Genomic DNA, 72,089 nt, shown 5'->3' with positions numbered 1-72,089 from the left:
GAAAAAGCTGAAGCTGTTACATTGCCGTCCACTACTGTATGGATGAGATTTATTCTTGTTTGATGAGTGTTTTGTCAATGTCCTTTCTTTCTATCAATGTGCCTTAGTATTAAAATGCTGTCCAGAAAGCCCTGAGCTTCTTGTCAGTTATTAACTTAAAATTAAAAGCGGAGATGTCCAGTAAAATATGGCCATATTGTCACATACAAAGTAATCACATCATCATGCAAAGTTATACAATACACATTTGGAACAAGGAAGAGAAAAAAAAATCACACACTCACAAATCAAATCAAATAGCAGGCACCCCATCTGCTATTTTAAAACATTAACTGAAACAAGCTTTTCTTCCAGTTTTCCCTAATTGCAATCACTGAAAGACCAGCAGGGGAAAAATACACATTTTCCTGAAACATGAGTTGGTTTGCAGGTATCAACAACTTTGGAGAATCATGAATAAGTGTATTAGAAGGCAGATCAGGAGCTTCCTTTTATGATTCAATGTCTGGGGAGCCTCCTATCTCTGGTACATGAAGAAGAACCCTTTCTATAGGAATGCTTTTAATGCTGCTTAAGAGTCTGTAAGAAAGAGCAAGTTTGGTGTCATGGTTCAGGCATCAGACTAGAAACTGGGATACAGTGAGTTCTAGTACTACCATGGGTGCAAAGCCAGCTGGTGACCTTGGGCCAGTGTCAGACCTGCCAGCACTTAAACCTCTAAATCAAAATGATCCTTGGCTCCATTTATTGAGAAAGGTATAATTTTATTAGAAGTCAAATGAATTGCAGTAATGCATAGCTAGAACCTAGAGTCATGCACCCAAATCCCTAGGTTCAACTCTTCCCTTCCCTAACTGCCTCCATCATTAACCCCCCATGACCAATTAGGTTCAAGTAAGATGTTTTCAGAACAGAGATGTCAAACATCAGTTTGTATGCAGCTGCCTTCTTCTCCCAGCTAGGTGACCTTGAAGCACTATCTCTGGGAGATACAGCAGTACTTTCACTTTTCCCCAAGCATCCCCCCTCCCCTCCCCCCTCCCCAGAGATCATAGCAGACTGTCACTGTATGATAGTGTAGCATACAAGCAATCCTAAGGCGGAGGTTTTTCTCAGCCCTTGGAGGGAGACAATGGCAAACTACTTCTGAAAAACTTTGCCAGAGACTACAGAGACTAGTCTAGGCAGTCACAAGAATCAGACATGACTGAACAGAAGGGGAAAAAAGACTATAATACATTTCAAGGAGTTTTTGTTTTTTGATTTTTATTAGACTTATATACCGCCCTTCTCCCGTAGGACTCAGGGCGGTTCACAAGGTTTTTTAAAAACAATACAACAAATTACAAAAAAATTTTTTTAAAATTCCATTTATATCGCGCCCTTCTCCGAAGACTCAGGGCGGCTTACAAGCTTAGCAGTAGCCTTCATTCTATGTATATGCCTGCTTATTAGGGCTTTCACACACCCCCAAACGGCATTATTACAAAGTCAGCTTATTGCCCCCAACAATCTGGGTCCTCATTTTACCTACCTCGGAAGGATGGAAGGCTGAGTCAACCTTGAGCCTGGTGGGATGCGAACCTGCACTAATTGCAGGCAGCTGGTGTTACTTAAGGAGGCATTAGCCCACTGCTAAACAATTAAAATGATTACACTAACCTTGAAGTAAAACCTCCAATTACAATTAAAATACAATTAAAACCCCAGTTAATACTCTCAGTCCAGGCCAGAAAGCTCGAAGAGCCAGGTCTTCAGGTCCCGGTGGAATGAGCGAAGGTCAGGGGCACTCCTAAGCTCTACAGGCAGAGTTCATGTTTTTTTCCTAGGAAAAAGTGAGATCTGCAAAAAAACAATTCAATCTGAAACACAACCCTATTTCCAAAAATATTTGAATCATGATGCAAATATTTGAAACAAACAGCCCCAGTTTTATTACTTATCTTAGACTTTGCAAAGACAATGCCATATTGGAATATTAGTAGGGCAACATCCAATCTTAAGGTAGATTGTTAATAGGCCTGGGACTCCTTACAGGACAGGTTAATTAGTTTGCTCAAGGCAGACCTGTCCTGTAAGGAGTCCTGGGCTTATTAACAATCTACCTTAAGATTGGATGCTGCCCTACTAAGTCCATTGCACCTGCTTTGCCCATAGTCAAAGGATCCATATTTGCTCCTCACTGCGACTGGTCAGTCCCCCTGCCCTTGCTTGTTCAGAGAGGACATCTACCAAGCACATTCTTCTAGAGACGCACATGTTATTCTATATAGTAACTTCCTTGCCTAAGGCCTTAGATTGCTCAGAGCCAGGCATCAGAGCAAGCCTGTGGATACTCATTCAAAATCTGGCTCTAAAGATAAATTTCAGATCAGTTCTGTTCCTTGTGTGGTTCTAGAGGCTTATTTGACATGTGAGAACTTCAGCAGGAGAAAGTCCAACTTTTGGCTTATATATTGACTTCTTCTTACAGTATTCTTCCAAGTCTGATATTCAATGTGGCTTCATAAGATTATCATTCTCAGGAGAGGAAGTCACCTACTTCAAGATTTAGAAGGCAAACATTTAAACAGTTCTTTTGCAAGCATTCTGTAGCCAGTTATAGCATTAGAGCAGAATAATAGAGTTGGTAGGGACCTGGGAAGTCTTCTAGTCCAACCCCCTGCTCAAGCAGAAGATCCTATACCATTTCAGACAAATGGCTGTCCAGTGATGGAGTACCCCCAAACTTCTGAAGGCAAATGTTCCATTGGTTTGTTGTTCTCACTGTCAGGAAAGTTCTAGGTTGCTTCTCTCCTTGATTACTTTCCATCCATTGCACGTTATCCATGGGAAGGGGCAGCTAATAAGACATTGTGATGTTATCACACAATTGTGCTGTCTGGATGTTAACATCATAGCATCATTTTGATTGCTGTGTTCGCATATTGTAGGACTTCCAATATAGTAGTCACTGTAGCACTGTAGCAAAAATAAATAGGTTGCCAAAGTTTTTGGATGTTACAGTTCACTTCAATGAAGAAATTATTGTCCACTCTCAGACAGGGAAGGCAAATTACATATTCCATGCAATGATGCGATTATATTATGACTGCTGACTTGGAGATTTAGTACAGGATGACAAATGTAGCCTCTCACATTAATACATTTGATTGTGACATGTGCATTTTCCAGTTTTGGTTCTGGATTTTGCATACTTTGAATTAAAACTACTCAAATTCATTTTGCCTCCAGGAGAGAATAATTCTTCCAGCAAAAGTGAGTAAGCCTAGGGCTACTTGCAGCTTTTGGCCTAATTTCAAAAGCCCCTTTGCAACTTAACACTTCTGGCAAGAGTAATTGGTCTTTCCTTAGCTGGGGGGGCAGGGGGGGGAGGAGGGAGGAGCAGACAGGCAGCAAAGAAGATGAATCAAGGGAGATTGAGAGAGGGTTGTCAGAAAGAGAAAAAGAGTTAGTTAACCTTGGAGCTGTGACAAATTATTCCCCAGAAAATGCAGCCTTTGGATGAAAGAGAGAGAAGTTCTCCATCTCTGATCAGGTTCACTGTGGCAATGTAATGTTGCCTAGATGGCTGCAAATCTATTTCCTCGTTTGCTAATTTCTGGAAGCTTCTGAATAGGATGTGCAGTGAAATTGTGGACTGGCAATCCGTTGGGTATTTGACATTATGAAGCTCTTCAAAACATCATTCTCAATTTGGATCCGGTACTCATGGTTTACTGCCCAAGACATGCATAGAGCACATAAACGGTTTAGAGTGGATGCATGCCTTGCCAGCCTCATGGCTGCAGTTGTTTTCTTTTTAATTAAGACACCCAGACAATGGGGAGTGGGGAGAGGAAGAGAACTTGCTCACATCTAACAAGTCTGCAAAGTGAGAGACAGATTCTTCTAAGACAGATTTGTTCTAGATGACAATAAAATCTTTCAGTTTATTTCCTCCCTCCCTCCCTTCCATTTTTGTTTCTGGCTTTTATATTTTAGCACCTAATTATTGTGACAGACATATAGAAAGGCCCCCAAATGTAGAACAGCTTGCATAAGGGAACCAAGACAAAGGGTGGTTATGTGAATTGGTGCATCCAAAGCAAAACCACATTAATGACAAGTTACAGGTGTTATTTTTCCCCTGGAAAAAAAGAAAGAAAAGGTCACAATATAATTATGAAGGGTGTGCTCATTGTTCCCTGTCCCTAATGCATTCACACTCCAAGGTACCCTTTGCATTTGCTCTGCCTAGGTATTTCCTCGCTGTTTGCTTTTAGCAAAAGCAGTGGAGGTATTTTGAAACGGTTGAATGGCAGCATTTTCAATACCACTGTAAAACAGAGAATGTGAAAGAGAGTATTCATAATGTATGAACAATGCTAATTTATTTAGAGGCAATCATATGGTCCAATGTTTAGAACATGGTATGATGGCGGAGCCAACGTTTTCATGTGGATTTGTCTCGCATTCTGATCACCAGCCAGTATTAAATGGAAGATATTCCCTGGAATTAGAGCATGCATGACTTCTCAGAATTATCTCTTGGGCTTGTGGGCAAATAAATTAAAGGGCAATTCCTCTGAATTATTTCCCATTGTAGGGTGAGGGAGAGAAACTCTCTAACACTGTAGTTCCTTGAAACTGGGGCTCACCACCAGCAATCTCTATAGCCCAGGGGTGTCAAACTGCCAGCCCGTGGGGTGGATGCGTCATGCCAAAACCGCACCCACCCCATTGCCGGCAATGGGAAAAAAAAGTTGCAATACATCATGTGACATTGCGAGTTTGACACCCCTGCTATAGCCCAACTCCTTTCTCCACCAAATCAGTGATGTTATTTGTCAGTTTGACTTTGGTAGCAATGGTGCAGCATTAGCATTTTGCATTGCTCACCATGCCCTGAGCATACTATTATTCTGGGATGTTGTATACTGTATATGTGGGATGGGGATGGGGTTGAAATACTGCACAGCAAAAACAGAAAAGAAAATATGCAAATTGGACTCTTCCTAGGGAAGTAAGAAAAAAAATCAGAAGCAGAAGTAGGTACAAGATCATTTTCGTGTATGAGCTTTTCTTTTTATCTTAAAGGCTTTTCTATGATGTCAGAGCACTATCTCCAAGGAGAATCATTTTACGGCCCGTAGGATTTTATTTTTTTTAATGTGGACTGTTTATTCCTTTTCACTCCACCAACCACTATTTTTCAAATGAATTTACAACTTTGGGTCACAACAAGATATTAACCCTGAACTTGTGCTTATATCTTTTAAAAGGTTATTTTAAGAGAGAAAGCCCTGTCCCAATGAGCCGGACTATAACTTTGACAGCTCATCTCTCATGGGAAGTCTATTAGAATGATGGCCCAGGTGTGGTACCCCGACTTTTAGAACTTTATGCCATTTTCCATTCATTCAGATGTTTGTACCCAGGTATAGTTACAGCTGACCTCCCTCTTCCAAGTCATCCAGATATGCAGGTATGTATGTATCCAATTTAGAGGCCTTTAATTCTTTGTCGGCAAATTTATAAATGTAACACCCACTCTGATTCTTAGAGCAACCAAGTGATCTTTGCAGTTGAAATATGGTATTCCTAGTTTAATAGCTTGAAGTATTGGAATGCCTTAGGAATTCTTCTGCCATAACAACAGTCAGTAGAATGAACTTCAAAGGAGGCTGAGAAGTATCCTCCTTCTTAAGGCCAATTGCCATGCTAACAGGGGATAATGGTAGCTGTAATCCAAGATATTTTGATGGACTCATTTGAGAATGGCTGTTTTAGAGATAAGGGAATATGAAAGCAGCATTTCTCCCCATCTTTGGGGAAATATTTCTGCATCTCATAATGGTGTGAATAACAGAAATGCTGTGGGCCTCCTCTTTTATGCCTCTCCTGTCATAGTAGGTTCAGTATTTAGAAGGAAAAAATGCTCTGTTTTCCAATGTTCAGCTGTAACCAAGAATTTTACTGAGGAATGATACCAGCTTTAATTCAAACGTTGAACAATTTGGAAACAATCAAAAGGGCAGCAGGATTTGCCTGCCAACCCATCTTCAGGCTCAGTTGGCCTCCATTTTATGTACTGATTGATGGAATCAGTCTCTGAGCCTTGAAGTAGTTTTCCTTTATGCATTGGCATAATACTTTAAAGTGATATGAAACTGACATTCATTCTGTGGCATACATTATTGGTGTGGTAGAAGGTAATCTGGATTCCCAGGAGTGAGGGAGTGCATTCCAGAGGAGCAAGAGACAGAAAAATGAAAATAGTTTGACTGGGAGGAGGAGGGTTAGAATAGCTCTTCCCTAGGCCTTCTCAGAGTATATCTTTGATGCAAGTAGTTTGCTTCAGTTTGCCAAGATTTCTGTCTATGTGTGAGGAAAATAAAGGAAACTGCTTAGAAGAAACTCTAAATCTGCATGTTTACCATCTACTCTCTGCCTATTGGATCATGTTCTTCTAGTACAGGGTTTTTCAACCTTTTCACCCATTGTACCACTTTTAGGATATGGCAACATCCGAGTACCACCAGTTGCCTAGCAAGGTGTCAAAAACTTGACCAAAAGAAAAAAAAGGAAAAAAGTGATGAAGTACAGATTGTCCTCGATTTACAACAGTTCGCTTAGTGACTGTTCAAAGTTACAATGGCACTTAAAAAGTTCCCCCCAAGCCACAGCTGAACAAGACACCTGCCTGCCCACCCAGCGGCGCTCTTCCTCCTGTCTGAGGTTTTCATTGTTGTGAGCATTTCTGTTGGGGATTGGCAGCGGGGGTGGGGTGGGGGGTGTTTGGTTTTTATTCCACCCCCCTCTGCTGGGTGGTTGCAGCAGGTTTTGGTCACTTCACATGACCCTGGGACACTGTGACTGTCATAAATATGAATCAGTTGCCAAGCATCTGAATGTAAATCACAAGACCCTGGGGATGCTGCAACATTCCAGCTGATCAGAGTTTCTTCTGGGCTCAGCAGAAGAGCCAGGATCAGCACCGAGCTCCAGCTGGAGTCTGGCGCTGATCCTGGCACTTCCACTGAGCCCTGACAGCCCTGCAGCTCCAGCCATCTCTCACTCAGGCTTGTGTGGTGCTGCCACCGGTTCAGCTCATTCCCCTCCCCTGCTACCACTTTTCTAGGATAGTTGCATACCACAGGTGGTATCCGTACCACTGGTTGAAAAGCCCTGTTCTAGTGCATGCTCCTTCCTTCCTTCCTTCCTTCCTTCCTTCCTTCCTTCCTTCCTTCCTTCCTTCCTTCCTTCCTCCCTTCCTCCCTTCCTCCCTCCCTCCCTCCCTCCCTCCCTCCCTCCCTCCCTTCCTTCCTCCCTGCTATCCCATGCATCCCATCCTATCTAAAGGGACCCAAGTAAATCTAGTGCTTAAGGCACCAGGCAGAAACCAGTCACTCTCTCTCAGCTCAATTCACTTCACAGGTTTGTGTGTGTGTGTGTGTGTGTGTGTGTGTGTGTGTGTGTGTGTGTGATGGGGGAACAGAAGGAAGAAAGGATATTAGGTATGTTTGTCATTTGTGTTACTCAGTGCTTTTTTTGTAAAAGAAAAAGGTGCCGGAACTCACACATGTCATACAACCCGCCTTGCCTACACTATAAGGTTCCATCCAAAAAAGGTGCCGGAACTCCGTTCTGAGCGTTCTATGAGAAGAAAAGCCCTGGTGTTACTTATTTATAAAAATAATAAAGGCAAAAAATGCATGTGGGCATGTATGAATAAATGCTTAGGAGAACAAATATAGTATAGCTAGTGTTTGACTTATACTGGTTCACTTAGTGACCGTTCAAAGTTACAACGGCACTGAAAAAAGTGACTTATGACCATTTTTCACACTTACAACCATTGCAGCATCCTCAGAGTCACGTAATCAAAATGCAGACAATTAGCAACTGATTCACATTTATAACGGTTGCAGTGTCCCAGGGTCATGTGATCGCCTTTGGTGACCTTCTGACAAGTAAAATCAAAGGGAAGCCAGATTCACTTAACAACCATGTTACTCACTTAACATCGGCAGTGATTCACTTAACAACTGTGGCAAGCAAAGTCGTAAAATGGGATCAAACTCATTTAACAAATATCTCACTTAGCAACATAAATGTTGGACTCAATTGTGGTCGTAAGTCAAGGACTACCTGTGTTTGGCTGGCATTATGACACTATATTTGGGCAAGGAATTCTCAGGCAGGTTTCCCCAGCTAAAAGTGTCCCAGCAGTTTGGGTTATCTGAAGGAGCACTAGGTCATCTGTCCAATGGGAAAGGAGGACAAAGGCAAGTATTCCTGATTATGGGACTCACCGATTGAATCTGAGATGGTGGTAATCACAAAATTAGGAATTAAACCTTTTTTTACAGAGAGAATAAGGCAAGTAGTAATGCAATTAGGGAAATAAGATGTTAAGGCAGGCACGACAGCATGTGTATCAGAGAAACAAAATTTTAAGGTGATAGAGAGGGAGGAGGATCTTAGGCTTCACCTGATGACTAGAGAGGGAGAGAATCTGCCATGGAGAAATATCAGGTGGGACAGGCCATCATTTTCAGTCTTGGAGGAAGTGGCTGCCCTCACTTCCCTCTGAAAGCAAAGGATCCTTTTTTTCTGATGAGCACAGAGGCTTTAAGCTGCTCACGATTAACTCAGCTTTGCTGTAGCTTCAGGGATTTTGGTGATTTTGGGACTGAATTCTGGAATGGAATTGAAGTAGTTTGGACAATCTCATGGGGGAAAAACACTCTTTCTCATTACAGGTCTTAAACACTGAGAGATGGAATATTTGTATATTAAGGTGGAAAAGGTGGGAAGTGCTACTGTTTCATCTTATAGCGTTTGAATGGAAAATCAATCTATACCAGACTCTATAATATATATAGTCATGCAGTATATAATTACCCAGAAAGATGCGTTTCTGATGTATATATATTACAACTGTCACTGAGCACCTATGCATCATTATATGCTATCTTTTCTCCAAAGTTCAAGATGATTATAAAGCAATCCTTCCGTCAATTTTTCCTCTCTCCAGCCTTGTAGAATAAGTTGGATTGAGAGCAAAATTGCCCTCAGTAATCCAGTGAGTTTCCGTAGCTAAAGCTAAACTTGAACCTGGGTTGAACTTGACTTGGGCCAACATCTTCACTATTATACCACATTGGTTCATTGCACCATTTTTGAATTCTATGAGATTAAAGTGGCAACCTATTGGTTTGGGTCTTGTTTTTTTTTTTGTAGAATAAGCCCTCTTAAAGGAAGATGGGCTTAGGCAATTCATGTGAGAGCTTGATTTGCTAATCGCATATTGCTTTAATACACTGCTCTCTTTTAAGTTAAAAGATGGTCACAAACAGACATTTTCCCTATCATGAAGAACAACGAAACATTTTTTGGGGTGGGTAGAGATGATAGAACTTTGTTTTATGTCAACTGTAACTTTTGAGAAAAGAAAGAAAAAGCAATTTTGAAGCAAAGTTTCTTTCTTATCTCCATGTGGCTAACCGGCAAGCAGAGGTAGTGGTTCTTTTCTTGTTCTTTTCTTCACAGTTCCTCACAGTGGGAGATGACAATTTGATGATACTTCATCAGGTTAGGTCTCCTGCTGCGGAATAGATTGTGACAAAGGAGACTGCTTCTCGCTGTAGCAATGAATGGAAAATCTGATTTTTGAAAAGTTATCATTATTGTGTTATAAAGGATGCTTTAGGTCAATTCTATGGCAAGGCAACAGTTTTTAATGTAGTCCAGATTCTTTCCTGAGTTTGGATACCTTTGTTTCAGGCTATTGAGATCTGTCACGGAACAGATATACTGAGAGCTGAAACTTTGCATTTTGTCTTAGTAGTATTGAATCCAATCTGAGGTCTCATTTGAAGACCTCTGGCTACATTTTGAGCAGTTGAGGCCAGGGGTGGGAATCAGACTCTGCTTGTTCTGGGTTTGCAAGCAGTCCTTCCATTAATTCAAGACTATAGAAAACCAGGAGAACTGAAATAGAAGAATAGGGAAGCTATACTGTACATACAAGTTCTTCATCTAAGAAAGCCTTGCAATTCTGTTCCTTACATATGTTAGTTTGAAGGTTTAAAACAGGGGTTAGATTTGCCATTTGGAATCAGTGGTTGTGTGACTACTCATTTCCCAGTCTTGAAGGTTTCTGCCATCTGTCCCTTTCTCTTACATGAGAAACAGAGATTTCTAACCCATCAGCAGTAGCCCTTACAAGGCTCAGGAAATAACAGAAGATGTTCAATGGGATCCAACAGCTACACCTTGACTCAACATACTTATTTTGCCAAATCATGCACCAATTATTCTCTTCACTGGAGAGCTACATCCCAGCACTTCAGAGGTGTGTAACATAGGTGTTCTGTGCAGCTCCATAGCCCCACTTCCCAGCTGTTGGCAATGTTGTGGCAAGAAAGTTAAAAACAATTTATTTATTAGATTTGCAGATGGCCAAATCCAAACCTTCTCATGGCAGCTTACAGAATAACAATTAAAACATCCACAGTATGAGATAAATTATAAGCATCAACAATACAACCTAAAATATAAAACTATGGTCACTAACATAGCATTTAAACAAGTAACAATTCCTAGCAATGTCCACAGGAATGTTCTAGCACAGACATGTCAAACACAAGGCCCGGGGGCCGGATCCGGCCCATGAAGTAGTTTCATGTGGCCCGCGAAGCCATCCTGGAAACAGTGAGGGAACGGCCCCCACTGCCTTGGCCCTGGCCCAGAGACCCTCCTTCTACCAAAGACCCTCAGATCTGTCCCACTCCTGCCCAGGCCCCCATAGGCACCCTTGATGCCAACGATATAGAGCTGGCCACGCCCACCCAGTAGGCCATACACACTCTAGCCACGCCCACCCAGTAGGCCACGCCCACCCTGGCCACACCCACCCAGCCTCCTGAGGGCAACCGCAATGCTGATGCGGCCCTCAATGAAATTGAGTTTGACACCCCTGTTCTAGCATAATTAAACTAATAATATTTATATTTGTTATTCAAAAGCAATCCCAGAATACATTCTGTAATAGCAATTTTACACATACCAAATGGACTAAGATTAGAGCTAGGTCAAATACTCTCTGGGAAAAAAAAGTCTTGCTCACTTCCTAGAAGGCCAAACTGGAAAGCCTGCGCTAGCCTGAGACTACTCCATAAGAGCTGAACTGTAACTGAAGAGTATCACTTCCTGGCTTCCAACCCTCCACAAAAGTGTCTTAAAAACTGGTTCTGTGCTGAGCATATCCGACAGTTCATTTCCAGTTCAAGAAGGTAGTTCTGGAGATACCTTGGAGCCAAACCTTGTAAGTCTTACATGTCAAAACCAACTCTTTGATTTACACATGGGAGCCAATGGGAGCCTTCAGTGTAATTAGTTTTCAGGGGTTAACCCCTGACAATAAACAGGCAACAACAGGGGTGTTAAACTGCCGGCCCGCGGGCCGGTTGCATCATGTGGAGGCCGCGCCCACCCCAGTTCTGGCAATGCAAAATAAGTCGTGGTACGTCATGACATGTCACGTGATGTGGTGAGTTTGACACCCATGGGCTACAACATTGCAGCTTCTAGATGGTGTTCAAAGGGAGCCTTATGTAATAAAGCATATTGCAGTAGTCTAAGAACATGTTGAAAAGAGTGTGAGATACTACAGTAAAGTCTTTGCACTGTAAAGCATTGTAAGGGCTGCTTTGTTTTCACTTGATTAGCAGTTGCAGCTTTTTAATGCTCATGCAGTTGATCCAGATATGGCCTATTAAGTCATTGAACTATCTTTAGTCCTAGAAGATCATGCTCTCCTCAACCCTGACATCCAGTTTTTGTCACTTGCTTACCCACCCTCTGACCAGAGACCTTCAAGGTTCCCCTCCCCTTAATGTTTTTCTCACATTTTTCAGTGGTAAATAGGAACTTTGCTATTCTGCTTGTACAAAGAGATTGTAGAAGGAAAACCAGGTTAATTTTGCGGGGCAAAAAATCAGGAGTGAGGTAGCACTTTTGTGACTAACACGCTTTGCAAATAGACATATGGTTCACTTCATCCAATGCATAGAGTGCCTAGCCTGAGGCTGGATTTAAACTGGGTGACATGGAGGAGGTTGGTTCTGTAGATCCAGGTTACATGGGAGACAGACCACAGAGCCCTTATCAATCAGCAATTGTATCCAAAACCATTGCGTTTGCAGAGACCTTCTGAGATAGCCTGAAACCAAGTTTTCACTTAATAATGCTGTTAAAGTCTTGCTTTTCTAAAAATGGTAACTTTGAGGTCTTCCATACAATGGCCTGGGATGCTGAAACGCTCTGATATTACTTCGTCCTTGTTTGGGGTCCTGATGTCAAATTGCCCGTTGCTTTGATAAGTGTAGCATTAAAGCAGGCACAGGGAAATAATGTGTGAAGGATATCTGTGTGAAGGCATTCCTGTATGCACACATCTGGGAGAGCACAGGAAAGAATGGTGGGTGATGGGGACCTATCCTTTGAAGAAAAAGCCAGGGACTGCTAGACTGACCCATCCAAGAGCCAGCCAATGGGGCTTGCTTTCCCTGCAAGGGCAGGAGGGCAAGATGCTGGGGAACAACCAACCAGCCAAGTGCACTGGCCAACCCAACCTGGGCCCATTGCTAATCCATAGAAATTGTGTCGGGAATTTCTGAAGTTGAGTCATGAAAGCAGGAAAAACAAGCAGGTGAGCCTGTAGTATGGAACTGCTGCAAGGACTATATGCAGCTTATTTTCTAGTTTCTGTAAATCAGCTACATGATTGCTATTTAACAGAAAAGCAAACAGCTGGTAACATTAGAAGCTAAGCATCTCTCTGAGTAAGGCTGCTGAAAGTCAGAACCAAAATAAGTATCAAGTATTAGGCTTCCATGACGGCATCCCAGATGAGACCAGGAAATGGGTGGGGAGAATGCTTCTTTTCTCTTGACACTGACTTGATTTAATAATTTATCTGCAGAAATGGGGGGGGGGAAAGCTCTGAGTTCTTGTAAAAAGAGGGACAGCCTTCAAAAAGCTGATTCCTGGCATTATAATGTGCTGCTTCTGGCAACAGAGAGGCTTGAAGCTGCATTTTGATAGTGACAGGATTAGCCCTTCCTGCCTTTCCTTCCCAAATGAAGGAAGGTCTCAGCAGTCTGGAGATCTGCCTGTGAATGAATTTGTAGGCTTCCAAAGCGTTTCTTTCCCCACCGTGCTCCCAGTAGTGCTCTAATAGCAAAATGCGTGCACTGCAGAGCTTGAAATGGGGCTGCAGAAGAAGCCATACATCATCAGCTGTAGCTAGTAACACTGAACATAATCATATATTGATAAAGGGCCCTGTCAAGTCCACTATGGTTCCTGGCCATAAAGCCACATGACACTACATTTTCATTATTGAAAAAGAAATACACAATGGCCAGCTTGTTCAGTTTCAAGCCTGGAGGTGCTCCTTGAGAAATACTAACTCAATCCCAAGGTTTTACTGCACATTTCCACAATGTAATGAGGTTGGCCTTCAACTGGCCCATGCAGGGGCTTACTGGGACTGATTTTTTATGAACTGTGTAAGCACAAAACATGGAACAAAATGGGTGATTGGTTGCCTGGCTCAGAATTCTCACTAGCCCCTTTTCTGCTTGGTCGATGGACCTCTTGCTTTAAAGCTACTTGGATGCTGTTCATACAAAATTATCTTGGAGTTAAAAATAACTTACACAAAAGAACCTGATTTATTGTTTGCATTCTCATTCCCTCATTTTTTCCCCACTAAATATATGAAATATTAGTTTTAAGATCTTGCAGGATGTTTGTTCCCATCCATTGTTGAAAGAAAAATCTTCATTAGGGTACAGTCCAAGCTGGGAATGGAGACTGCTTTAGAAAGGTTGTAGTTTATTGAAGAGCAAGACATGAGGCTCTGGAGCAGCTGACCACACATATAGCTGGGAGTGGTGGGTTTTTATACCTTCTTGGGCTTTTGTGTTTGGAGTTCCTGTTCCTGTTCCAGCATGAACTTTGACCTGAAGTTCACTGTGCCTTTTTGGTATTGGTGGGTTAATCCTATTATGTCCTAAAGACCATGCCCTGCTTCTCTGTGGCTGTGGCTGATGGCTTACTTCCTGTGTTGGATTTCTTGGATGAGGGGTTGCTGGTTCTAATTCTATCACTCTGCTATTGTTAGCTATCAGTTTTGCTGCAAGAGATTTCAAAATATTTTGTCTTGAATGGGCTTTTGCCTGGTAGTATTTGCTCATGAATGGGGCCTGAGTCCTTCTGAATGGGATTATCAAATCTGCATTTCTACAGACCTGGCCTCTGCCTGGGGCTATTAAATAAAACCTGGACCTGCTTTTTTGCCTTTAAAATCCTTTGGGGAAATATCATATTCTGCCTTTTAAATATCTCCCAAAATATTTCCTCCTTGGGGTGGGTGGGTGGGTGCTGTCCTCCCACACATTATTTCCAAATAATTCCAAAATTTAAGCCTTAATAAAATATATAGGAGGAAAAAACCCAGCCAACTTTAGTCTAGTGGTCAAGACATTAGGTTAGAAAGTGGAAGACTGTGAGTTCTAGTCCCACTTTAGGCATGAAAATTGGTTGGTGACTTTGAACCAGTCCCTCTTTCTCAGCTCAACCTACCTCCCAGGGTTGTTGTTATGGGGGAAGTAAGAGGACGGAGTATTAAGTATGTTTGTCACCTTGAGTTGTTTATAAAAATGATAAAGGTGGGATATAAATAAAGGAGATAAATAATAATAATTAAAACAAGGAACAATCAAACAGAGAGTTTGTTTTTTCAGGTAAAGCATCTTTCATTTTAAGATTTCTTATTCCATCTCTAGCTGAAAAGGATCTGGCAGCTGAAGGGAGGGAAATTTTTGTTGGGAAATATACCTTTGGATTGTCTCCCATGATCAGTCTCAACCCTAACAAAAGTCGGGAGTAAAGATACTGCTGTACCGCCACAGGTGAAGCACGGGGTGCAAAAGTATGGGAGCATATCTAGAAGCTGTTGATGGGGGCATTGTGCCTGAAAATCCTGGATTGTGAGTCTTCATAATGTAGGACTGTAGCACAGGTGTCAAACTTGCCACATCACATGACGTGTCGTGACATATTGCGACGTATTTTTGCATTGCCGGCAATGGGGTGGGTGCGGCTTTGGTATGATGAAACCGGCCCGTGGGCTGGCAGTTTGACACCCGTGGACTATAGTGGGTCCCTTGGATAGGTAACAGAAGAGGAATATTTCTTTTGACAAAGCAACCAAGCCCACATTGCATAGAATTTGTGCAGTGCAGTTGATGAGAAAATTCCCCTGTATATCTCAGAATCCTGAACCCTTGCAATCTCTCACTTGGCCCATATAAGCCAAATGGGCAGCAGTTCAAATCTAGAGTAAATTTATTTCTGCTGGTTGAGGAGGCTCAGTTCATGCCCAGTGCTTTGAACAATCAAACCAAAGAAGACATGAGATTTTTTTCAGAAAGAGAGAGAGAGAGAGAGAGAGAGAGAGAGAGAGAGAGAGAGACAGACAGACAGACAGACAGACAGACAGACAGACAGACAGACAGACAGAGACAGTTGACTTAATCAGAGAACAGCAGACAAGTTCTTAGCATTTCCAACATTGTGGGTCCTCTTTGTTCTTCCTCCCTTGGATCTTCCACTCTGTGAAGAAAAAGCATCTAGCTATGTTGAGTCTTGATGTGGAGCACAGTCCACAGAGAAATTAAGTTCACCAAATCAACTATAGACCTCTGAAACTTCATTTCAGTCAAAGTAACAATCCGTGTCACATCTAATTAGGTACTCCATCTTGAATTCCTCAAATATGAACAAAAAAGTTCAATATTATAATTAGCTCAGAAAGCAGCATTGAATAAGTCGAATCTTTACACAATAGGAGATTCTGGCATAGAAAGATTCACTCATTGGTCATTTCCGTGCAATGGGAGGGAAAGTCCTTTTGCCTCCTACAGGAGAATATTCCTGGCAATCTCAGATAGTGGTGGATTAGGAGTAGGAAGATCCAGTTTTTAATTCCCCTCAGCAAGCAATCTCATAGATGATTTGGGTTGCAGGTAGTCCTCGCTTAACAACTGCCCTGTTTTGTAACTGTTCAAAGTTATGATGGAAAAAGCAACTTTATGATTGTTCCTCATGCTTATGGCTATCATGGCATCCCTGCAGTCACATAATTGTGATTCAGGAACTTTGCAGCCCGGTGTTTACAATCATTGCAGCATTCTGCAGTCATGTGATCATCATTTGTGTTCTTCACAGTTGGCTTCCAACAAGCACAGTCTGCACAGAAGCCAGCCATATAACAGCAAGTCGTGACCACACGTCTTGCTTAATGACTGCAGGTGATATGGTTAACTCCTCTGAGCATTGTAAGCCCATTAGTCATGGGACATCTCATTTAAAGATTGTGGCACTTAGTAACAGACTTGCTAGTCCCGACTGTGGTCATTAAGCAAGGACTAACTATACTTGCATTCCCTCACCTCAGTCTATCTCACAGGGTTAGTAGAGAGAAAGAGGATGAGGGAGCACATGCTGTTCTGTCTTGAGCTCCTGAATGAAAGGCAGGATAGAAACCTAATAAATAAATACAGTTGCTTCTGGACCTATTGGCATAACATTGGCTGTACCACCTATTATCAGTTGATGGCTTCAACCATCATGTCCCTAAAGCCAATTCAGTACCTCCTCTGTAAGCCACTCAATGGTGTTCCAGTGTCATATGAGATTTCTGTTTTGTGTATCTTGCAATGCATCTTACTCTTTTTTGGCACCCAAATCGTCGACAGTGAAGTTTAAAAGGGGATAACATAAAAAGAGACACAACATTGCTCTGAGCAGGTGACATCTGCTGCAGTGTGAGAGATGTTTTAGGGAACTGTAAACAGGCAGAAGCCAAACAGAAAAATAATAAAGTGGCTTTTAAGTAAAACCAGCAACAACTTGGATTTATATAGTACTCCATATGTTCTGCATGAATAATACCCTAAGGCATTTTAGAGGGAAAGAAGGTAAGGAGCGGGCTCGGAAAAAAAAGAAGTAGAAGATATATTGAAAAATAAGCAGAAAACCTTTTAATTTTTTAGTAGGCATCTACTCTTCTTATTAAAGGTAGCTTTTAAGATGCAGCATCCAGGCATTGCTCAGGGCCAACGGCTGTCCCGAGGGAGAGCGAGACAGGTGTCATGGGAGCAGGTTGGAGTGTCGTGAAAGAACAGCGCATTCTTCATTAATTTATTATTGTGGGTTTTGTTTTGGGGGGAGGGTTTTGCTGACGAAGGTGCAAGAGAAGAATTTTCCTGTCTCAGGAATCCACATGACGTGGCTGGCATTAAGGATTCTGCTCTTGGGTTAGCAGAAACAAGGAGTGGGGGCTGCATCAGGTTTTCTTTCCTGGCGTTGCTCTGTGCTGGGAATGGATGCACTGAGTATCCAGAACCAGTGAAGGCTGTTTTCTGTTAAAAAGAAAGAGTGAAAAGTGAAACAAAAAGGGGTGGAAAAACCAAAGACTTACACTTGTCTGTTATTTAATGTTTATCTTAGACATTTGGAGCTCAGACTCTTAGAGAAGGGCAGAATGTTGTTCTTTAGTGTTGAAGTTTGAAGCACATTTTGATGCCGTGGAGAAAAGAGAGATGTTACTATTAACTCTTCTGCAGCACTGCTGAGATTTTGGATTGGATGGAGTGAAAAATGGAGAAAGGAGGCAGATGAAGGGGCAGGCTGTTCCCATGGGTTATTATTCTCTTTGTTTTCATTGTAATTCAGGGATCTGCAAAACTGCAGTTCTCAGTAAAAAGGGCAATTTTAGGTGGATTTGCTTAGGAGTCACCTGAAATAAACAGGCAAGAGAAATGAAGGAGAGATTTGGCATCAAAGGCACAAAACAAATAACCTTGGCACAACTGCCCAGGCTCAATTTTGTTTAATATTGTTTACTACAATTCATCCCTGATCTAAGGTGTTCTCTGATTTCACTAGAGAACTAAAGAATAAAACAAATCTGTCGTTTCTTTTAAATAAATATTTTAAATAAATATTTTATTCATTCATTTTGTGTGACATTGTTACGGTCTCAGAAAAGAGTGGATTTAATAGAAGAGAATGTCTGTAGCTCAGTGGCGTAGCGTGGGTTGTCAGCACCCGGGGCAAGGCAAGTAATTTGCGCCCCCTAACCCGTGGATTTTAGCACTCGAGTCTCTTCCACTAGCTCAGGAATTCTGGGAGTTGAAGTCCATGAGTCATAAAAGAGCCAAGGTTGCCTACCCTTGAGTTAGGTTCAAGGCAAAAAAGGGTCTCTGGAGAAGAGGGAAAATGCTAGTTTAAAACTGAAACAAGGCAACTTTAAGGTGCCTCAGCTGTGATTTAGGATGAGACAAAGAGAGGACATGGCGTTGAAAATGGTTAATGGGGCATGTTTGTTCCACTCTTAGTGGATGTCAAGATAAACCCCACGAGAGAATGACCTTACAACAGATGTGAATAGGCTTGGACTACGTTTGTAGATTGAGTGCATACATCACATGGAGCGATGATGGGCTTCATCAAGATTTATGATCCCACAATTGGCTAGTTTTCTCCATCTTGTCCTAAACCCTGGATACCAACCACGGTTTATGGCTTAGCATGTGGTGTGGGGTGACCCAACATGTTAGGCAACAAACAATGACTTCCAACTTACAATGCCTCAGCTTCCCAAGGTTATTCCAAAGCCGGAAAAGCCAACCAACCCACCCTGCAGCTTTGCCTGCTTAGGCTGAACCCCAGGAGTTCATACTTGCTGTGGCGCCTGACCTATTTTCTGCCCAGACGCTGCTTATCCAAGCCAAGCCGCCTCCTTCTCTTTGGCACCTCGCCCCAAAGATTCGCCTGACTGGCTGGAAACTCTCGCTGCTGGCGATGTGTGTCGGGGGGGGCGTCCCGATCGCCTCCTGCAGGGGGAACCGAGTGGCCACAGAGAGTCAATATGGCAGGAGGAGGAGGAGAAGGAGGAGGAGGAGGAGCAGCAACCTGCCACAGGTGCAGCGGCTGCAGTTGTTACCTTTACCTCCGGGAAAGGAGGAGACGGGGGCGGGAGCTGGGTCGGGGGGGCCGGGCTTGCAGGTTGAGAGCCAAGCAGAGGAGAGCCGCGGCGGGAGAAAGAGAGGGAGGCGAGACGCCGCCAAGCCTCCCCACCCCCACCCGAGAAAGGAGGCGATCCGCAGCCGCGAGAGGACGGGATCCCGCTCTGGCTGGGCGCAGCGAATGCAGTTGCTTTCTACGCTCCGCCCACTCGCTTGCTCCTCCGCCCCTCGGCGAAGCAGAATCGTCCCCCTCCGGCGAGCTTAATGGGCGCCCCCCCAGATATTGCGCCCGGTGCGGCCAGCCCCCCCTGCACCCCCCACGCTACGCCACTGCTGTAGCTAAGGAGCGAACAGTGGAGTTTTTGGTGCTTTCAGAGTTTGATGATTTGCTTGCAGATAGTTCATCACCCAAGTAGGCAACATCATCAGTGCAACCAGCTTGCTGCCTCTTTATACGCAGTAGCTTGCCCTGCCAATTTTGGTGGGGGTATAGTTTCCTTCTTGGTGGTTCTTTGATTATTCTTGTTTTCTGCCTGATTGTTTGCTTGGCGCTGGTTCCTGCTTATCTGTAGGTGGGCTGCTGGAGGGGATGTGTTCTAGTCTTTTTGTTTCCTTCCCACAGTTTCCATTGTCTCTTTTGAATGGTATGTAAATGTGGTTTATCTCTATGTGTCTACAGGTAATCCTTGCTTAGCAACCATTTGTTTAGTTTCTATTCAAAATTATGCCAGTTCCAGCCATTGCTCCATTCCCACAATCATGTGATCATGTGGGCACTTGGCAACCAACTCGCACTTACGACAATTCCAGGGCTTTACAGTCACATGATCACCATTTGTGACCTTCCCTGCTGGCCTCCCATAAGCAATGAGGATGCCAGCAGGGAAGGTTGCAAATCACTCTGGCAAGTCTTGCCTTCCCAGCAGTACCACCTCAGGCCTGAATGTGCACTTCTGTATCTGTTTATGCACCCTCCCAAGACCAAAATTACATGTGCCACTGCAGTCACCTGTGCATCCTCCACCACCCAACAGTAGCCACCCTTGGGCCTAAATTGCTTGTGCACACAGCAATTCCCCTCTCCCCCAAGCAGCCATCCTTTGAGTCAAAACTGCTCACAAGCATCACCTCACTCACCCATACATCTTCCCTCACCTGGCAGCAGCCACTCACATGCCTACCAGCCTGCTTGCAAGTTGTCTGGCCTTGCAACCTCTTGCTGAATCTGATTATTGGAAGGAGGAGGTCCTATCTTAACAACCCACAATCCTGGCTTAATGACAGCAATGGGGACTGCCACGATTGCCATCCCTAAGTGTAATGCAGTCACGTAACATCGTGCTTTCTGATCACACTGCTTAGTGTTAGAAATTCTGCTCTCAGTTACTGTTTCTGAGGTTTTGATGCACAGGAGGTTTTTTTTTCCCCTTTTCATAGGTTTTACTGGTTGTGCTGTAGCATGTTGTGTAGTCAGGTACTTTTGGATATAGTTGCATGGCTATCCATATTGTTGGAAGATGGTGGCCTGCTTCGTTGTTTTTTTTACTGTTATCCCTGCAAGGTAGTCAAGTCAAGAAGTACAACCAGGACTACTAGCTCTACCTTTATTGTTAGGTTAACAAAATCTTGCACAATTGAAAGCATTTCTCCCCCTCCATCCCTTTTACTCTCTCGAAATCTAGGGATTGTCCCTTTTGAAATGTTTCTCATGCCATCCTCCCTTCTGTGGACTGAGATACACACTGGTTGTCCAGTCTTGTGACTTTTCTTCCTGTCTCCCAAGATCATCCCCACAGGTCAGTACTCTTACATAGCTCTTCATGTGGGAAGGTTATTATTTTGATAAAGGACATATAAAATTATTTATTTCCCACCTTTATTATTTTTACAAATAACTTAAGAAGCTGAACATACCTAACACACCTTCCGCCTCCTATTTTCCCCTCAACAACAACAACCGTGTGAGGTGAGTTGGGCTGAGAGAGAGAGTGATTGGCCCAAAGTCACCCAGCTGGCTTTTGCAACTGTTTCCTCTGCTGATGTGTCTTTCTGCCACTGATGAGTAGTATTTCTGATAGCTAACTGCAGAATACTATAGAGATGCAAATACCAGATGTAGAAGTAGCAGCTTTGGGCTGTCTTTCGGAGTGTTTAAACTTGCCGCTTAAAACTTTCCAAGAAGTGTAAATGCTACCCTCCTAAAATTTCTCATCACTTTAGGAAATAGATGAACATAAGTCTACCCCACCTTACCTCCACTTTATTTTGGAATATTTTTCACTCCAAAGCACAGGCAAATTGTTTGCTTGTTCAGCCAAGTGATGAGCTGCTGACTTTATTTGTTAATAACTCCAGTTGCGTGCACACACCTGGCTTGTGCTATATTTGTCTGGAGATGCAACCATGGAATAATCCCTATTGCCCTCAGTGCAACTTACTTCTCAGTAAACAGCCATTCAGGTCTGGCAGATCACAATACTTAAAAGAACACATTTGCATGAGAATTGAAACTGCACAATGGAAAAGACAAATACATTCAGAATTTTTATGTCCCCTTATGCCTTGGCATTTTGCTGGGGCTTAAAGGTCATATCTGTCAGGAGTGAATGGGGGGAAGAGACCTTCACCCTTTCCCAAGTAATTGGGCCTCATGCTGATAGGAAGAATGGAATATGCTATGAACAGCTTTTATTAGACATTTATCCAGGCTTTAATGATAGACAGTTTCAGGACAAGGCCTAATGTTATGCACAGGTTTGTCATACCAGTATAAATACACAACTCTTTCCACCAGAAGTCATGTATTTTGCAATGTTCTTGGCCATATGCTAACAATGAAAGTCAATCAATAAAATTCATCAGATGCTTCCATTTTATTAAGCACATCAATCCTCCTGAAAAGCTACTCACTTAAAATGCAGAGACGTGAGAGTGGATTACTACCAACTTCCTTCTAATACAGGTCTGTTTCATGTGTGGGAAGTGTTTTGGGACCAGGCAGATCCAAGCTGAAATTACTTCATAGACAATATTTTTGTTTAACTATTGATCTCTGAAATCGAGGCCTGTGATACATCTAAAAATGCTATAGGGTTTCCTGCTTGAGCAGGGGGTTGGATTAGAAGACCTACAAGGTCCCTTCCAACTCTTTTATTCTGTTAAAAAGGAGACAGGGCTTCAGTCATTTGGTTTCATCAGTCCTTTTGACTTTGTTGAGATGCACCTTGAGGTAAGCTTAATTCAGAATGGGCAACTGGCAACTCATATTGGTCCCGGCATCCATTCTGTCACTCTGGGAGCCTGTAAGACAAGCAGCCAAAATAGGATTTTTCAAAAAATAAGTCAGATAGATGAGCATTTTAACAGAATAACAGAATAATGGAAGGGACCTTGGAGGTCTTCTAGTCCAACCCCCCACTCAGGCAGGAAGCCCTATACCAGGGGTAGGCAACCTCGGCTCTTTTATGACTCATGGACTTCAACTGGCTCAGGAATTCTGGGAATTGAAGTCCATGAGTCATAAAAGAGCCGAGGTTGCCTACCCCTGCCCTATGCCATTTCAGACAAATGGTTGTCCAATCTCTTCTTAAAATCCTCCAGTACTGGAGCACCCACAACTTCTGCAGACAAGGTTGGACCCCCTCTTCTTTGTGGCAGTCTCTTAGATATTGGAACACTTTTTGACCAGGGAAAATAAATAAATACATTAAATAATTTACTAAATGAAATTTTACATTAACACATTTATAGATTTTCAAGGAGCCTGAGGCGGCTTGCTTATTAACTGTGTATGTACTCTTAACTATATGCCTGGCAACTACTAATAGGTTAGTACTGTACATTCTCTTTTGCATGCTATCTGCTTCTTTATTTCATTGCAATTAACAAACTCCATCCAGCCCATTTTAAAAGCAAGTTGTTAACAGAAAAGATTATCTTAAAAGCAGAACAAAAGAATCATGTAGACGATTACCTGATTATTGACTTCACAGCAAAAGAACTGAATTGATTACTCAGAATATGTTCCATACAAACAAATCTTCTTGCATTTCAGAGAATAATTCACAATAGGGAACAAGCACTAGGCAACTCTAAAAAATGTAACAGCTTGACAAAGAAGTAAATTAGGCTTATCATTCTACCATTTTGAAAAGGATTAGAAACAAAAATGAGAGATAACATAAATGTTTTTCATCCTGGACATAATCCCAGAAGAGTAATCTTCATGCTTCTTCATGGCAAATTATAAAAACAGTGCCAAAGATTATAATTTGCTTCTAGCTCTGTTTTATATTGTAATTATTTTTCTTGCCACATAGACAAATAACTCTTTCAGAAATGCACATAAATGAGGTGTATTACATTTAGAATCAGGAAATAAATAGCTGGAGTAAAAACAAAGACATCTGCTTTATGATGTAAGGTGTTATTGGTGTTTGCTATGGATTCAGCTATTTCATATGGAAAGCTGCAAGGGAGATATCTGCTGTGGACCAGGAATTTTAGGGCACCCAAAATGTTTCGTACAGGGCACATCCATAACCATATGCTGGCTTTTCCAGTACTCTCGGGTGAACACCAAGACATTGCTCTCAAAGAAAAAAATCATGTTGTTAAAAGTGCAGCCATGACCTTCTACAAAGTCTAATATGATGACAAGCAAATCTTGAGGAAGAGAGAACAGATATAAATTTCATACTTGTGGCATTAATTTGAGACCTTCCATTTAAATAGTAACTCAGTGACTGTTCTTTACTCACCCAACACATGTTTTTTTGTTTTAAGCAGGCTGTGAAAAAACTGGCTGGACATGAGCTGTTTAGCCAAACTCAAGAGAAAAGTTAACAGAGAAAGGTTTCTGGATGTTCAAGGTATGGGTGTCTGGAAAAGAGTGTCCATTGCTTCTGGATTAAGCAAAAGACCACCATTGTTCTTTTCAAAGTCTGGAAATAAGTAGTTAGCATCTTCTAAGGTTCAGTACAAGACAACCTGTTGCGAGACCAGAATGATTAAAGCAGTAGGGTGCCAAAATAAAATTACATTGTAAAGAATTAATTTTAAATTTCAATTACTTTGAACTGTTTCTTCTGCAATCTTAATCTCCAAGGTTCTGTGGTATTCTGAGGTTCAATATAGTCTTTTGAAGTTTAATAGGATCTTCATAGAGGTGGAAAATGAATGCTTTGGTTGCATTATTTCAAAGAGTATTCCATAACTGAATGATCCTCAGTAAGGAAGAAAGATATCCCCACGTTGTAGCCAGAAAAGCAGAACAAGTGTGACTATTGGTAGACCATGATAGGAATTACACATAACTCTGATATCTGCTCTTATTGTAGGAGGTGAGAAATTGGATGCTAAAGAGTTTAGTACACCCTTAAAAGTTGCTGGGAAAGCTGTCAGATCCATTTTTTAAAACTAAAAGTAAAAGGCCCAATCCAAGAAGGCTAAGAAATGGCTCATCCTCATTTTCTCCCTTGCTGTATGGAAGAAGCAGACTAATTGTTTCAGGGTTGGGGCTTGCTGGCAATATTCCAGGTTAGTTAAGTAGGCAGAAGACAGCAGTAAGATAGCGTAGGGAAAGTTAGTGGCACAGAGACAAGGAAGCCACGGAGAAAGAAGCATTTGTGATATTACTTTTCACCTCTATTTTGAAAGTAGTAAAAAATCTAGACCAGGGGTGTCAAATTCACAACGTCACATGATGTGTCACAATGTATTGCAACTTTTTCTCCATTGCCGGCAATGAGATGGGTGCAGTTTTGGCATGACGCATCCGGCCCATGGGCCGACAGTTTGACACCCCTGTTCTAGACCAACATCTATAAACATTAGTCTAACACTCATTCACTCACAATAAGGATACTGAATTAAGTTAGGTTAGCCTTGAGCACAAGAGGGAACAAAATTAAAGCTTGAGGCTGGCCACAGAGCAGAGCCCAAAATATTGTTAGCATTGTCACCTCAAAACATCTCTGATATGCCAAGACTTGCATCAGGAGATACCTCCCTTTGGCTGCCCAGTGTCAATATAACAATCCTAGAATCAGAAAGGCACCAAAAGTCTATAAAACATTTGTATTAATGTCTTTTTTTATGTACCGGTATGTATGTATGTATGTATGTATGTATGTATGTATGTATGTATTATTCTTAATGACTCCCAGCAGATTACATCTTAACATGAGCACATATACATGTATCAAGAATAAAATCAGCTTTGAAGTCCCTGCTTCAACTCTCAAACCCAACTTCAGTGGGTGATCTGACTGAAGCTTCCTCAAATCAAAACATTTCTGCACAATCCTGTTGGAGAACTTGGCTGGCAGCAGGTTCTACCTGCCATGGGAAGCTCCCCACGCTAGTTGCATTGCAGGAGGAATAAAGAATGGTTAATGACAGGGCTGATGTACACAAGACAGTTGGAAGAGACTTCAAGAGGTCCCTTGAAACCATTTCTTTAATTAGAGAAACATTTGTGGTAAGACAATTAAAGGAATTTAACTCAATTAACTAGCTGGTTTTTAACTGATTAATTGCCCAATTAGCTGATTTTACAATAAATGCTATAGTATCTTAACACAGCTGATGTTTTGAGGACATTTTAAAGTAAATTAGGTTTGCCATGATTAATTAATCCTAGTGAATCACTTATCATTTGGAAAACTTTCAACACTTCACTCAATTCCCAAAGACGTGAATGTAGCTACCATACTCGATGTTTCGTAGCAGACAGTCCACTTATTATCAGTTAATTTTAAAATTGCAGTTTGTAAATCTGATTTTATTAACAGCTGACCAAATTCAAGGGAAATCAGGGGCCATCTCTGCTTAATGGTTAGGCAAAAGAAGGCTTTGGCTGATCCAAGTTGTCCTGGGAGGTCATGCCAATTGCCCAGGGCCTGAATTTTGTTTTGCCTTTACGTGTAATTTCCAAAAGTCAGGCAATCACTTTTTGCAACAATAAGATATCATCACCAGAGTGTAATTTGTTAGGGTGGCCTTTCTTAATGCACTTTTTTTTCTTTTCTTTTTGCAGTTTTGAACCAGGTAAGAAATGTCTGGAGGCCTTTTAAGACAGCAGGAGCAATACTTGCTGCTGTTTCTTACTTTCTCCTCATGTGAGATAAGATCCTACTTCCTAAGTCCTCTGGGCTTGAGGGTAGATTTGGAGAAGGGGATTGTAAATACAACATAATTGATTTAATTATGTGCAATCAAATCAGTATTAATTCTTAGCAAACCCCCCAAAAAGATTGTTTTCCTAGCAACCCCCCCCCCCAAAAGCTTGGATTTTCCCCAACCCAGTCCTTCCTGTCTTCTAATTGTTCACTCTCTGCCACTGAATCTGAGTCCACCCCCCTTGCAGCTGGTCGTCCCCTTCTCTTTCCTTCAATCTTTCCCAGCAGTAGAGCCTTCCCCAGAGAGAGAGAGATCTTCATAGACAGTGTCCAAATTAGGATAATTTGACTCTGCTCATTTGTGCCTTGAGTGGGAACTCTGGGTTGGTCTATCAGTTTCTTTTCTTGGCTAGGCACTGCATTCTCAGGAGTCTTTTCCAACATAAAGTTCAAAAGCATCAATTCTCTGTCTTGCCTCTTCAGATTCCAACTTTCACTTAGAGTGTCACAGAAAAAGCACGGCCTGCTCAGTTCTGACCTTTTTAGGTATATAGACACATCGCAGCATCTGAATGTCTTTTCCAAAGCTTCATGGCTGATCTTCCAAGTGCTAGACTGTGGTGCATTTCCTGACTGCTGAGTCATTTATTATTGATAGTTGATTAAAGGCAGAAAATATCCACTACTTCGGTATTTTCATTGTCAGTTTTAAGGCTGGTTGTTGTACCTGCTGTCAGGAGTTTGATATTTATATTTAATCTCTGGCCCATTTTTCACTGTGCTCTTTGATTTTCATTATTAGAACTTGCATTTTCAGCTATCTGCAAATGCAAGTAATGGCTGACTCGCTAATAAACCAAGCTATTGTTTGTGACCTTCTATGCGGTAGCCATAACAAATCTTCGTTATGATTTATTACTCAATATACAGTCACACTGTATCCGGTGTGACTAGATAAAGTATTACACATCCACTCCTTCACTGGGTCTTTTTACAAGTATATGTAACTGTGGCCAGACTGTACCTGTGCCAAAATATTTGATATAAGAAATCTACCAGTATAGTAGGGTGGCTTCATTATAAACTAGTCAAAGGTTTGTTTAAAGGGGCAAAAGGGAAGGCTGCATATTGTAGCATGGTAGTCTCAGGCTCATCTACACAACTTGCTTGCTACAGTGTGAATATGTCCCACTTAAGCCATTTGCTAAAACACAAGAGAGCCCCCATGTAATTAAAAACAAAACCACTGCTAAGGCAGGTTGAAACCAATCTTTGATATTCCAATTTAAAAATGGTTTCCCCTGGAAAATGAAAGATCTCTCATCTGGACAACCTGTGGCACAGGGGGAGAGAAGACTTGAGATAATGCAGTTGGAAGTGGTGATCTGCTTGGCTACCATTAATGCAGCACCAGGCTGCCAATGGTATGATTCCTGGGCTTGCTATCTCCAAAGGGAGGAGGAAGACAAAACCCCAGTATCCTCAGCCATTTCCTTTCAATTTTTATGAATTGGTTGACCTGCTGATCAAGGAAATCCTAAGCCCTGAAACTGACTAGCCTGTCCTAGTCAGCCCTAGTCAGCACCGCCCTGAGTCCTTAAACTTAAACTTAATGAGTATAATTGAAAGTGTATTTGGAAGGATCTGGCAGCCTGGCCTGGAGGAATGTGCATTAAAGGTATGCTGCAGGTGCAGCATGATTTATGCCAGTGTGATTTTTTCCAGGCTCTGGGATGGAGGCAAGCACTGTGAATGAGCCCTTAAATGCATTTAAAAGAGAAGTAAGCTTTCAGCGGAAAGGCAACTAAAATAATAAAACAGACATAAACTGAAATCCAATTGCATATATTATCAGGTGGGATTGATTCACAGGATTATTAATCTCAACAGAGACCACAGAAAGCAAAGTTTATTGGAAACACGGAGAAAGAAAGTGGGAAATGTTGTATGTATTTTCAAGCCAACTTCTTTAATAAGAACTTTGTCTTCTTTCTAGTCATTAATACAAGGAAATTCACTTATCATTTAGGGGAACCTCTATTTTCTCAGAAGGGAACTGACATACGCAAAGAATAAGAGCCATATTTTTAGAAATAAGAAAGAGAACTTATTTACCATTTTACTGGTAAGCAATTATCTCATAACTTAGACATCCATTGTAGTAAGTCAGAATCTTATGCCATCTTCAACTTCCTCATGGAGATGGGATGAGAGTGGGAAGAACTGCCAACACCTCAAAAGACAGGCTAAACATTCAGAAGGATTTTACTAGTTTTGAAATTGGACCCACCCAACAAAAAGTATTTCACTGGTGATTACTCTAAGGTTTTGCACTTAAGTAGGAAAAAACTAGATGTCCGGGTACATAATAGGCAATACATCACTTAGTAACAATATTTGTAAAAGTATCTCAGCATCCTGATAAACTATAGAGTAACCATGAATCAGCAATGCTGCAGCTGCCAAAAATACAATGTAATCTTGGGCTCCATCAATAGTATAATGTCAGAGTTGCAGAAAATGATAGTTATGCTCTAAATGGCACTGGTCAGAATCTGTCCAATTCTGGTTGTCATTGTTGAAGAAAGATGCAGAGGAATTGGAAAGAATGCAGAAGAGGCTAAATCCTATGAAGATTGGTTAAAGGAACTGGGTATGTTTTGCTTAAAGAAGAGAAAGCTAAGACAAAACTTGACCACAGTTTTCAAAGTCTTGAAGGGCTGCCATAAGGGAAGACAGTGTGGATTTATGCTCCAGAGCTTCTGAAGTTAGGAAAATAGCCAATAGGAGAAAACTCTATAAAGATCCAAACTCAAAATAAGGAGACATTTCCTGATCATGAGAGCTATTAAGCCTGTCTCCTGGAATCATGGTGCTCTATCACTGGAGATCTTATCTCAGACAGCCATTTGTCTAAGGCAATGAGATTCCTCTCCTGGGCAAGAGTTTGGACCAGAAAACCTTCAAGGACTATTCTAGCTCTGTGATTTTATTATTATGTTCACTGTAGAAAGAAGAAGAATACAGCCAGCTATGCCAAATCACATTTCTATAACATACAACAATCACTTGAAAAAGACACCACCTTATGACTGGCTGTAATGGCCTAAGCATCTGATCCAACAGTATCTGGGTTTAAGAGAAGGTGTTTCTGTTCAGTGATGCTCTCTAGAAGGTCCCCCTGCAGTTTTCCTCCAAAGTGTTGCTTTGCTTTTTTTTTCATAGGGAAGAATGGATTAGCACATCAATGAATTCAACCTAGAATTAGGATTATTCTGATCTAGTGTTCTAATCTATAGCATGGGGTAGTTGACTGATGCAATTTATTTATTTATTTATTTATTATTTATTTATTTATTTATTTATTTATTTATTTATTTATATTTGTATACCGCCCTTCTCCCGAAGGACTCAGGGTGGTGAACAGGGCAATACATGTTAAAAAGCAAGAATACAAAAGTTAAAAAAGATTAAACAAGATGCCCAAAAACTATAACAATAAGTTAAGTTAAAATACATAAAAAACAATAAAACCCAAACCCATCACCCATCAGGCCAGGCCGGCTTGTTCGAACAGGTAAGTCTTTAGAGCGCGCCGGAAGGAGTGAAGGTCGGGCGCCATCCGGAGCTCAACCGGAAGATGGTTCCATAAATCCAGCGCGCCCACAGAGAACGCCCTCCCCCTGGGGGCCACCAGTCGGCATTCTTTGACCGGTGGCACCCTGAGGAGGCCCTCTCTGTGGGAGCGCACTGGGCGGAGGGAAGTTGATGCCGGCCGCAGGTGCTCCCTGAGGTATTCCGGACCCATGCCATGAAGGGCTTTGTAGGTCATTACCAGCACCTTGAATCTCACCCGGAAGACAACTGGGAGCCAATGCAGCTCGCGGAGCAGGGGTGTAATATGGGAGTATCGGGAGACTCCCAACACAACTCTCACGGCTGCATTCTGTACCAGTTGGAGCCTCCGAGTGGTCCTCAAGGGCATGTAGAGAGCATTGCAGTAGTCCAAACGAGAGGTCACAAGGGCTTGAGTGACCGTACGTAAGGCATCCCGGTCTAGATAGGGCCGCAACTGGCGCACCAGGCGAACCTTGGCAAAGGCCCCCCTAGTCACATTTACTATGTGGTCTTCTAAAGAAAGCTGTGAATCTAGGAGGACTCCCAAGTTGCGAGCCCTATCTACGGGGGGTAATAACTCACCCCCCATAGAAAGAGATGGAATATTCTGAATATCCCAAGATGCCGGTACGCACAGCCACTCAGTCTTGTCAGGGTTGAGTCGAAGCCTGTTCCTCCCCATCCAGACCCGAACCGCCTCCAGGCAACGGGACATCACGTCGAGAGCATCACTGGGGTGGTTTGGGGTCAAAATGAAAAGTTGGGTATCATCCGCATACTGATGATACCCAACTCCAAAACCACGAATGATCTCACCCAGCGGCTTCATATAGATGTTGAACAGGAGAGGTGAGAGGACCGACCCCTGAGGAACTCCACAAGCGAGAGGCCTCGAGGTCGACCTCTGTCCCCCTGCCAACACCGACTGCGAACATCCCAGGAGATAGGAGGAGAACCACTGAAGAACCGTGCCTCCCACTCCCAATCCCCTGAGATGCCGCAGCAGGATACCATGGTCGATGGTATCGAAAGCCGCTGAGAGGTCTAATAGGACTAGGACAGAGGAATATCCCCTGTCCCGAGCCCTCCAGAGATCATTCACCAGAGCGACCAATGCCGTCTCCGTGCTGTACCCGGGCCTGAAGCCCGATTGGTACGGGTCTAGATGGTAGGAAATACTCTCTGGGGAATCTCTGGGAAGTAGGTGCATAGGAAAAACAGAGTGAGAGTGCTGTGAGTTTGTTGAAGTTACCTTGTACATACCGAAATCCCTCCAGGTGTCAGGTAGAACGTTTCTTGGCTTCCATTGATGTTCTGCTTTTCTACTTATGAAAGCTGCTAATCCTACAAGCACCTCCTTCAACGCAGCACACATCATGAGGACATTAAAGAGAATGATGAATACTGTTAGGGCCTCCCTCAGAAGTGTCTGCTTGCTCTAAAAGTCGGAGGATGCAACAATAAAATAGACCCAGGAAGTCATAAATGAGAATAGACTTGATTAGTGAAGGGCTCTCCATGAAAGCATTCCTGACTTCTACTGCATGTCACATACTACCTCAAGGATTTTGGCACTATTCCTGCACTTGAGTTTTTCCCAAGAGAATTGACAACTGGCGAATGTTAAAATGTAATTGGTTAACACATTTTTGTTGAAGTAGTTCCTCCTCCCAGTAAACACTAAGAGGCTATAACTCTGACTGTGTGTCAGTGCAGTCACAGATTATGTCCTTAATGGCAGCCTGCAAGGAAGTGTCCTATCTTTTCACTTGGTGATGCAGCTGGAAAGGCTCAAGTCATTTCTGAGAAGGAAGCCCTCCAAGGCAGAATCATGACATTTTTAAACTGCAAGGATCCCAATGGAAAGCCTCCAGCTTTATTGCGCGACTGCCATGCAGAGTATGGACTGCTGACAATCACATCTATCACAAGCAAGACAGATGTCTCTTAGGCCTCCTGGCAACCTGCCTTTGTCCTGACTCCTTGGCTTCCTTCCAGAACTGCAAGACTTTAGATCAACAATCACACTTGCATGACATCCCTGGCATGGCTCTTTCCAGAGACATGAGTCAGTCTGAGGCTACAAGGAGGGGGGAACAGAAATCTCTAGAAAATGTGCACTAGGGCACAGAGAAATTTTTTTCCACTTTCCCATTTTAGGACCTCGGTGCAATGGTGCAATGACAGTGAAGCGAGAGAGTTTATTATGGTTGCATGCAGATGCTAGCTAGTATTATGCATAGTATGTATTATACCAAAGTGTCAAATTATTAAGATTATCTTTGTCTAAGGGTATCCACCCGATGGAATAGTCCAATGATTTGGAAAGCCTTCTGGAAAGTCTTAAAGATTTGGCTTATCCCTCAAGCATCAGGACTGGGATATTAGCTGTACTCCTATATTGGTTTTATAACGGCTAATGGACACATTCTGTTGGAACTCTGGTTTCATTGTATTGCAGCAGTATAACACTGCTGGTTCAAAACTCAGCTGAAGTATTTTTCAAAACTTATTACTGTACTTTCCAATCCTCTTTCTTCTGCCTTTGCTTTATTTATTTTTTAAAAAAAGTTTCACTGTTTCTGACTTGGTCATCTAAGACACAAGGATTTTGACCTCCAGCTTCTCAGTAGCTGATTGGTTACTCAGTATGGAGAACATTAACTCTTCTTGGTGACTTCATGGTTAAGAGTATTCAGATCAGAGTGATTTGCCACCATATTCTTATGGGATACTTTTTGACTCCACAGTGTGGTCTACTATTCTGGTATTCCTTGGGATCCCTCATCCAAATAATCCATTTAGCTTTGGAACCAGGTCAGCCATTCAAATGTTAGTATTCATGGAGTTCTTACTACATAAATTAGGGAAATGCCCATCTTCAACAACCCAGGAAACACAGAAAATGATGATCAAACCACTTTAGCTCTTGGTACTAAAACCAAAAACAAAAAGAATGTACCCCCTCCACCAAGTTATCCAAAAAGATAACTTACCACTGCTTTGATTATACCAGAGAGTTGGACTAGACCAGGGGTAGGCAACCTCGGCTCTTTTATGACTCAGCTGACTCAGGAATTCTGGGAGTTGAAGTCCATGAGTCATAAAAGAGCCGAGGTTGCCTACCCCTGGACTAGACTCTTAGTGACTCACTGTTGCTTTAAGGATCTGAAAACAGCCTAAATTTCACTCCAGTATCCTAACGATACAATCTTGCCAGATAAGTTGTGCTTTTCTCTCCTAATTGGTGAGTTATTTTCCTAAGGTAAGCAGGAATCTGTTTCCTACCTCCAATATGTGGAGGAGGATGAGGGGGATTTGTGGAATAAAGGCTCATGAACCACACCTGTCTTTTAACAGTATAATAGAATTGGAATGGACCTGGAGGTCTTTTTGTTCACTGGAGCCATCCGCTTTTACTAAAAGGAGGTATGAAGGCTTGAATTGTGATTTTGTGGGTTTTATTTAACAGAAAGAAAATTCTAAATAAAAGAACATCACCCTAAATATTAGATTTGACCAGTGGAAGCACAGATAAATGTGACAAAAAGAGGAATCAACAACTTGAATTTATCTTGCATCCCATATGTTCTTCAGACATAATATCCAAGATTCTTTAGATAAGGTACACAGGAACCTTTAAAAAAACACCTCTGTAGAAAGTATTTTCAGCTTTTAGCAGTTTTTATACTTTCTGTAAAGCAAAAACAGAAACAACAATTAGCATCAGCCAAGAGATGCTTTGCTTTGGAATAAAACTGGCAGTGGAGAAAAGCAAAGCCCCTGAAAGAATTGAGTCAGAAACACCCCCCCCCCACACACACACACAGACACACACAGACATACAGACACACACGAGTTGAAAAAGAGACTTTTGTGGCACATCTGAGATTTAGATTGTAAGGTAGCCAGATAGAAAGTAAAAAAAAAGAACTAATTATCTTGTCTCCTAATTGTGCAAAATAAGGAATTTGAGCAAGGGCTCTGAAGAGGCTGAAAAAAAAAATGTGCACATTCTTGGATGCCTCCTTCTCTACTCTGGATCTGGGTTCTCTACATTCCTGGATTAAAAAAATAAAGTCCCACGCCCAGAGTGTTACTCACTATAAGGGCTTAAACCTGACAGGCATTCTTATAACTGGTGCAATTGTTTTTAATCCTTTGGGAATAATGCTCTGTCCCGCATATTAGATGACTTTTTAACTAATCAAAAGTATAATCCTTACATTCATGTCTTAAGGCTGATATTTCAAGCCTACTGAATGCAACTTTGCCCAAGATACAGCCCTCTTCCAACTGCTTTCTTTATCCATCTGTCTGTCTCTGGATCTATGGCCAACTTTGCTGAATTTAGAAATCAATACACTTGGCAGTTATCGTTCTGTATTTCAGTACCCTGTTTTTTTTCTTCCTTTGCCAAAATATGCCCTTAGGAGTTATGGCAAATGTCCTGTATATCTTACCTTTTCTGCTAAGCAGCTCAGAAACTACCTATTCTAAAGCCAACGGAAGCTGGCTCTTTCATTGATTGAAGAACACTGTATAGAAAGAAGGAATGGAAATCAGAATTTAGCCTCATATTCTTGGATTGGAGTAGGAGCTTTTTCTACAAGCTTTCTCCAAGAGGATTAATTTCATTTCTTTGAATCATTTATCTGCTCTTTCAAATCAAAGAAGTTTGAAAAAAAGGGCAGAGGGGGAATATGAGGGATGACTGTTTTTCCTTGGTTGCTATTAGTACAAACCTAGTTTTGGTCACTATCATCCATTTGCCTATGGGTGGTTGCTTCAATTAATTTCTGGAATGAGTATTTCCTCTGCATTACTAGCATATGTGACAAGTAACTAATCTGGCTCATCAAAATGCATGAGGATGCAGTGTTCCGGCTAGTTAAAGACATTCCTAATGCAGCAGCTTGAGGTCTGCTCTTAAAGAATTGTCTGAACATATATAAGGAAATAACCAAGAGCAAATAAAACCCCAAGGTAAGAAGATTTTTGTCCACAAAGCAAATAAAACCAAAGGGTGTTCTCCTGTTGTGAGAAGCAGTATAGCAACCTTTTGCCAGATGTCTAAAGGAGTATAAAATTCCCAGTAAACATTTGGGCTTTCTAAGTGGGCTGGAGAAGGATCTACCATTCTAACAATAGGAATACTCTGGATATGGGAAAGAGTGCTAAATATGTAATGCTAATATTTGGTTCAGGTTCTTAGTGTGAGAGGAGACATAAAAAAATTGGCAGTTCTCTTAATGAGTTCCAGAAGAAATACTGCAGTTTACTCCTGGAGCAACTGGATCACCCGTGGACCAGGCCTGGCTTTTACTTGGAGACAGCTGTCTTCAGATAATACAGACTTTTAATACAGACGTTTAACAAAGCCAAGCAAGCGAGGTAGCCTGGACTGGCCACCGAGGACATTTGATAAGCAAATGAAATATTTGCTTGGATAAAAAGAAGCATCTTGAAATATCCTGGGGGGAACAAACAGCTGCTGCCTTCTTTGTTCTGGTTTTGTCCTTTCTGTTGTTGCAGTCACAGCTGATATCCAAAAGCACATTGATCTGCCTTTCCCAGTGGTGGGATTCAAATATGTGAAGAACCGGTTCTTTGTGTGGATGCTACTTCCGGAAGTCCATTCTGGGCCTGGGCAACAAAAAATTAGCTACCAGTTCTGCCAAAGTGGTGCGAACTGACTGAATCCCACCACTGGCCCTTCCACTGGCCCAATCTAATTTTAGGCAAATGTGATGTAAAGCCTTTCAATCAGAAGTTCTAATAAGATAAAGATGCACTGCATCACCACACTAGATAAATGAGCATTGGTGTCATGTCATACTCTACAGCAGGGGCTGGCAATCGACTGGCCCAAGGCTGATGTAGCCTACCACCTGACATCATCTGGCCAGTAGTTCCCCCCCCCAAAAAAAAAGTATCCACCCAGCCCACAAACAGGAGAAAGTGCTCACCATCTCCCAGGGTAGACATTTTTCATGATGGCTTCACCAGGTACCTTGGCAAGAACAGAACAACAAATCCCCCCCCCCAGTACTGGTGACAGTGAGCTGGGCAGAGAAGTGGAAAATGGAAATGGACAGGTAGCATAGCCTGTCTCCCTTATGCCAACAAGTTGGTTGATGTGAAAAGAGCTGGATAGGGCCTTGACCCAACTCAGCAAGGCTCTTCTAAAGGAAATTTAGTCTTATATATACCCTCACTGTAAGGTCATTTTTGCCAGATACTTACCTAGATTATGGTTGTGTTCCTCCATTCTAACAGCAGTGACCTTCTGCAAAAAAGAGACAGCTGTAGCCTTAAGCAGTCTCAACAAGGCTGCTTCCTGGAATTCCTGTGTTTGTAACACTTCTTCAACAAATTCTGAAGAAATGAAACAATTGAGCATGTACATGCTTGCAGAAGCGACCCAGAAAATCCTTCAGATTGAAGCAATTGTGCCAAGCTTTCCGGAGAGGTAGCTGCTTCTATTTTGAAGCACCCTAGGAACATTTTGCTGAACTCTATTCCATTTACAACAGTGATTTTGGTGAATTTGTTTTAATAAAACATTTGCACAAAGTCCATGCACATTTTCATGTATATTTCTCCTGATGCACACTTTATGAATAAAATATAATGCTTACATTTTGAAACCAATTTTCTATAATGACATCAATGTACGTACTGTATATACACAAATACAAATGTATATATACACACACGTGTGTGTGCATGTAGTGAATCAATTCAAGCTTATAATTATAATAATTTACAATTACTGTACATTATGATTATTATTATTAATTAGTATTATAACTGTATAATTATTAAAATTATTATCAGGACGAAGTATCTTCATTGTGGGTTATGGACCATAATCCACTATGCTATTCCAGTGTAGGTTGGAAAATATGTTTTTCAAATTCTCATTCTAGGACTGAAAGAGAGTGTGTAGGACTGAAAGAGAGTGTGCATAGATGTACACACACACAAAAGTAAATCTATGTATTTTGTATTGCAGTGGCTCAACACAGCATTTATAAATGTGAATCTTCTGAAGCATTTTAGATGTTTGAATTATGCTGTGGTCATGAAAGAGCATATTTGCAAACTTGCCTTGAAATGTGAACCAAATGAATCCCCTCCCACCTCTTTAAGAGAGAGTTCTTGTCAGAACATGGACTTCAAAGCTTCAAATTCTGTATTTATTTACAGAATACAGAATTACAGAGTTGGAGCTATTCTAGGAGGTAGTCAACCCCTTATACCATTCCAGACAAATGGCTGTTTCCAATCTCTTCTTAAAAACCTCCAGTGTTGGAGCATCCATGACTTCTGGAAGCAAGCTGTTCCACTGATTGATTATTCTCATTATCAGGGAATTTCTCCTTAGTTCTAGGTTGGTTCTCTCTTTGATAAGTTTACATCTTGTCTTCCTCTCAGGTGCTTTGGATAATATGTTGCCCTCCTGTTCTTTGTGACAGCTTCTCAAAAATTGGAACTCTGCTATCTTGTCACCCCCTACTCCTTTTCTTCATTAGACTAGACATACCCAGTTCCTGCAGCTGTTCATCATGATTTAGCCTCCAGCCCCCTAATCATCTTAGTTGTTCTTCTCTGCATTCTTTCCAAAGTCTCAACATCTTCTTCGTATTGTGGTGACCAGAACTGGTTGCAGTATTCCAAGTGTAGTCTTATCAAGGCAGTATATTCCAGTACTAATACTTCATGTGATCTGGATTCCTCTGTTGATGAAGCTTAGGACTACATTCACATTTTTGGCAGCTGCATCCACTGCTGGCTCATACTTATGTGGTTGTCCACTAGTATACCTAGATTCTTCTCATGGTGAGTACTGTTTAGCCAAGTACCACCTATTCTATACCTGTGCATTTGTTTTTGCTGCCTAAGTGTAAAACTTTATTTTTTTCACCACTGAATTGCATTTTGTTAGATAAGGCCCAGTGTTCAAGTCTGTCAAGAACTTTTTGGATCTTAACCCTAACTTCTAAAACAGGGTTTTTCAACCGGTGGTATGTGAACCACCGGTGATAGATTGGCACCTGGCAGGTGGTACGTGGCCCTGCCTAGCCTAGGCAAGAGTAGCAGGGGAGGGAATGTGCTAAAGCAGCACAGTGCAGGACTTGCCATGAGACAGTCCTCAGGAGCTGCAGGGTTGTTGGGCCAAGACAAAGGCCCCAGGATCTGCACTTCCGACTCACCCAGAAGAGAAAGGAGGAGGAGGGGGGTTGGAGACAGGAGAGGCTATAAAATGAGGCAGTTTGGTCTGGAGAGGGAGACAAATAAAAGACTCCAGAGAAAGAGACATAAGAGAAAGGGCTTTTGTCAGAGAAGCAGTGAGGAGAAAGAGAGAGGTGGGGAAACACTTTCTGGGAGAAGTGTGTGAGAGATGGAGAAAGGTTTTCTGGGAGAAGTGTGTGTGAGAGTGACGGAGGAAGGCTTTCTGAGAGAAGTGTGTGAGAGAAAGCGAGGGGCTTTTGCGAGTGAAGGGTGAAAGAAAAAAGGAAAAAAGTGAGGGGGAGAAGGGAAAAAGAAAAGGCACTGTCTTCCAACTTTCTCTGTTGCAATAGAAGGAAGCATTAACATTGAACCTCAACTTTTTACTTTTCCATAATATTATAAACTAGCCATTTCTATAACAACAAATGAATTTAACAGTAAACCCCAAAATCCACCCCCCCCCTTTTTTTAGTCATCAGGTTTTTGACACCTTGCTAAGCACTGGTGGTACTCAAATATTGTCATGTCCTAAAAGGGGTACAATCTCTGAAAAGGTTGAAAAGCCCTGTTCTAAAGTGTTGGCTATACCTTTTAGCTTGGTGTCATCTGCAGATTTGATGAGTTCCCCTTCTATCCCTCCACCTAAATCATTTATAAAGATGTCAAAGAGTCCTAGCCTAAAACAGAGTGTGTTTTGAATGGGGGCTGTGTTCTGATTGGGTGGGGATGTGTTTTGAGTGGATGGGCTGGTCTCAGCTGCCAGCCTTAGACCTGAACTGGTGAGTTGTGCTGCTTTTGTTCGGCTCCGTGTTTGTGGTGGTGCCATGTTTTTATAGTGGGTGTCAGTTTGCTTATTGTGTGGTTTGGAGGGGGTTAAAGTGGCTGATGTTGCAGCTGTAGTTAGGTTTCTGTTTTGTGGTTGTGTGTCGTTATCGTTGTGGGTTTGGATTTGCTTTTTGAATGGTTGTGTGGTGGTGATGTCATGTGATGTTATCATGAGTTTGGGTCTGGTATCATTCTTGGTGGTTGGAACTCGTCTGTCAATCAAGGCGGGTTTCCAAATGGCTGGTAGGCGAGAGGTATCATCTCGTTTGTTCATGCTGTGGGGGCATTTTTCTATCTCAATGGCTTCTCTTATTATTCTGTTGTTAAAATGTTCAATTTTGGTGATAGTTTTGGTTTTTTAAAATCAATTTCATGTCCCGTAGCTACCAGCCCATCCACTCAAAACACATCCCCACCCAATCAGAACACAGCCCCCATTCAAAACACACTCCCACCCAATCAGAACACAGCTAACCCCCCACCCAATCAGAGCACACCTCCACCCACAGAACACACCCCCTCTGGCAGTTTAAAAAAGAGGAACAAACAGCCACTACCACACACTTCTCCCAGAAGAACGAAGCTGAAGCCACCAGCCTGAGGATGACGGATGAGATTTCGTCGAAACGTTGCTCTTATACCTTCAATTCTACGTGGGGAAAAACCCGAATGACCAAAGATCTACATGTATGTATGTATGTATGTATGTATGTATATGTATGTGTATATGTGTATATATGTATATAGGGGATGCGGTGGCTCAGTGGGTTAGGACACTAAGCCTGTCGATCAGAAGGTCGGCAGTTTGGCGGGTCGAATCCCGAGTGCCACGTAACAGAGTGAGCGCCTGTTACTCGTCCCAGCTTCTGCCAACCTAGCAGTCTGAAAGCATGTAAAAATGCAAGTAGAAAAATAGGGACTACTACGGTGGGAAGGTAACAGCGTTCCGTGCGCCTTTGGTGTCTAGTCATGCCGGCCACATGACCACGGAGACGTCCTCGGACAAGCGCTGGATCTTCGGCTTTGAAACGGAGATGAGCACCGGCCCCTAGAGTTGGAAAAGACTAGCACGCATGTGCGGGGGAACCTTTACCTTTATATATGTATATATGTATATATATACTTATGATGGCTTTGTTTTATATTTTGATTTGTTATTGGAATGTATGTATAATGGTTTTGTTTTATATTTTGATTTGTTATTGGAATGTATGTATAATGGTTTTGTTTTATATTTTGATTTGTTATTGGAATGTATGTATTGTTTGGGGCTTTCAAGAAAAAATAATGTTGAAAAACAGCAACTCTCTGCCCCTGGTGGAGAGGACAGCAACTGCTGCCCAGATATGAATTCTGAGGAACATGTTTATGTGCAGTTTTAAATCCTAGTCCTGGAGAAGCAATCAAAGATCTCCATTGTACAAAATAATGGTGAAGGGAAAATACCAGGCACTAGGATTTGTTTAATCCCTTTCTCTTATTTTATGCAGATGAGATGATCTCTAATTCTTTCCATCTCTCTCCCTGCCTCCTTTCTCTCTGTGTGCCTTCCAGTCATGATCTCCCAATTCCAGTTCCTAGCCTGATGTCTGCACCTTTACATTAAACTGTCTCTCTCTCTCTCCCTCCCACTTCTCTTAGTGTTGACTAATATAGCTTGATTTAACCTAAGAATTTTATCAATCCTTATAATGAGCATTTAGTGCCATCCCCATTTATCAGACTTCAGATGCAACTGATCAATTTTTTTGCTTGGACATCCATCTACCATCCTGTACTGAAGACATACTGGGCATCATGGGCAGGAGAAAGTCTCACTCCTGGGTTTCCAGAGGCATCTGCCTGGTTGCTGTGGAAAACATGGTGCTGGACTGATCCCACAGAACTCTTCAATGGTGCTTGGATTTACATGGACTTTTTCATCTCTTTTCAAGGATCTTGAGAGTTGCCCACATTTGGTACTTGAGCAGTGCTAGACATCATGTGACCCTCCTGTAAAGTTTAAGCAATTGGCTCTAGCCTTACTGCTGCATTCATTGCTCAAGGACAGCAAAGTTGCAGACAGGTTTCCAAGTTTTTATGGACCATTACCTTGCATGCTTTAATATTTATTGCTGAAATTCTCTCTCAAGTCAGTTTTAGCTGCCTACAGACAATGACTTTCGGTGGCCTGACAATGCTGAAATAATTGTAGACTCCAGTGATTATATTGTCACTACTTGGAAGACCCTAAATAATCCGAGCACATATTTTTTTCAGCTGATTGATTGCTAGCAATGATATAATTTGTTCTAGCTGCAGTTAGATTACTAATAAACTGTCTCATCTGTTATATGATTAATAGAATATTGGGAGTGCTTGTAAATAGGCTTAGCAGACCATTTCATTTCAGAAGGAGTAAAAAAGAAAAGATTACATTGTTATTTTAAGAGAATGTTCCTGAGAGGGCAATAGGGCAGAAGGTAATTTTTCACTCACTGTTATTTTTTTCCCCTTTTGGGATTGTCTTTGAATTGGATTGTCTGCAGAAATACAGGAGTCTGGAGATCTTTTTCTAATAGTTCCTGAAAGGCTTACTTATTTTCCTTTGATTCAAAAGTTTCATCAGAGCTCAGTTCTCCTCTCCTCTCTGTCCACAATCCAAATGATTGTTGACAGAACATAGTTGGGCAATATCTCAGGTCAATGTGGAATCATTGCACATTTCTGATCTCAATAAGGATTGTGCTACAGTATTGGCTTCTGGGATGTTTTCCCCTTTGGGGATTTTCTGCTAAAACTTCAGCTTTAGGAAAAGCTGGAATCCTTGGATTCCAAGGAAAAAGCTTGGAAAACCTCTGGGAAATCCTTGGTGATGTTCTAGGATACCCTGTTGGTCCTCTCAGCCTTTAAGACCCATGAAGTTCATAGTGGAAAGAGCAAGACCTCCTCATGAAGTTTGTGAGGAAGGTCCTCAAGAGGCCTACCTTCACACAGTTCAGTTCATTATGGGGAGGGACTCGTGGTTTGTTTTCTTGGCTTTTGGCAAATTCCTACAGCAATTGGCAATCCCTTGCCTTAAAAGCAACAAGAAGTATGCAAAGCGTCATATAATTGCCCTGTTGAGAATGTTGGTTTCCCAGCCACAAGTGTCAGAATGACAACAGCAGAAGGCAAAGCTGAGAATAGCAGGGAGCAGGTGTCTGGCGATCCCACATGGCCTTGAAGCTCATTCCCTGACATTTAGGAAATGTGTAGCTGTGCCTTTCCATGCCAAAAACTAGGCTGATATCATATGTGCCCACCTACTTCCTTCATCTGGACATTTGTTTGCACACCCACATGAGGAAGAAAATGGGAACAGAGCACATTCAGGGGGTGGATTTGTTATTCTGTTGTGGCTGTGAAAGAAGAGATTTGTTTTGCTGCAGAATAAGAGAATTGTGTCCAAAAAAAGCAGTACAAATGTTCCATGTTTGAAAAACTTCAGTGCCACCAGATGCGTAGATGTAATAAAGGCACAGGCTTGGAAGGAAGCCACTGTATTACCTGGCAAAGGGTGGGAGTTTTTAGAAGGCACTGCTGTGCTCCTGGGTTAATGTAGAATTTAACACAAATATGGTGGTTTGGGTTTTAACGAGTCTCTAGGGGGAAAAATAGACTTTTTAAAAAAATGTGCTAATGACCTATGGGATAATATCTAGGTGATTTATTGGTACTCCCAAATGATGGACCATTAACTGTTACAAATTGTCCTTTTCACCATTGAGATCATAATGTACAGAAATGTCTTCACTTCATTTCAACCTTCATGTATCCAATCAGGGGAAGGAGCTTGAAGAGAAGCTGAAATCATGTTTGCTTGAATGACGGTATAGTACAATTATTTGCATCCTGGAATCCGAGGAGCGCAAGGCCTGTTATTGTGCTGTGTTGTGCTCATGTTCAATCAAGCAGGAGCATCACTTCCATTTAGATTCTGGCCTGCATAAAGGACGATTACAGAGAGGCGAAGGAGCTGCAGGACTGAATGGATAGTATAATGACTGGCCTGAATTTGTCCACTGATTCATGGCTAAGATTGTGTTTGAACTGAGTTCCCCCAAAACTAGACAACACAGAGAGAGTGAACATTGACACTATTGGTAGAAAGCTTGTTAGGCATATGGTGTTAGCCTACAATGTTGGGTTGAAAATATATTAACCATGATATTATGTCTTTAAGATGTTAATTGGCCAATGGGTGTGTAAGTGTTCTCATGGCCATAAGAGGAAGCTAGGAACGTAGCTTCTTTCTCTGAATTCACTGCTCTCTACTATTACTGTTTTTGCTCTGTTACCTGTACAACTGTGTATTGACCTCTGGACCGGTAAGAAGACTTTGTATTTTAGATTGCTACTTGGACTGTTTATTTTTGACTGTGCATTTTTGTTCTTACACCACCTTAAAGTAAACTACTTTTTGCTTTTACAACTCTGTGTACTCTTGCGGTTGCTGTGTGACTCTTACTGCTCTCAGTACCCTTCCTTGTCTGTGCAACTCCTTGGTAGCACAAGGAGCCCTCTGCACAACAAATTCCTTAACAAAGCTGATTCAATGAATATCTATTGCCAATCAGATATTGGACAACAAAGAATTACTGATCAAGTGCTATTCAACTGCAAATGACAATTTGAGAAACAAATATCCTCAATCCTATTAATATTCTTAATAATCCACATTATAGCTATATTTTTCTCATGTTCCTAACATTCAGAATAACAGAATAACAGAGATGGAAGGGACCTTGGAGATCTTCCAGCCCAACCCCCTGATCAAGCATGAGACCTTATATCATTTCAGACAAATGGTTGCTTAATCTCGGTTTAAAAAATTTCTAGTGATGGAGCACCCACAACTTCTGAAAGCAAGCTGTTTGATTGATTAGGATTTTCATGTGTGTAAGGCCCTTATCAGACAATGATGCCTACCAAATATCAAAGAAACCTATAAAGCATGTTCCCCAACCTTTCCGGGTTAGCAGTCTGGCATGGGGGAGGGCAAGAGAGGATGGTTTTGTGTGAGGGGCAGGTTCGTGTGTGTGCAGTCGCAGCTTCATTTGCCTGAGTGTGAATGGGGCTGTGAGCACCAGTGCTAGCCACTCATACGGTCCAGTTGCGAATAGGCCACAGCCCAGTAGTGGGCCATAGCCCACAGGTTGGGGACCTCTGCTGTAAAGACTTCTTTATTAATTACATTTTCATATATTTTTTGCCTGGTATATAAGACAAGAATTTTAAAATATTGAAAGATAACAAAATTTAACACCAAATGCATACTCTAAAACAGGTCACCACAGCTACACCATGAACTATCCTCCCCGTAAAAGTTGACCGACAAGAGTACATGAATATAAAATCCTCCCATGTTTGAGGGACACAATCTGTGAAAAATAAATAAAAGCAAAAACAAAAACAATACATTCTTTAAAAAATAGAAAGCTGAAAGGTCAATACTGCCTAATAATACTATATATATAGCTAGTCCTCGACTTTTGACCACAATTGACCACAAATTTATGTTGCTAAGTGAAGCATTTGTTAAGTGAGTTTGACCCATTTTACGATTTTTCTTGCCACAATTAAGTGAATCGTTGCATTTGTTAAGTTACTAACGTGGTTGTTAAATGAATCTGGATTCCCCATTGACTTTGCTTGTCAAAAGGTCGCAAAAGTTGATCACATGACCCCAGGACTCTAGAAATATCATAAATATGAACCAGTTGCCAAACATCTGAATTTTGATCCCATGACCACCAGCATGCTGCAATGGTCATAAGTGTGAAAAACAGTCATAAGCCACTTTTTTCAGTGCCATTGTAACTTTGAATGGTCACTAAATGACTTGTTGTAAGTCAAGGACTATTTGTAACTGAATTGACACAAAGCTGATATGTATATTTTTGTTTTTCAACTTTAAGATGAAAGCCCATTGTAGAAACATGGGGGGGATAAAGTCACTCAGTGACAGATAAAGTCAGCTTTGAAAAACCTTCTTAATTGAGGATTCAACCAGGAAGGACAAACAAAAAACATTCCTGAAATTCTTGTGAGAAACAAGATATACTTGGTTCCTCTTCAACTCATGTAGAAGATGTTTTCATCTTCTACTGTAAAAAGGTTTTTGTGCTATGTGTCTTTAATTTCATTTAAACAGGGGTTTAAAAAATGAGCAGAACTGAATAACATTTATTGACCTGTTTGATACTTCTCAGAGGGCCACTCCTGTTATGTTTCAGCTGAAAAGGTTTACGATACGTTGATTTTAGAAAAATAAACTTATTCCCTCAGGTTTGGGGCAATTGTTATCAATTGTTATTGGTATAAAACTTAGGTATGGCCCTATTTAAGAATCCTGAACATTTTATCCTGAAATGATGAAATAATGTTTGGGGAGAAGAGTCTTTAGATCTTTCTGACTGCTTTGATTATTCAACTTAGTCAGCTTTGTTTTCATATTGGTGGGGGATTATTCCATAGATAAATAAATGAAATGCTTAGTTGGAAGGAAGTTGAACATGTCAGATCAGGAAGCTTTGAGATTGCTTAGAACCACTTCAATTAAAGGTCAAATAAATTATAAAAATTACATGAAGCCACTTTAATTTTGGATCCAATAACACTGGGTATTTTTCCTCTGTGGCATATACTGTAAACTATCCAAGAGTTACTGTAAGATGCCAAGCTTGTCTTGATTACATCTGCATTTTTTCTGTATTTTTTTAAAATAATGTCATGTACAATTGTTTTTAGCTGTTTATGGTTTTAATTATGCAAGTTTTATTGAAGGTTGTAACTTTTTATTGTAAATTGTTTATTAATCACTTGCTGCTTTGGGATTATTTTAATAATGAGTATACAAGTTAGAAATTGTATGCTTGAATGAATGAGTGTGATTAAACAGCAATATGAAGTAAGTTATGTATGGCAAGGGGACTATTCTCCTTTGGAGAATAGTTTTAGTCCAAAAGAAGATGAAATAAAATATAAATTAACAGCTTGTGAAATCAGTCTGTGAACTGAAAGAGTAGATTGCTGAAATCCACTGGGACAGCAGAGCAGGTAATTGATGATCCAAACCACTGGACCTATGGTTATGGCAGTATATGAGGCTGCAAATATATACATAAATGAGAGGAGATGAAGAAAACAGCACATGGTCCCGTTGGATAACACAACTTGTACTTTGAAATTGTCCATGCAGCAGGTCCTTCCTCCACCGTATCACTCTTTTAAAATGCACATCTTATGCCTTTCTTTCCTTTCATCATTTTAAAGCATCTTCAATAAATGTGTAGCTTTAGCATTAGGCAGATCATTAATACTTTGGACTGTTGAAATCAGCTGAATAAGCTGGATGTCAGGTTCAGGTAATGGGCAATCTAGCCACCTGTCAGCTTTTTGCATAACACCAAAAGCCCAAATTGCTTCTACCTGGGGTGTGATTCTGCTCAAGGAGACAGTGGGGCTCGGTTAATTAAATTAAGCAGACATCTCTTTTGCTTTTTAAAGGGATTATCACCCACAGCTTCTTCTTTTTTAAAAAAAAAGGGATGGTGGAATTGTTAGTTGGGAACTACAGACACAAAAACCACAACATGTCATGCTGCTATACACAATGATTAACGATGAATTTGTGTGGCTTGAGAGAATGATTTTTTTTTCCATCCAGAGTTCAGCCTTGCTTGGCTAAAGGTTTCTCTTTGTAAATGAGTGTATTAATTGTGCCCATAGGATATTTAGTGGCATGGACTTCATCTGGCATTGTAAAAGGTAATAAGGCATAGCCTTGTTTTGTTCCTCCGTGTGGGGCTTAATAGGAAGAGTTGCAAATAATAAAGGTTGCGGTTAAAGAAAGAGACTAAACGGGCTTAACCTCACTGGAGAACTGTCCCAGTTTTTTTTTCTTTTTTTAAAAATGTGTATATGCTGCAGGTTCTGTTCATATCCATCCCTGTTCAGCTATCTTGGTTGTTCCTAATCCCGGGTCTTCAGTTGTTGCTGGAGTTCAGGACCCACAATCTTCTGCTACGGATGGTGGGAGCTGTTATCCAATAACAGCACAAGAGCCAAGCTGGCACCTACTATGCTGTCTATAGAATATTCTTAGTGCGGGACCTGCAGGCTAAGTTCAATGGTGGGTTAGCGAGACCTGAATTCATCTCCTATTAGTTCCTTGTGTAGTAAGCAGAGACAGAGAAGGCATAGTTGGATTAGGTGAGCAATAGGAGACCATTTATGCTTCTGTATAAAGGCCACACAGAAAGAACAATAGAAAGTGACCCAAGGGGGAATGTATTGGTTTCCCAATAAAATGATAAGATGAAATAAAGTCAGAAGCAGTCTCTTTCCCACACGAAATAAAGTCAGAAGCAGTCTCCTCCCCATACCCTCAAAAGATAGAACAAATCTATTCACTATTTCTGCTGCTCACTGGAACTTAGGAGAAATCTTTTCACGCTTTCCCTGGTGCCTTCAGTGACAGCTGGCAGATACAAAAATAAGAAAAGCCTCCCCTTCCCACTTCCTGAGCAGCTGACTTACAAAGCTGGTAGAGATAAACATAAATATTGCAACTTTTGGGAGAGTAACTACCTTGTACTACCACACAGTGGCAGAAATATGAATGTGCCCATCCCATAAAATGACTCAACTTCTTAATCCTGACGGGTGTGGTACAAGGAGGAAATATTTGAGCCAAAAAAAAATAGTGAAAATAATGTATGACAGTCTTAAAGCCTAAACAAACAGCATTGCTGATTTGTTTACGTATTATCTTTATATTCCAAGGAGCCCAAGGCAGCATGTATGATTTTCTTTCCCCTGATTCTCTTAACAATCCTGTGAAATAGGTTAGGCTGAGAAATACAAAGTGACTCGAAAGGATTGAAACATTCAGAACTGGGTCAATGGGAGCAGGGTTAATAAATCCGAAAAGGAGTTAATTAGCTCTTTCAACTAATTCCCCAAAGAGACCCAGTCATGGACAGAATTAAGCTAATTCCATTCATTGGGCCATGTTGTGGGAAGACTCAATGTTTGGCATATCTAATCCTCCAAGACAAAAAAAAAGAGATTTAGAGTAAGAGTGACTTTAAATGTAAGACATCCAATTACAGAAGTCACTGATGAGGCTCTGCCATACACAACCTGGGAACATTTCCTAACTCTCATTGACTGCATGCAAACCTCAACTTTTGCGGTGTGCATGATGAACATGGAAAGGGGGAGTGTATAACTCTGAAAGTATTCTCTCAGTCAGGACTGATAGGATACTAGGTACTTCCTGGAGAAAGTGAGTGGGGGATCAATATTTTCAACATGATGGTTTTGGACCCAATTAGTATGTGTGTGTGTGTGGTGTGTGTGTAATGCTACTGTTTTATGAAATTTAACCGGGGCAGTTGGATGGGAGGGGCGGAATTTAAATCTAAGTTTCTTTATTCAAATTCCCTTGTTACTGTATTATATTTCCTTTCTTTGATATGGTTATTGGCTTAAATATTTTGACTGGCATTTTTTAAAGGTCGGTGATTTCTTTTTCAAAAAGGCATTTTTCTCTTCTGCATAGAGGTGCATCATTAAAAAAATAATATGACATTTGAGCTGCAGGCTTATGTAACTTGGGACAACATCTCAAGGGCTACAAATGTATTTGTTTATTAAATTTATATGCCACCCATCTGGCTATCAACTGACTCTCCCTCTCTTTCTCTCTCTTTCTCTCTCTCTCTGTATACATACACACACACACACACAAAGAGATTCTGCTCATTGTATACAGTTAAGAACACAAAATCCCATTTGTCCCAATATCAGGGGAAATTGATCTTAGAAGTAGTAAAAGGAGCAGGCAGTATGGCTAGAAGGCTGTGAATCAAAAGAATTGAAAGCTGTCCCTTCCATAACCACCCTAGACAATGTAATCATACACAGAAAGGAGGGAGAAAAGATCCAGAAGAATGAAATTGTGATAAAACTTGTTTATTATACATGCATGAAAAACCTTGCACATTGCTGTTTTACCAACAAATATTTCTGAAGAAAATTCAAAATTACTCTGTTATCATGTCTCCCAAGTAGGCAGTGCATAATAGCGCATATTACTATTAATGGGCTCTTGTTCTAAAATGAATAGCGCAGTAAATAATGCTTGATGAGCTGGGAAAACACAAAACAAATGGAAGGGGAACCATTTGTGATCAGCTTTAGATTCCCTAGTTATAAACTTTTATTACGGTTATGATTATAAGAATTCCATGGTTTTTTTTTAAAAAAAATAGTTTTTATTAAAAGTTTTTACATAGATAAGTAGATTGAAAGAAAAAGTATAGTAAATGTGAAAGACAAAAAAAGAAAATAAAAGAACAGAAAATATGAAAAGAAATGGCTTCCAATCTTCCTCTTGGCAGTTATGCAACTCTAATCAAACCTCTCTCTCAAAGGTTACATCATAATTCCTTTCTTTCTATAGCCCATTCTTTCTAATCATCAAAATCATAAGTCACAATATCATTTTCTTTTTATGCAGAATCTCTGTAAGGAGTCGATCTAATCAAAGAAGTCAGTTTGGCCATCTAGCAAGTTCTGTCAATTTCACCAACCATTCCCCCATGGCGGGTAGTGCCAAAACTTTCCCTTTTTGTGCATTTAATTTATCACTGCAGTTATCCTAAATCAAAATAATCTTCCGTGACTCTTTTCTAAGTATGTACTGAAAGAAATTGTTCTGGCTTCAATAGAAAATAACCTTTAAAATCAATGCGTGTGTTTGAATCCAGACTTTTAAAGCTTTTTCACATGTCCACCAAGCATCATAGAATGTCCCTTCATGTTATACACGTTTGCCTTTCTACACTCCAGATACTTTCACTGGCACCACGTACCAACAATACATCACTTTATAAAAATCCTCTTTAAGATAAAATGTAAATGTAATGTAAATTTCAACTTTTTTGACCTGCTTTAATTTTTCCGTTACCGTTCCTACTCTAACAGATCCTCCAAAACTAAAACCAGGTCATTATTAGCAAAGGCTTTTAACTTGTTTCTATTTAAAACTTTACTCCCCTAGTTCTCTCATCTTGTTTGTGTCTCTTTTCAGTACCTCAAGTACTAAAATAAACAAGAGGAGAGACAGTGGACATCCTGGTCTTGTCCCTTTTGGAATCTCTCAAAAGATTTCTTTAATTCTCCATTAAGAATTATTTGTTTTTTTCTGTGAGGTATTATTTATTTATTTATTTATTTATTAAATTTTTATACCGCCCTTCTCCCGAAGGACTCACGGCGGTGTACAGGGCAATAAATATCAAAATACAAAATACAAAAGTTTAAAAAAGATTAAATAATTATGCCCAATATAATACAGTAATTAAAAGCTATGTTAAAACCCAAACCCAAACCTCAAACCCATCAGACCAGGCCGGCTTGTTCAAATAAATAGGTTTTTATATCGCGTCGGAAGGAGCGAAGGTCGGGGGCCATCCGGAGCTCAACCGGCAAGTGGTTCCACAGGTCTGGTGCGCCCACAGAGAATGCCCTCCCCCTGGGGGCCACCAATCGACATTCTCTGATTGGAGGCACCCTGAGGAGGCCCTCTCTGTGGGAGCGCACTGGACGGAGGGAGGTTGACGCTGGCAGCAGGTGCCGTATTAATCAATCTTACCCATTTAATAAAATTATCTCCAAAGTTCATATCTTCCAGAAACCTAAACAAGAAAATCCAGTTCAAATTATCAAAGGTCTTCTCTGAATCTAAGAAGATCAATGCCTGCTTTACATTCTGCTGCTCCAAATACTGTAGAATATCTAACACAGGGGTCTTCAGACTTGGCCCTTTTATGACTTGTGGACTTGTGGACTTTTAGGTAGAAAATCTATGTATGATATGTGGGATCCAGAATTGTGTGTTCTTTGTTTATTACAGTTTAAAATGAGATCACATTGCTAGTTTTCATAAAATATGAGCAATGGTCTTAACATAAAAGAAAATAATGACAATAATGATACTGACAAGGACGACATTGACAAAAGATATCAGTGAAGTAGATGAAACTTGCCTCCTAAAAGAGTAAAAAGAAACTCTGATTTAGGCATATATGTTGTGATTTGAAGAATACCTGTGAATAAGCATTCACATTTTGAAAGTACAGTTCATTGAGCCTTAACTGATGAATCTGATACAAGAGGAGAGTTTAGGAACACAACGGCAAATGGAGATGATTGGAAATTCCCTGCTCAAAGGGAAATGGGGGGAGAGAGCACAAGGCTGATTTTACCCTCAGTCCTTTTTTAAACTGTATTGAAATTTTTCCACTTGATCTTTCTCATATTTTCATTCCCCCTCAAATGCATTGATCGTTGGAGCACACAACATCCTCCATTACTGCTAACTCAGAAGTGCAAGTCAGGCTAGGTAGTCTCCAGTTCTACCTACAAATTTGGAAGAAAGTCCAAAGCTATGTGTAGAACACTGCTGGGCCAGTCAATTGGAATCCTAGACCCTTCTCCTTTTGACCCTGGCTACAGTGATGAATGTCACTGCTCAGTCGAAAATCCATGTTCACAAGATGCTTCTCCCTCTTCAGAAAGAAGAGTTGGCAGAGTTAGAAAGGATGGCTTTAACCTGTAAGCCATTTACTGAGAGCAATAGAAACAAATTCCTCTCTATGATATTTCTTATGGATTCTGCCTCCTCATTAGCCGACAACATCTGCTTCTTATAATTAGTTCAACAGGTAGTTTCGGCTCCTTACATCTGTACTTACAATCAACACAGAAATTTCAGAAGCACGTGTAGCAGCTCCTTCCTTAATTTTTGCCTGCTGTGAAGCCTGCTTCACTTGAATAGGTTGAGAAAACTTGTCTGCATCTTCTGGAAGCATATGTGAACACCACCCTTTTTATTTTTGTCACAAGAAGAAAAAAAAATCCTGGATTCTGTTATTTGGGCTGAGCAGACGGCAAGTAGAATCAAATATTGCCTGCTGGCGAAGAGATAATTGAACAGGGATCCTTAAGATTTCCAACCAGAGCCAGACTGGGTTAGGCCAAAACATTGTGTTGTTCACCACCTGCATAATGGTGCTGAGAGAAGTAGGAAGGTAGCAGAAGGCAGGAAGAGAGAAGACCAGCTGGCCCTGCTGGGGAGGCATTTTTAGTGGTTTCTTTGGAGTGGAAGGGTGTGAGGGCTGGGGTCATTTCCTGCCAGGGCTGTTCTAAGCAGGAGGGATACATAATTATACTGTCTCACTCAGACATTAGTGTCAAGACTCATTAGGAACTCTATCCACTCGGCAGGAGCAGTAATAGGTACATATACTGTCTCACACACACACACACACACACACACACACATACACACAGAGACTTACGCAGAAAGCCAGCCAAAGTCTACAGACGGCAGAGCAGTTTTTAGATGGGAGTTAGTGGAGGGAGCAATTGTGAAACTCCCATCTGGATAATTAGAGCCAGCAGGGAATCGGATTGGCTAAGGCAGGCCTTTCATTTCTCTTCTTGTTGTTTTAGCAGGACTGGCACGTGCTGCTGTATTCTGGGGGTGAGGTGATGCGCCTGTGTCATCATTCACAATGAGAAATGATCACCAATTTGCAGTGATGCTCCTGGGGTGAGCTGAGCAGGCCGAGTCTGATTACTGTGTTTATTAGGGCCTTGTTAGACAGACAAGCTTGTTTGCTGGAGGCTGTTGGCTGGGGGAGAGGGTGGGTTTTCTAGGGGGGCAGATTACAAACCAGGAACTGGGGTAGCTAGGTAGTTTATTAGTGGCAGAGACAGAGAACGTTATATGCTTCCTAGGTAGGTGTCCCTTTCTTACTTGCAGAACACAGCAAATGTACTAGCAGAATTATCCAGTGTGTAAAATATGATAGACAATTAGTTTCCCTTAAAGAAAATTGGCATTTATTCTAGTGGAGTCCAGTGTTCAGTAAACAGAAGCAAAACATTTTAGTCTGGCACAGTGTTTATTGTTTATTATGTTAGTTTAGAAGATGCCTTAATAATTAGTAGATGATTTATGTTGTTATATATATCCTACTGAAAATATAGGGATCGAAAATTCAAAAGCTACCATGGTCTCTACTAGGCCTTTGATACCGGGCTGCAAAAATCCAAGGAGCTACTCCATGAGAGCAATCAGATCTTTTGTGTACGTCTTTGCTGTCCCCTAATATTTGTTCAGATTTTTGTTAGCCAAGTCAAACAACCTCTTGTTTTTGTTTGGCTTTGTCTGTCATTCTTAGCTTTATTTTGAGCATCCAGGATGACAGGTAAAATCTATTTGTTCCAATATTCTTAGAATCTTCTAAATGTTATACAGACCTAGTTACTGTGGATTAATAGGATGTACTACCTACTTTCCTCTTGATTATGACTGCATGTTGTACTACTCTCCTATTTTACCATAAAGGTAAAGGTAAAGGTTCCCACGCACATGCATGCTAGTTGTTTCCAACTCTAGGGGCCGGTGCTCATCTCCGTTTCAAAGCCGAATAACCAGTGCTTGTCCAAGGACGTCTCCGTGGTCATGTGGCCGGCATGACTAGATGCCAAAGGTGCACGGAACGCTGTTACCTTCCCACCGTAGTGGTCCCTATTTTTCTACTTGCATTTTTACGTGCTTTCGAACTGCTAGGTTGGCAGAAGCTGGGATGAGTAACAGGCGCTCACTCTGTTACGCGGCACTCGGGATTCGATCCGCCAAACTGCCGACCTTCTGATCGACAAGCTCAGCGTCCTAACCCACTGAGCCACCGTGTCCCTTTTACTTTTTATTTTACCATACTACGACTCTATTTAAATTTTCACTATTTACATTCCCTCCTAGATGCTTGCCAAAACATTCATATTCTAGAAAACATGATCTATTTGAGTGGATTTCTAAAATGAATTAACTTCTTTGGTTAATTAATTTTGATCAGTTAAAGAGGTGCTAGCAAATTAATTGGGTGCCAGATTTTAATTTGTTTTAAAATTATATGTAATATGCAAGTAATTATAAAAAGTGGCAAATGTCATCTTAAAAGAGATAGATCCTCCTGTGTAAGAGAAAAGAGGAAGGCACCTTCCATTCTGTGAGGGGAAAAAATGGTGTACATAAAAGCAAAGTACCCTTTTTTTCTACAATGGCGTGAACGACCTCTGCCCCTCCCGATGTTATTGGATTGCAACTCAATCTTGTCAGGGAATAGCTATTGACCTAGAATGAGTTCCAGTCACCAACACATATAGATTGGATCCTGGAGTACTATACTTGCAGATGATCTATCTGAACTTCTGTCAATTATCCTTGTGAAATCCTGGAAATGACTAGAAGAAGATAAAAGTTACATTTATCTTCAAAAAAGAATGGGAAAAAGAAAGAAGGACCCAGGGAATTGGGAACAAATAAGTCAGACTTCAATTCTTGATAAGTTTTGAGCAGATTATAAAACACTTGTTCAGTAAGTAATGCAAAGATTGCTAGAAGTCAGTATGGATTTCTCAAGAACATGGCTTCTCGGGCTAAGCTTATTTCCTTGTGTGATTAGGTAACTCTTAATACAGTACATTGTATTATGGGAATGTGCTAGACATTATTGCCTTGGCTTCAGCAAAGCTTCTGCCAAACTACTCCATGCATTCCAATGGGTTAGTTGCTTAAATATGAACTGAAAGCCACACAGGTTGGTGAATCCACAGCTTACTTAGAACCATATCATTAATGGTTCTGCAGTAAACTGAAGAGAGGTACCTGTGGATATCAAAGGTTTTTGTCTTAGCTTGATTAAGTATTTTCATTAATGTCTAGGATGAAGAGAAGGAAGGAAGGTTCATCAAATTTGCACTCAATAGAAAAATTGGGTGGAAAAGTAATGCTATAGAAGGCAGAAATTAAAGTTAAAATGATCTGACTGCATTGAGCAAAGGATTAGATATGATGATCTAAATGGCCTATTCTGATTTGATGATCTTAAAGAGCTTATCTAATGTATTTTAGGACCAAAATTTTGGTATATCAGCCTATTGAAAAAAAACATGAATATATATCAATGTTCTCTTTTAGGATAAGCAACATTGTGCACAGTGCAGAAAAGAAGTAATAATAAACAATAGGAATTAAGGGCAGCAAATTAGAGAAAAGAAAGGAAAACTAAATCTAATATAAGTCAGTGCTTTCTGCTATAGCTTTCCATATCCTTTTGTACTTGCTTCCAGCACTTATATTGCTTTTGGTTCTGTGCATTACTTACCTCTTTCTTTTTTTTTTTTAATTAAAAAGTTTTAAAATACAATTTTCCTTTAAAAAGCCCCCCTTCCCCCTCCCCCCCTCTTTCTTTTTGAGGATCTCAACAACTCCATTAAATCACAACTTTCTTAGTCTTGGGTCTTCATTTATTTTTTCTAAAGGACTAAGTTATGTACATTTGTTATTGGTCATTCACTTTTGTATTAGGTAAAGGTAAAGGTTCCCCCGCACATGAGTGCTAGTCGTTTCCGACTCTAGGGGCCAGTGCTCATCTCCGTTTCAAAGCCAAAGAGCCAGTGCTTGTCCAAGGACGTCTCCGTGGTCATGTGGCCAGCATGACTAGACGCCAAAGGCGCATGGAACGCTGTTACCTTCCCACCGTAGTGGTCCCTATTTTTCTACTTGCATTTTTACGTGCTTTCGAACTGCTAGGTTGGCAGAAGCTGGGAGAAGTAACAGGCGCTCACTCTTTTACGTGGCACTTGGGATTCGACCCGCCAAACTGCCGACCTTCTGATCGACAAGCTCAGCGTCCTAACCCACTGAGCCACCGCGTCCCTATTATTAAGTCTCCATTAATTCAATACCCATTTCTTCTTATTTTACCATTCACACTGATATGAATGACCCCATTCTCTACAGTAGTAAACTTTTATGTTTCTCCTAATATTCTACTTTTATTGCCATATTATAAAATGGGAAGAACAAGATCTTACACACAGCTGCTTTGTCTTTTTTTTAACAAACATTCTTTTTTTTATTAGACTACATGCTACAGGTAATCCTTGACTTATGATCACAATTGAGCCCATCTGTTAAGTGACATGTTTGTTAACTGAGTTTTTCCCCATTTTATGACCTTTCTTGGCACAGTTGTTAAGTGAATCACTGCAGTTGATAAGTTAGTAACTTGGTTGTTAAGTGAATATGGCTTCCCCATTAACTTTGCTTGTCAAAAGGTTGCAAAAGGTGATCACATGACCCCAGGGCATAGCAATGGTCATTAGTATGAACCAGTTGTCAAGCATCTGAATTTGATCACATGATCATGGGGATGCTACAAAAATTGTAACTGTGAAAAATGGTCATAAGTCACTTTTTTCAGTGCCGTTGTAACTTTAAAAGTCACTAAATGAACTGTTGTAAATTGAGAACTACCTGTATTCCCCTTTTAGGAATCGTGGTGGCTCAGTGGTTAGAATGTAGTATTGCAGGTTAATTCTGCCCACTGTGATGACTCCACCGGATGCTTCTCCAGATACCTCTTCAGATATCAGCTCAGAGGAACCAGTTCCAGGCACATCTGGAGGGGAATTGGTCAATGGTACCAAACAGCATGTGATAGGGATTTGGCTCAAGCCCAGCTGCAGGACAGCCCTGAAGCTTCAGGTGGAGAAAGCATGCAGCTGGAGCCAGTCAGTGATGAGGAAGAGGAATTGCTTGCTGCACCTGATCGAAGAACACATAGGTCAGAGAAAAGGCAGGAGCAGAGACCGTCAGCCAAATTACTTGTGAGAAGAAATCCTCACCCTTCTTGATGGGCTACAGAAGCTGGCTATTTAGCAAGCAGAGAGAGAGGGAAGTGATGCTGGGAACAACGTGTTCATTTCCTAGCTGTGTGTTTGCTGGTCATTGTGATTCCTGCCTTGCTTTGGATTGTCACCATGCCTTGACTTGGATCGTGCTTTGTGAACTCTGGACTTTTCTTGCCTCGTGAACCCTCTCGTATTTTGGACCCATTGGCCATTGCTCTGTGAACTAGTGTTGGTCTGCTTGTGGTTGGACTTAATTGGGGCAGTTCTGAGGTTTTGGTGAAGGGTGTTGCAGGGGAATATTAAACCCACTAAACCAGTTATGTGTGTTTGTGTGTGAGAGAGAGTGGGACAGCACACCCTCAGCCAGGAATTCCACCCTGACTGGCTCAAGTTTGACTCAGCCTTCTATCCTTCCGAGGTTGGTCAAATGAGGACCCAAATTGTTAGGGGCAATCTGCTGACTCTGTAAACCGCTTAGAGAGGATTGTAAAGCACTACGAAGTAGTAGTATATAAGTCTACGTGCTATTGCTATTGCTATTTTTACCACTGTTTGCAGGTCTTATGATTTCTCATTTACTTCTCTAACTTTGTATAGGATATGCTTACTTTACCATTATTCATTTTATTTGCCCTGTCAAATATAAATATCATGCTTCTAGTAGCATCATATAGTCTAACATTTATTTTAAAATATTTGGGTTCTCAGCTGACAGCATGGCATTCATTTCCACACAAATGTACATTCAAATGCTACAGTAAATGCACATTCATATCTTTAAGCAACATAGCAACATAATGTCTTCCTTATAGATATATCTATTCATACATTAAACAATCAAAGGAATATAACACATCCTTGTCTTTCTATGCTGACTCTTGAATAATTCACTAAGCATTCCATTCATTTTTATACATGCTTTAATTTTATCATATATTACTCTTAATGTGCATTCAGGAATCGAACTTGAATTCCATATTTGCACACGGCATTTCATAATTCAATCCTAGCTCCAAAAGATAAGATGAAGAAACCTAGAATTTTATACCTAGAATAGGTGCTGGTTTTAAATAGTGCGTACTCATGAGAGCATATATTCTATTGTGGCTGCCTCCATTTACTGTATAAAGTTTTTTTTTTTTGCATTAGCTGAGTTAGGTCTGTGAGGTTTATCACCAAATAAACCAATTCCAGAATAATGGCTGGAGAGCCGAAATTTAGTCATACTACTGTAGTCTGAATTATAACAGCCATGTCTCTACCACTTGCTCTTCCATCTAGATGACGGGTGTCAAATTCACCATGTCACGTGTTGTGTTGCAATGTATTGCAACTTTTTTGCATGGTCGGAGCTGGGGTGGGTGTGGCCTCTGTATGATGCAACCAGCCCACGGGCCGGCAGTTTGACACCCCTGATCTAGACTGATGTTGAACCAGAGTCTCAAGAAAAACTTCAAGTCCCCCAGGCCTACCTATCCATATCTCAGTAACATGCATGAGGTTGGTCTCCACAACTGTAATAAACTTAGGTTGGAGACTGACCTGGCATTTAATAGCACTAGCAGCGGACTGGAAAGAAAACTGGCCTGGCAGCTCTGAACTTGAGAGAAGGAGGCTGGACCTGGAATGAGGACAGATGGGAAGGAAGCTAACCACTAGATTGCAAGAACATGAATGAGCAGTTAGATAAGGAGACCAGAACTCATTGGTAGACTCACATTGCAATGAATAAGGACATGCATTCAGTTTTGCAGCTACTATGATTGTTGGCCTAGCAGGGACAAAAACAGCCAGAGAAATGATTGAAGCCTGAGAAATGAGCCCTTTGTCAGTCAATAGGAGTGCTGATTTATCTCCTGCCTATCAGGTACTTAGGAGCTGAGGGTGCAGCAGCACAAGGCAACAACAGTTAATTACTTAGTAGCCAGCCATCAACACCCTAATTAACAACTAAAAACACAACCAGGAACCATATAAATACAGTGTACATATTCCAGAGCGGGGTATGGGGTGGCAGTGTTCCCTGATGATGGGCTTCAGTATGAGCCTGAAAACCTGGAAGAATAAACCTTTGGTCCCAGGGACTAACTCAACCTAAACCTTACAACATTATTCTGGGACATGTGTATTTACCTTCATTAGTGAGATAGCTTTCAATCATGTACCATAGTGTCAGGCTTCTCCTGGCAGGCTAGACTGATTAATCAAGCACACAAGAATCCAGGAGCTTCAGGAAAGCAGTCTTTTGTGGAAAAGTTAAGAATCCATTATGAAAGAATTCAGATTCAGTGACTGCTATGTAGCAAGTAAAAGCTCTTTTATAATAAAATGAAAGTTCAAATTCTTGTACTTCTTTCTCCCATCTGAGCTAAGCAGCAGGCTGCAAGGAGGCCCAATTTCTATTCATCTCCTTGTACTGCTAATGGCCAGAACTGATGTCTGACCATATGAGAACTAGCCTCCTACACTGAGATTCCATTTACCTGTTCAGTTCTACCCCCACTTTCAATTTACCCAGTGTATTATATTGAACAAACTATTTTTTAAATGTGAATTGCATAACACCATTCTAAATTACATCGTTGTGATAAAGGCAGAACCAAAAAAAGACAGGTCCCACCCCCACCCCATTTCTTACTAAGAGCAGATGCTGTGGTTGTATCAGACAGCTGAATTTCGGGCAGTTTGGTGAGTGCCTGTTACTCGTCCCAGCTTCTGCCAACCTAGCAGTTTGAAAGCACGTAAAAAATGCAAGTAGAAAAATAGGGACCACTACGGTGGGAAGGTAACAGTGTTCCGTGCACCTTTGGCATCTAGTCATGACGGCCACATGACCACAGAGACATCCTCGGACAAGCACTGTCTCTTCGGCTTTGAAACAGAGATGAGCACCGGCCCTTAGAGTTGAAAACGACTAGCATGCATGTGCGGGGGAACCTTTACCTTTACCTTTATATAGTCTTATCATTCTCAGTGGAGCTATACAGGAAACTTTAAAAAAGTGTCCAAAATCTAGGAAAGCAGAGTAAAACAAAGCAAAGCAAAGGGATAATCTTAAATAGGTGTTCCATGAATGTCACTTACTAAGGGGAAAAAGATAGTATTTTGCAGCATCAATCTATGGTGGATGATTGTTGCAATTTTTCTACCACACTTGGGTAAAAGAGATTCACGTTTGTGCTTATTACACAATGAAATGATTGTCTGCAGTGCTTCTTTCTATTGGTGATCCGTACCACAGAATATTTGTGAGTATAAGGAAAAATCTATATAAGTCCAGCAGAAAGGATACTACTGTCTCTTTAAAAAAAATCCATTCCTAGTACAAAACAAAGAAATCCCATTTTTTTCTCTATTGTTTTTCATCTCCCTGCTAATATAACAGAAATTTTAATAAAACAACCTGAGCCCATAGATGGTCTCTCATATGTACACACCCCTTTTCTTCCTGTCTTGCTTTCAATCTGATCTGGGCATTTGGGCATTTGGATTAACTCATTAGTGGAGTAGTGTTTTGGCAAAGTGACTAATCTATGGCAGTGGTGCATAGCAGTGTGACAGAATTAGACTGGAAATGAAAGTCTAATGAAATTAGGATGTCATGCGTACAGGCAGGCTGTAATGCTCAAATGATCTGTGGAAGATGTGCATATGTCTCTGTGAGCCTTGAAGGGAAGAGGATGCCTATGTTGCTTTTGCAAACTGCCTTGGAAATGTGTTGTCTTGAAGGATAGGCTAGACGTCTGTATCTTATATAAATCAACAAGAAACAGGGCTACTGTGTTTCATCACAGAGGAACAGGACTTCTAGGAACATAGGGAGACACCGATCACAGTAAAAGACAAATTGCCATCTGAAGCAGAGCCAGAGACAGCCCCATCATTAAAAAAATAAATAAATGAAATGCTCTCCTCAGGCACCTGATTTGAGATGGCATGAAAGGATGGACCATTTTTACAGTCCGAGTAGAAGAGAGACACTTACAGGATTGTATGAAGTGCTAATCTAAGTTGAGTAGCTTTAGTTACTATCTGCTTAACATTTCTTGGAAAGGCTTTGAAGCCTCAGGCAATACAATATCTCAGGTCACTTCAGAGAAGCACTCAAGGGCCTTCCCTGCTAGGACCAATGCTTCTTAAGTTTCTTTCCACAGCTGATTTTAGCAGATTTTTACATGGCATAGGGCCTGGTTATTTGAAGAACTGCCTATCTCTCACAACTTCTTCCTGGTTGGTCAAGTTCTGCAGAGTTCCTTCAGTTAAAACATGTCATCTACTGGGACCTTGGAAGTGCATCTTATCTATAGCAGCACCTGCCCTCTGGAATGAAGTTCCCCAAATGACCCTCCCCCCCCACACACACTCTGAGGCTCTTTAGAAGAGCTGTAAAGACCTGGTTCTTCATCCTGGCCTTTGGTGAGGGACAGTGTGACCCCTCTCTTCATCACACTTACCTTTATCTTTTATGTTTCACTGATTTGGTTGTAATAATTGTTTGAATGTTGTGAGTCACTCAGAATCTTGCTACAAGCTTACTAATTTTTTTTAATCATCATTGTCATCATAACACTGGCACCATGGGATTTCAAGAAAAGTGGACCATTTAGAGCTGGATCTGTTCTGCGTGCTGCCAGCTTGGACTGATCCGGTCAGCCCATTGACAGACCCTCTCGGTCGAGGCAGAAGCAACTGCACTGTCTGTTGTTCATTTCCATAGTTCATGAACTTTTTGCCTGTTACAATTTGCTGTGGCATCCTTCCACAATATAGTGCTCTCTCCTTGTGTTGGAATTCAATGCCCCTAATTCCAAACCAGAAACACTAAATGAAGGATTATACAAATTAAAATCCAACAGGCGATTGGTGTTTCCTTACAGAGAAGTAGTCCTAGGAATCATTGGGTGTGTCTGGAGGTCACAGGCTGGGAAAGGCTGGGTAAAAGTCATCTTTTTGGAAGAGGTGGAGGGGGGGCCTCTGGCAGAACATGACTAAGTTTCTGGGACTGTTTCACTGGGACTGTCCTGTGTTCAGAGCAAATGTAGACATATGTGTGATTTTGACTTTTTGGGGCTATACTTAATTTTATTTTATTTTAATTTTATATTGTATCGTTTTTTAAATTCTGCCCTGTAAACCGCCCTGAGTCCTTCGGGAATAGGGCGCTTTATAAACCGAATTAATAATAATAATAATAATATACCGTTGCTTCTTTTGAACTGTTGCACCTGGAAGAGCAATTGTTCAGATGTCTGTTTCTTATCTCCTAAGAACCTTGTGTGTTGTTTATCTCAAAGTTCAAAACTAAATGAGCTAATACAACGACATAGCAAATTTGTACCCAAGGAACGCACACTGGGCATTGCTCCCTTGTTTCCATGTAACTCAAAACATTCACAACCACCCGCACAAGCAGTGAAATGAGATAACAAAAAAAAAAAAACACCAAAAAAAACAAAGAAAACCCCAAACAACAAAATACCAGAGCCACATTAATACCATGCTCGTCTGCCACCTAGTGGAGGTACCTGGCATTCTTCCAAATACCTATAGGATGAGTATGTTCTACTGTTTTTGGATAATAACAGAAGGAATTGTGTGTTAACTTGGGCGAACTAATCCAGGTCAGAGGTAGTATATTTCTGTGGACATCAATTAGACAATTTAGCTAATTAGAACCATCTCTCAAAACACTTTCTTTTCTAGTGATGTACAGGGATGGAGAACTTGCACATCGATGGGAGATGAGACTATTGCAAAAACTACTCCGAAGAAGAATTCCAAAGGATTGATTGCATGAGGTATATTCATTTTCTCCAGAAATCAAATTAGAAATGTTCTTATAACTATCAATTAGATTCAAAAGTGCTGCTCTGTGAAAACTGCCTATGCCTATTGCAATGAATTTCTATATTGGGCAGGCCAAAGTTTGACGGGGAAAACGATCCATTCTGAATCCTTTGTGAATACAGATGTGTGGGCAACAGTTCCACCCAAGCAAGTGTGCCCTCCCTTCTCAGTGGACCTGATTTTTATGGGATGTGAATCAAACAAATAGCTACAAACCAACTTCTTTTTAGTATACTCTATTCATCCATTTTCAATTTTATAACAGCCCTTGAATTATGGACACCAGTTAAGTATTCCAGTAGATAGAATGGAGATGATGCCAGAAAGAATAAGGAGGAGAAGTCTAATCAGCCTTCTAGTGAAATCCATGAATATATTGGATTCCAAAATATTAAGAAGGACATAATTCCTGATCCCAAATTTCCTATTCCTTTCCTTTTCTAACTCATTGTCCAATTTGCCTAGATAAATCCATTTGTCTTGTACAGCCAGGAAAACATTTTCTCCCCTGGAAGAACGTTCATGGAACCTAAAGCTTGGTTCTGTTCTGTCGTCATCTGCCTGATCAGTATTTTTAATGCCTGTGAGGAGGTACACCTTACATATGAGTTTTGCTTTCTTTAGTATGTACAGTATGTGTTGTTGGATTTAAGAATAATCATTATATTGGTAAAACAAGGCATTTACCAGAGAGCTTAGTTGCAAATTAATTGCATCTAGTTAGCTTTCTTTAATCTATTTTTATTAGAGTTCTGCATGCTTCAAAAATTGTCTAGAATACATATTCGATTCTTTTGTAAGCAGATCACGGCTATTCAGCACAATGGTCTTTTGAAAGAGCCTGAAAAAAGGTGTAGCTCCTTTCAAACTTGCATTAATTTTACTGACTCAATTCCTTCCTTCTTTCTTTATTTACTTGATACATTTCTATACCACTTCCCTAAGCCAATAAAAGATGTAATAAATAAAGACAATACAGAAATACATTCATCAGATACTCAGAAAAAAGTCAGCATTATCATTTACTCTTGCATCTTTGAATGGCTCAATCACTTTTTGTGTGCTTTTTCATCTCATTCCTACCAATCCATTCATGTCATGTATCTTCCCCCTTCCCTTGGATCACATTCATTCATAACATTGCACAATTTCCTCGCAACCTCATATCTGTTTTTTTTCCATTGCCACTATCATCATTCTATGAATACCTACTTTCTTACACCCCCATAATAACCTAAACAGCATCAATTCATGGTTCTGAAATACAGTTTAGTCCTTTTATTCATAATTAAACCTACATCTTCATTTCCCTGCATGTACTCATGGTAAGATCAGATCACTTTCACTCAGATTTACTGTGTCGTTCTCTTTCTATCTCTCACTAAGTCTTATGTGAAAACTTGGATTGACCAAAACCATAATGGTGAGAAGAAATCACTATTTCTGAGTCCCTCTGTTAGAAACCATGGCATTTGGAAGATTATGACTTGGACTCTAAGAAGACAAAATAGTAAAGAGCATGAATTAATGAAAGAATGAAAAACAGATGGTGTTGTTTGTGAAATGAAATGATTACATTACCAGTCTTATCTATGCCCATGCCACATCCCACATCCCCCATTAATAGTGTGGACAATACTGGTAAATGTTGCAATAATTCGGCTAGAATGCTACAGGTGCAACCAAACACTAGTTTTATCTCAACCATGTTCACATTGTTCTATGCAAGCTATCTCTAATCTAGAAACTGCCTTGCAATCCATTTTACTGTGTCCCACATCCCAGCAACTAAGAGGCATATGCAGTGTATTGAGTCACTCACACACAAAAGAGTGGTATATACTCAGTGCTTTTTTTGTAAAAGAAAAAGGTGCCGGAACTCACACATGTCATATAACCTGCCTTGCCTACCCTACAAGGTTCTATCCAAAAAAGGTGCCGGAACTCCCTTCTGAGTGTTCTATGACAAAAAAAGCCCTGTATATACTGTATATGGCTGAAAGAAAGGAATCGGTAACAGGTCTATGCTGAGGTTTGGGATGGGACAAAAATGTTTCCTGAATCTTCATATCCTCTCTTCATCCACTTCATTCCTTTGGATACCTATGCATATAACTTGTTAGAGAAGAGAAGGAGGAGATTGTCTTAAGAACTGGAAACCCTGAAGTAAATAAGGGAAGGCTTTTGTAGTTGTTGGATGAAAATCCTTTCCGAGAACTTCAAGAAAAAATCAATGGTTAGTTTCTAATCTTATTAAACAAGCCTGAGTCTAGGATCAGCATTTCAACTAATCCAAAACTTCTTGACATTTAACAAAATATATAGCTTACCTAGGAAAAGAAAAAGAAAGAAAGAAAGAAAGAAAGAAAGAAAGAAAGAAAGAAAGAAAGAAAGAAAGAAAGAAAGAGAAAGGCCCCAAAACTGGTGATAAAAGATAGACAAGCTACAGAATGGAATTGGCAGGCTTTTGAAAATCATCTTTTGTAATTTATCTGCCTTGAATGACAGCGCGAGCTACAGAGCGTGTGCAGAAGAGAGAAGAGACTGCAAGGTTTAATAGAGCAATAGCAATGCTGACCATAACTCAATGTTCAGCCTTGACAATAACTTGGGGATTTATCTCGATGACCAGACATGCTGAGCTTTGGGTTTCTAATATATGGATTGAGGGAGAGGGTATTGTTCTTCTTGATTTACTGGGACAGTTTTTATCAGTCACAGAGCATGAAACAGAAAGGGAGGAAGAAGAGGAGGAAGGGGAAGGGAGGTCAGATCAACACTTGAATCAGCAATTGGGGCTGAATGGAGGCCTGAGCAAACCAGAGGGGGGAAAAAGGTCGGTGCATGGGCTGTGCTCATAAGAAACAAAACACAGTAACTCACAGTTTCCATTAATATGTATGGTGCATCTTTAATCCATCCTGTTGTTTAAACATTGGATTAAGTCATAGGGGGAGAAAATTTACATTTTGCCATTACTTCCAAGATACATTCTGTACATAAAAGGTGGAATTGTCAACCTCATGAATTGTTCTATAATAGTAACACTTTCTGTAGGGGGAGCAAATATTAGAAACAAAAAAAAAAAATCAGCAAAATGAAACTTAATTCCAAGCAGCACCAACGCTCCATCTTCCGGTAACGACACAGACGAAGGCTGAAATCCTACAATTTACAGTGAATTATGGGGCAGCAGAGCTGCTAATACTCCAGCTGCTGCTGCAAAAAAAATATCACACCCCACAGCTTACAGTGTCCCATTAGGAAAAGGGAATATAATGAATTCCCGTTTTTATAGCCCTGAAATGGCACCTTTCATTCAGCAGGTTATTTACTCTCCAGATTACAATGATGAGGTTCTGAATAATGTGCTAGGGTGCTTTGAAGAAAAAAGAAAGAAAGAGTTTATGCAGCTTCATTTACATATTTCATTTCATGAACTGCAACAGTGCCGCTCAGCTGAAGAGGCTGTTTGGGTCAGTGGGCTGCAGAGTGAAGTGATTCATGCCATCTGTGGTCAGGGCAGAGAAAATGTACCACTTTGTTGCAAGTATGCCTCCATCTTAGCTGTGGATAGGGCCTGAGCAGGAATCTGCCAAGGCTACCTTCTCTTTTGTTAAATTAGCTCTTCCTTGCCATAAAATATTACTTGTTCCAAGCCGTGCAGTTGTAAGTGAAGTTCCACATTATGGGAAAAAAACCACTGGTCAGTGTAATGGAATAATCATTTGCCACCTCAGTCAGAAATAGCTCTAAGCAGTCTACAATGCAAGAATATTTCTAATAAAAATGGACAATTGTTATTGTAGTACAAACATAGTCATAAAGAATACAATGCAATAATCATTAAATAAGCTAAGAGGTGTCATCTTAAATCCATTCTACTACTACGTGTGATAGATTTCTTCTGACATGGCAAGCTAGTCTTTATGTAACTGAGGTACTTTGAACATGGTATTACCATATTATTTTTAGACAACTTTCTCCGTCCAGGAATCTCTTAATTCCCTATCTGATAATGGAGATCCAACAAAAAAGCAGCACCAGACAACTGCAGGCCAATTACCTGCTTACCAATAACTTTCAGATTGCTTACTGATGTGGTAGCTGACACATTCCAATAGCATCAGGTTGCAGACAAGCCCTTTCCACCTGAGTAGAAAGAAAATTGCCCAAACAACAGAGGAAAAAATCAGAGCCAAACTGACTAGATGATTTTGGAAAACTGTAAGAGAAGGAAGACTAACTTGAATGTAGCTTGGGACTATCAGAAGGCATTTGACTCCCTGCCACATGATTGGATAATCAAGTATCCAGAAATAATAGCAATCAGTAAAAACATCAAAAGTTTCATGCAAAGATTGATGGCATAATGGAAGATCCAGTCGCTAATCAATGGTAATAGGCTGGGAGAGGTTAATATCAAGAGAGGAATATTTCAAGGAGACTCACCATCACGACTGTTTGTCATTTGTATAGGAGTAAGACAACATGTGAACTTTGACGACATTGTCTTTGTTAACCATTCTCTTTCTGAACCTCCAAAGTCACATAAGCAAAAACATCTGGCAGAAGCTAAAAAAAATGTCATCCATGTTATGAGGTCATTCTGCAAATGGCACCAATTATGTAATTTACATCAATCATGTCATTTGTACAAATACATCATGAGCAAGTATTTTCATCAGTCACAAATAAATATACACTGTCTCACACAAATACTGTATACTTTGGTTCCTCTTGACATAGAGGTTCTTCTACAAATATTATTTTTGTACCATTTTCCATCTATTTAGCTGTGCTACAAACCGACTATATATTGTAATCCATAAAGAAATAGGCAGACTGGTTTATAGAATGGTGTCTGGAGCCAGCAAGACGCATTCAATACCACTGAGCAATCCTAATAAGAGGACAAGCAAGATAAAGCAGAAACAAGAAAGAACATTTTACCCAAACAAGGCTCAGTTGCAAGAAGAAACATTTCACAAACTTAAAATTGGGGTCTCTTTCACATATATCACAAGAGCAAATACAGTTATCAGGTTGGCACGGCATGTAAGTAACAGGACAGGTAACTGCACCCCATCTCAATGCACTGGCTATTACTTGTCTGAGGCCATGAGCTTCCCTACACTCATTGCTCATTTTTAAGGGTATGTAGTAGTCCAGCAGTGATCACCTCAGAAAATTAGATTATTCATGTATTGTCAACAATGGTCAGAGTCCTGGTATAGTTCCTAACATAATTGGGTTTTTTTTTTATTACGGTTGTTTTGTATTATGGTTCTCAAGAAATGAGCTATTTTCATAGAACAAAAGTTGTGCCTATTGTATGTTTACTTTGGTTTCCCCACTCTGATGGGAAAGCAGGTAATATCAGTTAGTCCTATGACCTTCCTACAAAAGCCATCCAATGGATAATAAGTAAAAAGAAAGTCTGTCTGATCCACTGCTGCTAGAATCAGCATGCACAAGAGTGTTCTGGTAGATGTCATAAAAAGCCAGGCCTGGTTAATCCTTGACTTAAAGATTGTTTGACACTCTAGAAAACATTGTTGTATTTAAGCCCTCCTTGCCAAATGGAATTTGTGATGAGCACTTCATTTAAATGGTGCTGCATCACTGATAATTGTGGTGTCAATCTACCAAGATTTAATTTTTTTCCATGCTTTAAAGTCTTCTTATTTTAGCTTCAGATTCTGGGGAGTTAATCACTGATATAGTTTGAAATATTTGTTCAGTTAAATATACTAAAAAGTAATTAAATCATGAACAAGAGTTGGAAACATTTGTACAAGTTCTGCTGTTAATTAAAGAATGGGGGTGATTAAAGGATCTGATTTTTGCAAAATCCTGTCACTTGGCCTGATCTTCGCCTCTCAAAATAACAGGCAACCATGTGTAATGCCAACTTTTATGGCTGCCTACTCACACAAGACTGGGGAGCGGAGAAAGATTAACATAATGCAACTATTAAAACAGAATTCCGATAACTAAACTGAAAACAAAACAATTTAATAACAACCTAATAGTGGGTACCCCTAAAATCCTAGCCCAATCCCTATAGAAAGAATGAGGTACTTAGGTGCTTTTCTTAAGGGTAGACAATTTCAGGATTGTACAAATATGGGATGAGGTGAGGGAATGCTGTTCTGGGGGGGTAATTGCAATACGTATATCATGATCTGATGCATGCCAACTTTGCTAGATTTTACTGTACAGGCTCTGTAGATGACAACTAACATCTTGAATTTCATGTAAAAGCCTATTGGTAACCAGGGCAGCAAAAAGAAAAGAGAAAAGAAAAGAAAAAGAAAAGAAAAGAAAAGAACCACCACAACACCATGACTCTGGGTAACAACTCCCAAGTTAGTCCAGAAGGATACTGTAATTGATAATATTTAATGTCCCAGAGACAACAAGAAGAACCAGCATGGTTGCATCACTCCATCCCAGGTAGTCCTCAACTTATAACTATTCATTTAAGGATTGTTCAAAGTTATGATGGTTCTGAAAAATCTGGTCCTCACACTTATGACCATAACATTATTCTCATGTTTACATGATTGCAATTTGGATGCTGTAGTGTCCTGTAGTCACATGATCAAGATTTGCAACCTTTTTTGCCAGTTTTTTTCAAAAAACAAAACAAAAAACACCCCGTTACAATCTTTTTATTAGTTTACCAAAAAAAAATTAAATAATGGGGGGGAAGGGGAGGAGAAGGGAAAGAGGAAAAAGTGTAGGATAAAAGGGAAAAGAAAAAAACACTCATTTGGAAGAAGGGGTTTGCATTTATGACCACAGTGTTTGCTCAATGACTTTGAATTCATTTAATAACTATGGTGATTTGCTTAAAAGCCCCCATAAAAATGGTCATAAAATGAGTCTGCCTTGACCTACAAACCAAGTGACTTATAATGGAAATTTCAGTCCCAATTGTGGTGATAAGATGAAGACTACCTGTACAGCTCTGAGTGGGCTGCCTCCCATCTCCAGGCTGGGCCAGATCCTGGTCATGCATGTCATGGCAGCACTTTGATACAGAGTCAAATTTAACTGAGGGAAGCTTTGTCACAGATCAACCTGGCATTAAGTAGCCCAGTACTACTAAGGATTCAAAAATCAGGGCCCTGGGGATGAGTGCTGGAAGTTAGAAGGCTGGATCAATTTCAAACAACAGATCTGTCTCCTCTGGGAACGGACTGCCCCCAGCCTTCCCCATATTTATTTCTGGTCATTGCAATGAAAATCCTACCACCTTCTTTATCTCCTGACATCCCTTCTACAGATTATCGGGTGCCATTTTACACCCAAATAATTCCTTGGCCAGGGTGCCAGTATACCTGGGCTGCTATTGTCTAACAATGTAGCCCTCAGCAGCCCCTTGCCCTCCCCGCCTCAGTATTTCATGTTCTCATTCACTGCCCTCACCTACTACCTTTGATCCCAGGTTGCCCTTACTTCATTAGCAACAGATCAAGTTCCCAAGTCTATCGAGAGTGGCACCAGAAACGCCACTGTTGTCTTTCCAACCTCCACCAAGGGCCTTGGTGGAGCAGTGGGCTAATGCCTCCTTAAGTAACACCAGCTGCCTGCAATTATTGCAGGTTCGCATCCCACCAGGCTCAAGGTTGACTCAGCCTTCCATCCTTCCGAGGTAGGTAAAATGAGGACCCAGATTGTTGGGGGCAATAAGCTGACTTTGTAATAATGCTGCTTGGGTGTGTGTGTGAAAGCCCTAACAAGCAGGCATATACATAGAATGAAGGCTACTGCTAAGTTTGTAAGCCGCCCTGAGTCTTCGGAGAAGGGCGGGATATAAATGGAATTAAAAATAAAAAAATAAAAAAAAATAATCCTGGACATGAATGGCAACTCTCTTTGTCTGTCAACCCAATGCTGAGTCTGGGAAGTCCATCTGAATCAAGACTCCTTGGTCATAACACTGCAAGAGCAAACTGTTCTGTCCCAGACTACTTGAGCTCCTTGTTAAGTTCACAAGGAGAAAACTCCTCTTCAAATCAAGCAGGCAGAAAACGGAGGACAAACCCAAACCCCTTTTATTACTCACAGACAAGAGGAAAAACAAACACAGTTCATCGCAACTTGATTCTTCACCCCAACGGTTGCCTTCGGCAACCAGCACCGCCCACACCTTCCCTTTTATTATGCAGCCAAGGCGTGGCTTTCCTAATGCCTGCTCCTTTGCCTCTGGAGCCGCCCCATTGCATTCCTGTCCTGCTCTCTTTGCTTGCTGGTGTTATGAGCATCCTGGATATCACCCAGCTGTGAGTCATCACTGTCCCCCTTAGACTCCCAGCACAGCTGTGTCTCAGCCCGAGCGCGAGTAGAGGGGCCAGGCTTCTTGTCAGACAGTAAGTCTTGGAGCACCTCAGAGCCTCCCTCTGACTCTGATGTCACTCCAGGTCTCTCCTCCTCCTCCTCTGAGTACTCAGACTCAGCTTCCAGATCCATGGGCTGGATCCACCATCAAAGGAGTGAAAAGCAGCCAAGATAGTCAGTTCCTCCTTCCTCCTTCCCTATAGAGGCTAACGTGGAGCATATAGACTGAGATGGAGACAGCTGCAGGGCCAGGCCAACACTCAACCACTCCCCTAACTTGAACCTCAAAATTCTCGGCCTGTGTCCAAAATTGAGTGATTACCAGGTATCCTTCCTGTTTATGTTTACATTACTGTTGCTCCTGCTATTGACAATCCTACCATTTTCTCCGATCAGCTGCATTTTTCCAAACATCAGCATATGTGCCCCATATCCATTGTGCTGTTACTAGCACCATGATCTTTGCCGAAGTTGTTGCTGCACTGGAGTTTCTTGGATTGCCTTCACAAAATCCTGGCTTGTCAAGCTCCAGAGATCTTGGAGGCCATCTCAGTCTCTGTATCGGCTCTAGCACCCTACCACTGCACCTTGATTTCAAAGTGGTACCAGGATTCAGGATTCTTGAACCCTGGAAAAACAAGTCAAATGGACCAAAATGCTCTACAAAACCAATATAGTTACAGACACCAATATAAACAAATTTCCCTGGTGATATCTTGTATTATGCTTCAATTTATGCCAATGCTTTCCTAGATGTTCTCTTTTGGTTTGTTTGTGTCTCTGAGTCAATTTTTCGATTCCTGGCAACTGCCTGGGCTAATCCCTGCAGTTTTCTTGGCAAAATTTAAGAAGTGGCTTGCCATTGTCTGCTTCCTTGGACTAAGAGAGTGTGATTGGCCCCAAATCACCCAGGTGCATTCTCTTCTAGTCAGGCGGGACTAGAACTCAAAGTCTCCCAGTTTCTAGCCCACTACACTAAATTGGCTCTCTAAATGTTCTTTACAGTTAGCAAAATACATTTGAAATAATTATAGAAGAGTCCATGCTAAATTAGTAGTAGCAGCAGCAGCAGCAGCAGCAAACCTTATTGTGGTCTTTGACCAGCATATGTACATACTGTATATCCATAATATTCTACATAGCTCCTAAAAATAAAAGTTTAAAGAAAAATAAAGGGTTATTAGAAAAAAGAAGGGGA

The sequence above is a fragment of the Vipera ursinii genome (genome assembly GCF_947247035.1).
Source record: "Vipera ursinii genome assembly, chromosome: 1".
Taxonomy (NCBI): Eukaryota; Metazoa; Chordata; class Lepidosauria; order Squamata; family Viperidae; genus Vipera; species Vipera ursinii.
The sequence above is the reverse complement of the archived record's forward strand: the minus strand, read 5'-3'. Positions refer to the sequence as shown.